Source organism: Tinamus guttatus, unplaced genomic scaffold (assembly GCF_059628265.1).
Source record: "Tinamus guttatus ecotype Peru unplaced genomic scaffold, ASM5962826v1 Tinamus_guttatus_pri_ptg000527l, whole genome shotgun sequence".
NCBI classification, from domain to species: domain Eukaryota; kingdom Metazoa; phylum Chordata; class Aves; order Tinamiformes; family Tinamidae; genus Tinamus; species Tinamus guttatus.
In genome coordinates this window covers 192,497-263,410 of record NW_028289061.1, presented here as the reverse complement: position 1 = coordinate 263,410, position 70,914 = coordinate 192,497, and positions in this window count along the sequence as shown.

Below are 70,914 nucleotides of genomic sequence, written 5' to 3'. Positions count from 1 at the left end.
AGAACTGACAGAGGTGCCTTCGGAGGCAAAGCACTTGCTATGGCTGGGAGCCATCCGTGTCGCTTGGATTTCTTGATTTCTGCAAAGATGAGAGAGGCTTACCTTGCCAACCAGCAGGACACACTGACACACTGGACACACTGGTGTGCCATTACACCAACCTGGGGGAATGGATTTTCTTCGGCTCTGAGCTGAAAGACTTGCATATGCCAAGACCCTTCCTCCTTTTGCTCCTCTGTGTTCAATGAGTGCTGAAAAAGAGCAAAGGGAAGATAGGGGCCCTGCAAACCTTCACTCCATTGAATCCTGCCAGACTGCTAACCACAGCCGTAACCCTGGTGAGTAACTGACGGAGTGATGAGAGCAGGGGGAATGTTTTCTGGAGTATTTCTAGAAAGGCATAGAATGGAGAAGAACAGCCTTGTTCCACAGGGAATCGGCTGAGCGCATCCCTGCAGAGGGGAGCTCTGGGCAGCTCATGGGGATGGCCTTACTGCTCTCTCATCAAGGCCAGTGAGAAGGTACCAGCTGCACTGGAAGGAACCCCAACAGTGCTTTTGTGCTCCATCTTCTCAGGAAAAGAATATCATTCCTGATTATGTTTCCACACCTTCTTGTAGCTGAGCTGAAGAGCAGCTCAAAGGAGAAGCTCTTGATTTAGAGCAAACTTCTCCACCCATAGGTGTCTCATCTGCTCTGCGTGGGAAAAGCTACTTTGAGATAGTATTGCTCTGGCAATGCCTGTTTCCCCAAAACACAAACGAGAAACAGGAAACGGCTGAGCAGTTTCCTTCTGAAAGTGCTTTTGTGGCAGCCTCCCGTTCCCAAGCAGGGGACTTGTTGATGCAGGTTTGAAAGCGGCATTTGGAAGTGCCTGTTTGTGGCCTGGGGGTTTTATTTCACCCTGTGCTCTGCAGTGATGTGCCTGCCTGTGGATGGGCCACCTCTGACTGCTGTGCAATGGCACATGAGTGACAACAGCCGGTTGCTGCTGGGCCTTCCAGTCCCACCGTGGGTTGTGGGAACTTGTGGGCGCAGAGAATGTCCTTGGCAAGTGCTTTGAGGAAGGCTGGGGCAGGCTGGGTGGTTTTGTTTCCATTCTGGCAATGATGGAGCCTCCTGGTGCCGCAGAGGGGCTGCGCAGCTCTGCCCGCACGCTGCTGGCACCGACAAACCGTGCGGCAGGGGCTTCTCCCTCATGCCTGCAGCTGTGCCAGGCCAGCAGTGCAGCAGAGCAGGGCTGCGGGGCAGCAGATCTGCTCATCCGCTGCCATGGGCTGCTGCTGGCGGAGAGCGGAGCTGGCTTTGCTTTGCGATCCTTCACTAGGACCCCCCAGGTTCTTCCCAGTGCTCCCAGTGACCCTGGTGTCCCGAGGCACCTGGCAGTGACCCACTAAGCTCAGTGCCTGCAAACCCCTTCCCTCCAGTCCCTGTGCTCTCCACTGTCCCCAGTCAGCACCACGCAGGGCCCACATCCCCAGGGAGGCAGGACCAGGGTTATTGCCACACTGCACACAGCCCCACATGGACGGACAGTGCCTCCCCGCAGGGACAGAGATTTATTTCCCTCCTGCTCTGTGCTGCTGGCCTCCCCCCGCGCAGAGCTCTGCAGCTACTTCCCGTCGAGCACGGGGCTCCTCCACGTGCTCTGGCCTCCAGTGAGCTGCAAAGACACTGATGTTGAGGGGAGCAGCGTGGGAACAAGGCCCTGATGCCCCGTGGTGCCCAGATGGGGTGTCTTCCCTGACACAAACCCAGGGCCACACAAGACCCCATCCCCGAGCCCCCTGGCTTTGGGCACCCATGGAACCTCTGGGCACCTCGCTAGACAGGCCCCACTGCTCTAGCCACGTGGCTGGCGCTGTGTCCTGGAGCAGGCCTGGCACGGGGAAACCGCCACCAGGGCACGGGTATGGTCACAGCCCAGAGCTGCCCCAGAGCCCGACCTTGAACCCAACCTGGGGCCTTGGCCAGGAGCAGCGCCTCAGCCCCCCGCTGCTACTCACCCAGGACGTGGACGGCTGCCGCCTGTTGCACCTGGTGGCTTCCCAAGCAGCAGCTCCAAGATGTGCTCAGGAGCTGCTCCAACAGCGCGGGACAGTCTTGGGCCTGCAACAACACACAGTGCAGGCAGCGGGAGCTCATCCCCATCTCCAACAGCCCCCTTTGCTCCCCTCTGCCCAATCGCCTGCCCACCCATGGCCAGTACCAGGACGACCCCGTGATGTGGGAGTCACGGGGTGGGCGGCCAGCACAGGGACACAGCCCCAGCACACAGCTCACTCACCAGGTGTCTGCAGACCTCGTCCTTCATCTCCTCTGTGCTCAGCCCAAGGCTCATGTTGAGACGCCTCCGCAGCCTCTTTGATCCCAGAAACGGGGCGCACAGACGCAGGGCCACCTTGCACACCTGCAAAAGAGCCCTGGGCCCTGTCATGGGGATGCTCTGCACCTGCCCGGGCACTGAGGAAGGAACCTTGCCAGCAGGGCAGCATCACCCAGGGCCCGTGGAGACTCCGGCAGCCCCATGCAGAAGGGAGCGAGTGCCCCCATGGCTCAGCCAGCTCCACGGGGCTTTCTGTGGGGTGCCTGGGGCTCTTACATTGCACACAGCTGGGGACGGGTCCCGAAGGTGCAGCACTAAGCTGGGAAAGGCCTCCTCCACCTCCCTGCTGAAAAACAACCTCCTCCCCGACGCAGAGGAGGCCAGGGCACTGTAGAGGCCGAAGGCCGAGCAGTGCAGCTCCTCTTCCTCCTGTGACGAGAAAGACTGTTGGGCAGGCTACTAGCACACAGTGCTCGGCACCCGCGCGGTGCTGCCCACAGGGCTGGCGGCGGCTGCCCCCTGCCAACAGCAGCCCGCACGGGACAGCAACCCGTGTGGACTCCCGCCTGCCCACAGAGAGCCAGCGGCTCCACTTACCACCCCCCAGAGTGCCCGGCAGCTCCTGGCCACCTCTCCAAAGGCAGAGCCCACGGCCCTCGCCTCCAGCCGTCCCAGCACCTTGGTCAGTGCCACCAGGCTCTCCATAGCCACCTCCGGGCTGCCCACATCCTCTAGGCCCCTGAGCAGCGCTCTCACCGCCGCGGCCCAGTGTCTCTGCAGCTGCAGAGCGACACGCACATGAGCTCTTGTCTCTCAGCGCTACTCTTCGCTGTGGCGCCAGTGGCAGCGCTTTCTAGAGCAAGCCCAGGGGAGAGCGCTGATGCCAGGGCATTGCCTCAGCACAGCCCTGCACCTGCCTCGGCTCCTAGAGCACCTCCGCGCTCCTCCCCAGCTCGGCTTGCGCTCAAAGCCCATCAGAGGCTGCCTCACCTTGGTGGGTGCTCCTGTGGCCACGTTGCCCAGGTCCCTCACGGCCAATCGACTCACGCTGCTGACAAGGTCGCGCGATCGCTCTGCCAGCGTCTCTAGGAGGGGCGTCACGATCTTCCTCTCCCTCACTAGCTGGTCCTTCATGAGCTGCAATCAAGACACGTGAGTGCTGGCATGGAGCACCCCTCACCCTGGTTAAGATGCAGGAAGCCCTGCGAGCCCCCTCGCCCCGCGGATGCCTCACCTCGGCACAGAACGCGGTGGCTGTGAGCCGCAGGTTCGCTGAGTGGGAACGCGGCCAGCGGAAGAACTGCTGCACCAGCCGCTGCGGGACCTGCTCCGTGCGCAGCAGCACACTGCGCACAGAGCACCAACAGCCTTGTAGCACGTGCTCACACAGCACGGCCCCGCGGCACCGCTCCCAGCTGCGCCCACCCCGGTGCAGACACCGCTCGCACTGGAGCAGAGCTCGGGGCAGGCCCCAGATCCCGGCAGCCCTTCCTCCAGCACAGCCCCCGCCAGGGGCTCGCACCTCGCCAGGAGACACACGTTGGCCTGGGATGCTGTCAATGACGCCCACGCTCCCTGCTCCCGCAGCAGCCGCAGCCACCGGTGCTCCAGGCTCTTGGTCGGCACCAGCTCGAGCGCCTCCACAAACAGGCTGCAGGGAGAAGCCAAGGAAAGCTCCAGGTACAATACTTTGTGGGAAGCTGCTTTTTAGCACAGCCCCATGATGGACTCCAGCCGCAACACTCAGCTGAGGTGCTGAAATGGTCCAGTGCCCAGTGCGCTGCCCTACAGAGCCCAGTCCCACCTACCACGGAGGCAGCCCAGCACCAGGGCAATAGGCAGGTGCTCCTGCAAGGCCATGGGCTGCACACACAGATTCTGCTCCTGCTGCTCCTCACCTGCCCGGTGGGTCACTCCTCATCAGCTCTCCAAGGGACACTTCCATTTCCTCCCCCAGCGTCTCACTGAGCTGCTCCAGGAGGTTTGGAAGCAGCTGAGGAAGCAGGCGCCAAACCAGAGTGTCGCTTCTCAGCGCTGACACCACCTCACAGAGGGCGCGAGTGATCTACAGAGAAATTCAACCAAGAACCGCCTGGTAAAACAAGGCCATTGCCCACAGACCACATCCCCCTGACAGTCAGGGGCTTTTACTCACTCCAACTCTCACTGCAGGAAGAGCCTTTCAGCCTGGCAGCCACAAGCTGTCCCAGCTCCCCACGCTGCTACCACACCAGCTCAGCACCCCACAAGGCTCCACGGGCCCTCACAAAGGGCAGGAAACCCTCACGCACCACACTCAAGCACCGCTTGGAAAGCACACGCAAAGCAGCACGGCCGCCGGGGCTGCTGACCATACCATGCGAGGCTCCAGGGCAGCCTGGCTGCTGCCCAGCTCCCCAAAGCAGCAGTTGCTCCCATGGCTCTTTCCAGCTGCCCCCAACTTCTGTGTTAAGCGCACCAGGATTGGGCAGCCCATGGCGCTTCTCCCCAGGCTCCTCCACACCTCTGCTGTGTTGCTGCAAAGGAACACATGCCAGCACATGAGCTGACATCCCTGGCTACCCAAGGTACCTCTGGAGAAGCCATACACCCTCCTTGTGCGCACGGGGACTGCCAGTGCCCAGGTCCCGACAGGGACACGAGCTGCAGCGCTCAGCCTTGCGCAGGGCAAAAGCACTGGCTGCCGAGAGGGCCGCCCACGCAGACGAGCCCCGCGGCTGGCTCTGACGGCAGTGGGAAGGGCGGCTGCACAGACCTGTCCATGGGCAGCAGTGTCTGCAGGAGGCTGCCCAGCACCGGCTCTTGGTGAGAGCGGCACAGCAGGACCATCGTTCGCAGCACCATGCACCGGGGAGTGCTCTGCTGGGTGCTCCACAGGCACGTGCAAAGGATAGACATGCGCTCAGGCACCTGAAAGGAGATGGGCGAGAAAGAAAGGCTCGGTGCGTCCTTTCACTGTTGTGCCTCGGGGCCAACACACTACCTCAGAGAACAGCCAAAGGCAAACCTAAAAAATGTCTCTCTCACCTCCTCCTGGAATATCTTCTCAACACAATCCCCCAGGAAGGTGAGTGTCCATGGACCTGCAGCCCACATGCCCATGGGCCTGTCGCACAGCAGGTTCTCCACGATGCTGTTCATGAAGCCTGTGGCCTGGCCTTGTAGGAAATGTTTGCAGACAAGCTGGGGAGAAATCAGAAACACAAGCGAGTGCACCGCAGGAGTTGCTCAGATGCAAAACACGTGTCCTGAGAGCAGCACTCCCACACACACGTGCACACAAACATATCATGGTCCCCGTCCTGCTTGTTGAGGGCCAGGTACCTTGGCAATGTTGGTGGAGGTTGCCAGCAGAGACCCAGAGGTGACGGCGCTGAGCCTCTTGGACAGACATGCGACCTGGGTCCATGGCGCCACGTCCATGTTTTTGGCTGGAACTATCAGAAAGGGGAGTGACGTTCATGGGGAGGCAACCTACGGATCCCTGGGTGCTGAGCGAGGACATGAGGGAGGCCAGCAAAGGCCACACAAAGCCAGGGTCCCCCAAGGCAACACAGTGTCTTTGCAAGCTGGACAAGGTGCTACGGCACAGGGGGACAGGGCCTGGTGCTGGGCTCCTTCCCCCAGGCAGCAGCAGGAGCAGCCCTGCCTATTCCTCTCACCAGCTCTCTGGAGAAGGCGGCAGACGCAGGTCACTGCCCGCCGATGGGCTGCGGCTGACTCCTCACACGTCAGAGGCCCCAGCAGTCCCACCAAGGAGCCAAAGTCTTGGAAGACGCCGCCTCGCTGCAGGAGCAAGACACAGGCACAAGGTCACCGGCATCGCCACGGCCGCTGGCCCTCTCCCGACTGCAGCGCCTCAAGCCCTGGCAAAGCCGGGCAGGAACAAGGGGCCACCCACAGCCCTGGGATACCCAGAACCCGCCGCCTGCCCATGCAGAGCTCCTGGCAAAAGGTCCCCGCTCACCCTCTGCTTGCGCCTCTCTTTGCAGGTGCCCAGGAACCGCTCAACAGATGACAAGGCCAGCTGAAAGTGCCTCTCAGCACAGCGGGGCACAACTGAAACCATTCCCTACAACGCAGCAAAAATGGGGAGTCACTCTCACCACAGTGACCAGCCCTGGCCAGCTCCACTGGCCAGGCAGCTTTCCTGAGGTAATGGTAGTGAACAGAAATGCAGCAGGGCTAGAGCAGGGCACACGGAGCCCCTGAGCCCCAGGACACGCAGCACAACAAGAGGAACCCTCACCTGTGCCTCCCACAGCTCCAGGAAGTTTGCACTTTGCAGGTGTCCCAGGGTCTGCTCTTGTACGAAGCGGGGACTCCCGCAAGCTGCCAGGGCTCTGCCGAGCGCCTTGTACAGGAACCTCTGCAAGAGAAGAGGCCAGGCCCCAGCTGCAGTGACAGCCCAGCCTGGCAGGACAGGGTCAGCCCATGGCAGCCCCACGGTGCCAGCACACGCCAAGGCACCCGCAGCACCAACAGCAGCTGCTGGCCAGACTGGCCCCAGGACCAGCTTAGCCTGGAGGGGCAAAAGCGCCTTCCTGGGCAAAGAGAGAGGGCAGGGGCAAAACCAGGCACGGAGCAGAGCAGCACTGCCGACCCGAGTCCTGTCCGGAGCCCCCCAGGGTTTTGTCACCGCAGCCCTCGGGGTACGTGAACAGCAGCAACACTGCACAGGGAACAAACCTTTTCCCAGGACAGGCGTGGAGAGCAGCCCAGCTGATGGCTCATTTCCCGGCTAAGGTCAATAATCCAGACGTCGTTCGCAACAACGTCCAGTGAGGTTCGCAAGAACTAGGGTGAAGCGGGAGATGAAGTAAATGCCCCCCTGTTCCTGGCCAGGACCTTTTGCACACCCCAGGGACCCTGGAGATGGCCGGGGCAGAGCACCCTCTCGCGACTGCCCCTCTGCCCACCGGCCCCTCCTGTAACTGCCTCTCGCTCTTCCCCTCAGGAGCCATTCAAGCCCTTGGGTGCTGCACATGGCAGGAGCAGGCAGTGCCACGGCACAGGCCCCCCGAGGAGGAGGCTTCTGCCCTGGTCTTCAGCTGCCTTTATGCCCAGTCATTCTGCACATGCTGAGAGCAGCTCTTCCAAGCAGGCAGCCTGCGTGGCCAGGGAAGGCACTGAGGCCTTGGGACCTGCTTGTGCCACTCAGTGCCTCAACAGGGAGTTCCGAGGTTCCTCCTTGCCCTTTTCCTGGGCCTGCTTGTCCCATCCATGTGTGCCCCCACAGGGATGCTGTACCTTCAGCAGAAGGCTCTCCCATTCCACCATGTCCAGGTTTCTCGCAGTTGTTCCTGCAAAGCCAGAGAAATCAGAAGCTCTTGCTGCTATTCCAGCACCGTGTCTCATGTCCCAAAGCCTCAGGCCATTGGCCTGATAAGTTCCGGCAAACATGACTGCACCCTCTCCGCCAGACTCGGTGCTGCCCTCTCCGCATGCAGCCTCTCCCTCTGTGGACACTTTACCTGCAAGGTGCTGCAGCAGCACGGGGATCTCTGCAGCCCAGCTTGCCCCCACGCTCCCGTGGATCATGCTGGGAAGCGCCTGCAGCAGCTACAGGGCTGCAGCGCCACAGCCAGTGCCTGTGTGGGGAGTCACCGCGGCCACCACCTAGGGCAGAAGACGGATGGCCTCGTGCAAGCCGCAGGAGCCGTGGCCACCCCGCAGGCAGGCGGGCAGGGAGGCTGGCATTGCCCTGGATGCCAGGAGGCAGCTGACAGACTTGCCTGAGCGCTGCCATCCCTGGGAGGAGCAGGAGCTCTGGACGGGCAGGGGCTGCCCAGGCACCCTCTGACATCCTCCTGCTTTCTCCCAGGGTGCCCTGCACTGGCCATGGCACCATCTCTTCTGCGTCTCCCCTCTCTGCAGCCATGAAAGCTCTTTCCTGGGGCCCTGTTACTCACCAACAGGCAAACCAGCAGGGCCTGGGGCGCTGGCAGAGCAGCTGTGGACACAAGGAAAAGCCACGTGAGACGCCCAGCCCCACCAGGCCCTGCCCGCACCATGTCCCGCAGCCCCACGCACAGCTGAAGGGGACCCCAGCTGCGCCGCCTGCACCTTTGCTTCCCACCTTGCTCCTCAGACTCCAGGAGCTCGTGTGCTGCCTCCTCTTCATGGCACTCTGCTCTCTCCCACCTCTTGGCCGGTGCACACAGGCAGCGGCAGAGCGGGACCAGCATGCCCGTGTACTGGGCTGGCATCACTTACTGCAGCAGTTTGGGCCATAGGAGCTGCAGGCAAGAACAGGGCCACTGGGCACGCCGCTATTTCCACCTCTCCCTCCCAGGCCTCCTGTTATTGATGCTTCTGTGGCACCAGCGCCGCTATTTCCACCTCTCCCTCCCAGGCCTCCTGTTATTGATGCTTCTGCGGCACCAGCCCAGCCCCTGGGCCTCCCTCAGCCTCACTCTGGCTTCCTCCTCCACTTTCTCTCCCTCTCGCCCACCTGGCTTTGTGCACCTTTTCCCTCACTTTGGCTGCCTGCTTGCCGAGAGCAGCCGCCAAAACTCACCCCCGCGGACAGCTCGCCTCCCTGCTGCAAGGGGATGCCCTATGGTCCCCCCAGTCCCTATGTCTCATTTACAGAAGGCAGCCAAGACATGCCCAGCTGTGCTCCTTTCAGACACAGCATGCGCTGAACGAGCAAGGGCAGCCCTAGCTCTTCCTGGCTGCTTTAGGGGCTAAGATGGGCAGTGTCAACACACCGGGGAAAGACAGAAAGCAACAGCGTCCAGCAGCGGAAAACTCACTTTGGTCACTGCTCTGGTGGAGACATCCAGTGTGCCCAGGATGTGCCTGCACAGGCGCTGAATGGCCTTTTCTTCCTGGGCTTCCATCTCAGAAAGAGTTCCTGATGTCTGCGAGACAAAGGTGGGAAACACCCGTGGATGCCCATTCCCAGCCCTTTCAGTGCACGGTGATGGGAGGCTGCTCCCACTGCGGCACCAGCGTCATTGCTCCTGCTCACCAGGCAGAACACCCAATGCTAAGGATGCCCATGGCACCGCTGTGGCACGGGACACAGACCAGCGCCACCCTCTGCCCTTACCAGTTTGCGTGAGGAGCGGCTGAACTCAGTGAATATGTGTCCCACCACGTCCCCATGCCGAGCAGCCCGGGGCGCTGGAGTGCAGCAGCTCCTCAATGAAATGCAGGACGGCTGCTCTCACCTGGTGGAGAGGCTGCAGTCACAACCCACACCAAACGCGCGGGTTTGACGGCCTTCACAGAGCTGCAGCCCATCTGGCCAGGCGGAGACAACGAGGGAGCAGCCCTTGCTCTGCAGCTGCCACCAGACTCCGACCCCAGGCCCTGTCCTTGACTGCTGGTTTGGCCTCTCCAGCCTCTGTCCTGGGGAAAGGGCTGCTCGGCCCCTGCAGCGGTACCGTCCCTGTCCAAACCAGCTCACCTGCACTGCAGGGTCGTGGCACACGGACTGTGCCAGCTTCACCAACACTGGCATGTTCTCCCTCGCATTGGGGACTGCAAAATACAAGGGAAGGTGGGTTCTGAGGCTGAGCCTCCATTTTCAGAGGGATTTGTCACAGCTCCCCTGCTTTTTGTGCACAAATGGGGCAGAAAAGTGGGGCCATATTGCCAATTCAGAAGAAGCAGCAGCATCCCAGAAGCGCTCCATTTCTCCAGCACGTGTTACTTACTGTTAAAACAGACCAGAGCCTGCAGCATTTGCACGGTTGCCACTCAATCCGCCCTGCTCCCGTCCCTCAGCTTGCAGTAGAGGAACACAATCACCTCCTCTTGGCAGATTTGGGCTGCGGGGAAGAAATTATTCTTGGCGTTAGTGGCCAGCATCCCACACCTGCCCGTTGGCAGGACAGCAGCCGGGACACGGCGGCACAGGGCCGGCTCTCCTTCCCTACCCTGCAGCACGATGCAGCGGCACAGCTCTGCTCAGTGCTCTGGGCTGGGTGGCTCCATCTCATTGCAAAGCTGTGGGAACAAGGTGTGTTTTACGGAAAGCAAGAGCAGCGTGGAGGGGGACAGAACTAAACTGTGCTCTCAGTGATCCTCTCACGAGCAGTTCTGGCCATGGACCCACGGCCAAAAGCCCAAAGCCCCGCACACGCGCAGGCCAGCGACGCAGCATCGGGCCTTACCTGTTCGTGCACGGCAGCATTGATGGCCAGAGGCCTGGCGCGAGGCAGGTGGCTCCGAACATCTGCCACAGCCCCCAGGAAATAGCACAGAGTCTGCAAGGGAGCACGGGAGGGAGAGGGCAGCTGTCACCGCGAGCCATGGGGAAAGGAAACTGGCACCGCTAGGAGCTGCCCCGGCCTGAACCCACTTCCAGGGAGACCCCAGCCTGCACGGGGCTGCTGGCTCGACCACGAGGTCTCTCTCCTCCGTGCTGCCCTGCCAGGAGGGCCTTTCCCACCACATCGTCCCCCTCGCACCTCTCTCCACCACAGGGGCTGGACATGGCCCTGGCTGTGAGGACAGAGCTCCCTATGCCCCCCGACACAGAGGCGGCACAGCCTCCCCTCCCAGGATCCATCCTCTCCATCCCAACCTCCTGCCGTGCCATTTCTTCTAGCAAGCCCCTGCAAAGCCCCAGATCCCTCTTCCTGCTCAAAGGTATTCAAACATACAGAGTTCCTGTTCCTTCCAGCACCCTGCAGCTCTCCAAACGCCTTGCACCATCCCCACGGCCCCAGCAATGCGGTGCCCCTCGCAGTGCCTCACCGTGGTCACCCCAGCAGGGTCCCACACTTCCCGGTACGGATGCAGCAGCCAGGGAAGCCTCTGCCAGGCGCGCTCACGGTACTTCTCCAGGCACAGGAGGACACCCATCATGGCCCCAACTGCCCGGAGCACAGCCTGCTTGACGTGCTATGGTCTGAGACATCTGGATTGAAATGCTGCCTTGTTTCTCCCCTCTCCCACACCAGAACCTTCTCCTCTGCACAGTCTTGCTCCCAGACACTGTCTGCTGTGGCCCTTGCCCCTTTCTTCCCAAACGGTCCCTCTCATGGCACTTCCCATTCCCTGCCATGCCCACCCCAAGACCCCAGCAAGGTGCCCAGAGCCACCCCGGCCCCATCCCCTCTCCGTGGGCCCTGCCGTGATGCCGACACTCACCACTGCAGACGGCGCGCAGCATCCGGCCGCTCCGCACCTCACTCAGCACACTGTGCAAGGTCAGCAGTGTTGCTCCCGCAAAGGGCACACACTGCAGCGCTGAGGAGTGGGCAGTCCCTATCAGCCAGAACCTCCACAGCCCTTGGGCCCTGTGCCCTGGTTGTTTTGTGCACCAGGACTGGGGCAGTGGGGCACGGAGGCCATGGGGCCATGCTGGGCAGGGGGGTGGGAGAGCGGTCGCTGCGCTGGGGGCGGCTATGGCACGGGGAGGTTCCTGCCAGAGCACTTGCGTGTGGGCACCTTTCTCGAGGGGTGCAGGGAAGCCCTGGGCACGGCACAGGGCAAAGCCCGGCACATTTGGTCTTCAGCAGGTTCCCTACAGCCCAGCCTGGACGTTTTGGGCAGGGGCAGGAGTTGTGTCTCCCACTGGGCACCCACAGAAATGCGGAGCATCAGGCTGGGAACTCGACCGTGGCGGGCAGCCACATTGCACAGGGTGACAAGCACCACCTCCGCCGACACCTCCTGCAGGCTCCTCAGGTGGCCTTGCAGTGCTGACACCACCTCGCGCCGGTGGGAGCGGGCCAGGGCCACCGGGACGTCGCTCGCTGCCGTCCTCACAGCGGGCGTCACACCCTGGAACACAACAGTTCCTGCATGGTGGGAGCACGACCGGCTGTCCCCCACGTTCAGCCTCCAGGCACCACATAGATCCCGTGATGTGATTCCCACTGCCCCTTTTTCACAAACAGCCCATCACTGCCTCTCTGCACAGCTCCAGGTACCTCCCTAAGCCCCACAAACAAGGACATATCCCGAAGACTCTCCGTAGCCAGAGATGGGCACCAGCATCCGGAGTCTCCCTAAGAGAGAACAAACTCACCTGGGCTGCTTGCAGCTCTGCAGACACCGTTGCCATTACTCTGTCTACAACAGAGCTCTGCAGACAGCTCTGAGAGCCGCACAAGATGCTCTCCAGCTGGCGGTAGGTCTCTTCTCGGCCGCCCTGACACATCACACACTGTGCGGTGGGACATGCAGCCCTACAGCAGCTCCGGGATGATGAGGCTGTGGTCAAACTGTCGGCACCGCTCAGCACAGCTGTTAGGAGCGGCCGAGACTCCTGTGCTGGGATTTCCTGACGCCAACCCAAGCCCCAAGTCCGGCACCACCACCACGAAAGAAGGGTACGTGGGAGCGACTGCCCAACACCATGGCAGGATCAGCGTTTGCAGTGAGACATGGCAGGAGGGCAGAGGTGCCATGGAGCCAGGACTTCCATGGCATCAGTGAAGCTGGGGCACTGTGGGGAACCCTCCAGCCCCATGGGACAGTCCGAACTCACAGTGGCATCTTGCAGACCGTCCAATAGACAAATCACCATGGCAGCAAAGATAGTGATGGCCACAGGGACAGACCCAGCCACACTGCCACCATCCTCCTCGCGCACAGATCTGCTCCGGGGACCTGCACGAGTGAAGAAACCTGGAAGGAAAAGCGGAGGGTTGCATCACTGCTCAGCTGTGGGAAGGGTGCCAAGGCCTCAGCTCTGCTCTATTGTCCCCAGCTGCCTTCACCTGGCTCCAGCTCCCCTCCAGGCACCCGCAGGCCCTGCCCTTGCCCTGCCCGGCTGAACCAGAGCTGCCCTTTAGTGTGTCCCTAAAGTGTGGGACAAATGTACTAAGGCGTTAGCCGAGGAGACGATGTCTTCGGGTTGTGGGAAAAACCTTAAGGCTTGGGGAAAAGCTGTACAAGCCTTGCAGAAAGCTATAAAAGAGCAGGAGACCTGGGTGGTGGTAAAGGACTGTTTGTTGGCCACCCTGAAAATGGGAGTCGGGGCAACCGCACAGACTTTGCACCCCCCAGATGATGGCGATTCTGCTGAGGTTAAAGATCTGCAAGAGGGCGATACATCCCCTCCATCCCCGAACCCCGTCCCGCTTACAGAGGAGCAGAAACAGACGAAATCTGTTTGGGGCGAGCTAGCCGAGGAAGCTAGGAACATTGAAAAGAAGTCAGAGCTTGGGGACGTCTGGGCCAGGCCACCACCCTATGCCCCCCAAAATGGCGCCGAGCCGCAAGGGGAAGGGCCAGGTGAGGGTGCCCCCGGTGGGAACAGGGAGGAACCGTTAGAACTAACAAGCGCGAGTGAGGCGCTGAGAACCAATGGGAGTGACCGGACCGGTGAGGGAGGCCCCAGGGAGGCGCTGAGAACCAGAGCGGCCATTTCACAAAAGGCGCCTCCGCGAGTAGAAGGCGGGGCGAGCCAAGAGGGGGGGAACAGCCCGCCCGGAACGGAAGTGGGCGGGACGGAAGTAGGCGGGGCCGGAGCCCAACGAAAAAGTACCGGAGCCCGGAAGTGACCAGTCAGTCGAGTTCCGACTCCGGATCAGACACTAGTCAGGACGAGTGGCTCACAACTGATTCAAACTTAAGGAAGGAGAAAAAGAAGGTAAACAGAACTAAGGGCCAAAATATTCCCGTCTGAATTAAAGAAAAACCGCGAAGGGGAGAAACCCCTCTCACGGACTGGAAGGAAATAAAGATCGCATGTGCCGACTGGGCCCCATCAGCCGCGCTAGCGTTCCCGGTCCGGGTGACGGACGGGGGACAGAGGGTCCACTCGCCGATAAAATCTAAGGACGTAGAAGTGATTGTTAAAGCAATTGCAGATAAAGGGATTAATTCTGCCATGGTCTCAACCCTCATAGATGGTATCTTCGGGGGGGACGATATGCTCCCGTTCGATATAAAACAAACTTGTAGGCTGATCTTTGATGCAGCAGGGATGATCGTTTTCAAACAAGAAGGGAAGACAACTGTACGAGGTATTTAGCCCAAGTAACTGGGGCAGATCACCCATTACACGGCTCCAGCCTGCAGCGGTTAATGGGTGCAGATCCAACAATGATCACACCCCAGGCGCAGGCCCAGGGCCTGCGAGCCCATGAAGTCAGGACAACTACTCGTGCGGCCAGGGAAGCCATTCGCACGGCCTCTAGAGTTGTTGCCAAACCACCGCCATGGTCCACAATAAAGCAAAGTGAAAGTGAGAGCTTTACACAATTTGTAGGTCGTCTCCAAGCAGCGGTCGACTCTTCGTCCCTGCCCACGGAGACAAAAGGCCCGATTGTAGCGGAATGTTTACGCCAACAATGCAATTCGGCAACCAAAGAAATCCTGCGATTATTGCCGGTGGGGTCAAGTATCGCAGACATGATTAAGCATGTTGCAAAGGAAGAGCATCTGACCCCAATTCAGGTGGGTGTTCACACCGCAATAGCCACCGTAATGGCGTGTTCTAAATGTGGCCAGGCAGGCCATGTTGCAGCAAACTGCCCTTGACTGGGGACTCGCTGGCAGCGCTCCCCCCACGCCAAGATCGACCCAAAGGTCACTGTCAGGAAAGATGGCAGAGTCAAGTGGTGCCCGCTTAAGTCTATTAAACCAGACCTTCAAAATAAAACTAATGAAAATTGTGAGTTTCTGTTCACAGGACCAGACCATCGGACGCCCCCGTAACCCGTATGTCCCGGTGACAAGCGTCCCGACCGAGCCTGTGAGTTCCACGCCGACCGAATCCAGAAAACAACAAAACAGCCTCCGCAAGAGGGGGCCGCGATGCCTTTGCGTGATCTTAATTTTGGAGCTTGTCACTACAGGACAAGTAGAGTCACGTCAGACCTTTAAATGGGTACTTGAACAGATCGAACAATCTTGAGTAATTAGTACAAAAATAACTACAGGGTCACCAATTTTCAGTGCCACGCCTTGCCAACTAGCACCCATTGAACCCTCTTCCAAACGCAGCTGGTACGAAAATTGGTTCACCGGTTTGCCGTGGTTAACCACCCTGATATCCACCTTGATGGGGCCGATCACAATGATACCTACTGGCACGTACGGCCCTACGTGGCAGGATGCACCGGGCTTAAACAGACAGTGCAGAGAGAGAGGGGGTGAGACTCCTAACACTGAGGCCTACGTTGTCTCTGCGGGGACGCCCGCCGAGTTAGGAGCCTATTGGCAACCCTCTAATCTGCCAACTCGAGAGGATGTTCAGTCTCAGTGTCCTGCCGACAACCAGTGGAACTCACTAGTGGAGTGCACAGCCACGTGAGGTCGTGCCACTGGATAGAAATTGTGTTTGTGCTGTTTGTGTGTGTGGTCTTTAGATCTTTATTGTGTAATATATATCAGCAGAGAGGGCTGAATAAGCACAACAAGAAAGTGCAGAATTCGAAAGCGGGAAAGCCAGGAGTAACTCAGGCTACGGCGTTCCCCCCACCCACCCCCACATCACCGGTGGAGGACTGGGAGCCGTACTCTGACTTGTATCCTTGGAAAGAGAGCGTGTTTTCAGTGTGGCCAACTAGGACATGTGAAAAAGAAGTGTCCTAACAAATTTAGGATTGAAGGCACGGGCCCAAAAGGATTTAATGGGAACTGTGCAAAATGCCAAAAGTTTGGGCATAAGGCAGCGGAGTGTCGGTCCCAATTTTGTAAGGACGGTACACCGTTGCAGGGAAACGGGAGCCACCGCGTTATGAGGGACGCGGCGAACAAATATCCCCAAACGATGGCTGCCTCTGCGAACTCTCCTCCGCAACTTGCAGAAGTGCAGGAGTCGATCTGGCCGTGGCAAAATCCACAATAATTAGAGATTCTGATGTGCACATATTAGAGTCTACGTGCACTGGTCCCCTGGGAGGGGCCTATCCGCTTTGGTGATTGGCCATTCCTCAGCTTCAAAAATGGGCGTTTTTGTTCTACCAGGGTGTATTGATGCTGATTACTCTGGAAATATTGGTATAATGATAAAAATCTTCAACCTTCCTATTACTATTCCAGCATTGAGCAGGATAGCCCAACTGATACCTTTTCGAGCCATAGTTCCTAATCCTGGACAGGCCCAGCATGGAAACAAGGGCTTTGGATCTTCTGGACCTCCCCCAAGTCACCTTTTGTGAAAAGATAACTACTCAGCGTCCGACGAGACTCGTGAGTATGATGGGACCGGACGATGTCCGTCTTACTGATGTTGCCATGATGATTGATACAGGTTCAGATATCACTGTCGTTCCCAAGTTTGCATGGCCACCACAGTGGGATCTGCAAGAGTTTGATGCTCCTGTGACAGGTATCGGAGGGCAATCTCCTACGCAAGTTAATCGATGTTTTGTAACAGTTATGGATAAAGAGGGAAATAGAGCCATGATAAAGCCTTATGTGATGTGCACATCGTTGTGGCTGCTGGGAAGGGATGTTCTGGCCCAGTGGGGAGTCATCTTGCAGACACCTTTTCCCTAGCGGCCATTGGGGGCAGCTTCCGCCCTACCTTAAAGTTAACATGGATCACAAAGGACCCTGTGTGGGTGGACCAATGGCCGCTGCCAGAGGAAAAGCTACGTCACCTAAAGGAACTAGTCAAAGAACAGTTAGACCAAGGTCACATTAAGCCATCCACGAGTCCTTGGAACACCCCTATTTTCACCGTTAGGAAAAAATCAGGAAAGTGGAGGTTGTTGCATGATCTCCGAGCTGTTAACGCATGCCTGGAAAACATGGGAGCCCTACAACCAGGCTTGCCCTCACCTGTTATGCTCCCACAGGCATGGAGTTTGCTAATAATTGATCTAAAAGATTGTTTCTTTACAATACCCCTCGACCCGGAGGACAGTGAAAAATTTGCCTTCACGGTTCCTACAATCAACAGGGAAGGCCCATCAGAGCGATACCAGTGGGTAGTTCTTCCCCAGGGAATGAAAAATTCGCCAACCATCTGCCATTGGTTTGTGAATTTGGCCCTGAAACCGTGGAGGGAAAATCACCCAGATTTGATTACGTACCACTATATGGACAATATCCTAGTAGCAAGCCCTGAAGTTTTACCAGCCGAGCAGGAAGAGGAATTAATTAACTGTTTAAAGGGATTTGGCTTGGCCGTTGCCCCTGAAAAGGTTCAAAGGCAAGCTCCTTGGAATTATTTGGGCATGGTTATCACGGAGGCCAGAATTAGACCCCAGAAGCTTAAATTGCGGACAGAAATTGACACTGTTAACTGTGTGCAAAAATTAGTGGGAGACATTCAATGGATCAGGAATTTTTGCGGTATTACGAATGAGGAAATGGAGCCGTTGTTTCAACTGCTCAGGGGAGCTAAAGAGCCTGCGGAAAAGCGGAGCTTAATTACAAAGGCTGCCTCAGCCCTCAAACAGATTGAGGAAAAGATAGCCGAAACAGCTGCCTACAGATTCCAGGAGAGATTACCAATATCCCTGGTGGTCTACAGCCGAGAAAGGGAGGTGGTGATAATCATCACCCAGATAAACGAGAAGGGGATCCTGTTTGTACTCGAATGGGTTTTTCTCCCGAGTCACCTACGACACACCTTAACTCAGAGGCATGAGGCAATTGGGTTGGGAATTTTGAAAGCCCGGCAACGTTTACGAACAATTGCCGGCAGAGAGCCTGACAGTATTATACTGCCTCTAAAGGCTCTGGAGCTAGCTGAAGAATGGTACTTGAAAAGCGTAGAATTTGCCTTAGCCATTCAGGGAATTAGAGTGGAAAATCACTATCCTAAGCATCCCCTCTTCCACACCTCTTTGGAGCTGGAAGAATGAGAAATCCAGAGCTCAAGACCATTGTCAAATGCGATTACTGTGTTCACGGATGCTAGTAGCAGAACTGGAAAATATGGGTACGCTTTTCCGGAGTTAGATCTTTGGAAAACTCAAATCTGGAGGGAGACCGCATCTGTGCAGGTCCTAGAACTAAAAGCCGTAGTTTGGGCGTTTCTAACCTTTCACGATCGACCCATGAATATAGTCATCGATTCCCTGTATGTGGTAGGCATTGTTCAACGAATCCATAGGGCAATTATAGGGCATGTAAACAACCATAGTCTCCAAGCCTTGTTTGTTCAGCTTTGGAACATCATCCAACAAGGGAAGCATGCTTTTTGGGTGTCACATATCCGTAGCCATACTGCACTCCCTGGCCCTTTAACAGAAGGCAATGCAGTCATAGATAGTGCCGTGTCGGCAGCAGGTATTCCCTGTTCGGCAGAACAGCAGGCATCAACTTCTCGCTCATTTTTCCATCAGTCTGCTCGAGCGTTACAACGCGAATTTAAAATCTCCCGAGCAGCAACTCGCGCTATTATTGCTGCCTGTCCTGATTGTGCAAGATTGACCCCTTTACAGGAAATGGGTACCAACCCGAGAGGGTTACAACCAAGGCAGATATGGCAGTCGGATGTTACAGAATTTGCATCCTTTGGGCGACTGAAGTATTTACATGTTACTGTGGATACCTGCTCGAAGGCTCTCTGGGCGACCCCTGCCACTTCCACAAACGCCAAGTCGGCCTGCAAACATTGGGCTCAGGCAATTGCCGTCCTAGGAAAGGCTGACATCAGAAAGACAGATAACGCACCCGTGTATAAGAGTAACACCTGTAAAACCTTTTTCCAGCAATGGGGAATAACCCATCAAACGGGTATCCCTTATAATTCCGGTGGTCAGGCCATTATCGAGCGTCACCATCGAAATTTAAAACAATTATTGTTTGCTTTGAAAAAAGAGGGGGAGAAGGGTCCCTACGAATTAATCAGCAAAGCATGCTCTGTCTTAAATTGGCTTAACCCTCGAAATGATGATAACATACCTGTTTTCACCCATTTTTCTAAAAACTCAGCTGATCTTTCAGGAAAAAAGGTGTAGGTAGAAGTTTTCTGGCCGCAGAAACAGATCTGGGAAGGTCCAGTTGAGTTAGTTACGTGGGGACGGGGTTATGCTTGTGTACTTGCAGGAGACGGAGCGACCTGGGTACCGGCCAAGTGGGTACGGCCGTGGTTGCGGAAGAAACAGAAAGAGTTGATGGACCAGGATGTCAGAATGGACCAGGCTCAGCTGGTTGGTGAACATCTTGATAACGGTGACAGGGATAGTGCAGGGGAAATGGCGGACAGAAATTCAGCAGAGGGAGAACATTTGGGTCACCATAGCTAATCAGACAGGCCAAAATGCCTTCTGTCTCAGCTTGCAATGTCCAGGAGACCCTTTCTGCACTTGCTTGATAGGTGTCCCTGCTTGGCAACCTCAGGAATTCAATGGGTATGTAGCTAATTTTGTTCTGCTTAATGATACTCTATTAAATACTACTGTGTGCCCTTACCAATTAGGGCGAACGGCAGAACAGTTAGACGCGTGCTGGCAGTGTGAAATCATGAAAAGTCTGAATGGCACTCTGACTTCCCCGCCGGAGGAATTAGACTTGTTGGGAAGTTTAAATGCCACAAATACCACCCGAAATGGTGGATGGGCTAGTTTTGAACCGCATAGCGAAGGCACACTTGAAGAAAGTACATTGCAATGGGTGACGGTTAACTCGGGGCTGAAAATTAATGATGTTTATCTTCACACATATACCCAATGTAATTTAACAAGCTTCTCTGTAAAATGGCTACCACCCGGAGTGTTTTTAATACGCGGAGATCGGGCATGGAACGGAATACCATCCGGTCCACAAGGAGGTCCATGTTACCTGGGGAAACTGAGCTTATTTCATCCTAATATATACCAAGTGATGACCTTTGTATCCAAAAGGAAAAAAGGATCGATACGTGAGTTAGATTGTACAGAAGTCGGAGATCCAAAGTTTTGGTCAAGGGTAAAAAACTGTCCTTGTGTCCCTGCTTCTCCCAGGGGGCATCGCCGTCTGAACAATGACTTCCTTAAAGCAGTTAGCATCCTGGACAAAGAATGAGTTAAATTTAACATCAGACATTTTAGACCAGCTATCGCAAGATGTAGCTAGCGTTAATCATGTAGTTCTGCAGAATAGAGCCGCAATAGATTTTCTGTTATTAGCACATGGGCATGGGTGTGAGGATTTTGAGGGTATGTGTTGTTTAAACTTGTCCGATCATTCAGAGTCCATCCATAAAAAGATTGTGCTCTTGAGGGAAGGGCTGCATAAGTTAAAGGAAGAAAGTTGGGTATTAGAAGATTGGCTCAGATCGCTAGGCTTAGGACCATGGATTACAGGAATTTTGTACCACTTGTGTGTGATTGGGATGGTTATACTCGTGCTTGTGACTATGTTGCCTTGCTTTTGCCAATGCTTGCAACGCTTGATGCATAATATCACTAATTCTGTTTTTGAAAAGAGGGGGAAATTTTGGGGCCTTGGCGATTTTGCAAGAATATGAGGAGCTGAAGTGATGGGAACCAAGGTCACCCAGAGGAGAAGATAACGCCTGTTAGCAACTTTTAATGAATTAAGCCAGCCATAGCCAGATAAGCGTCCGGGAGGCCCAGCAACAGAGCATCGAGAAGAACACCTGTCAGCTGCAAGCTAGCTATGCATGGACACTATAGTCTAACCAATGGGAGTGCTGTTGCTTAGCGCGTGTCTGCGTTTACGGGTGTTGGAATTGTATAAAGCTACATAGCAGACAATAGTAAAGAGAATCAAACCTGCTTCACATTGAAGTGTCGTTAATTCCGTCTCGCGATGGTGGGCCTCGGCAGTCCCTGAAGAATCTTTTATAGTAGTATTTGTTTTTGTTGATATTGTTGATATTCTTGTTGTTAGTTTTATTGATATTGTTTTTATTATTGTTGCTGTTATTGTTTCTTATATTGTTCTGTTTTTATTGTTGTTTAAATATGTATTCCTGTATCACTGTTTTAGTGTTGCGTATTTTATCCAAGTGATCTCAGGCACTAAAATCATCCCCACTGCAGGTGTCTGTGTGTAGGCCCAATATTCCAAACACTAGGGGCAAGTGAGGGCCACCAAAAGGTCCCTTTGGACTTCCCTTCACATGTGGCCCTAGGGATGCCACAGTCCCTTTTCCATCTTTTCCTTTTTCTTTTTCCATCTTTTTCTCTTTTCCTTTTCTTTTTCCTTCAGCTTTTTTATTTTCTTTCTTTTTCTTCTCTTTTTCTATTTCTTTTACTTTCTTTTTTCTTTTTTTTTTCCTGTTTCTGGTCCTTTTTTTTTTTTGTCTCTTTCTTTCTCTATTTCTTTCCTTTTTTCTTTCTTTTCCTTTCCTTTCCTTTTATTTATTCTTTTTCTTTTCCCCTCTTTCTTTTTCCCCATTCTTCCTCTAATGTGTATCTATTGGAGAAAACTGCGGCTTTTTTCCACAGTTTTTCCACAGTGGCTTTTTCTGTGGGGGAGAAAACTGGGAGAAAAGGATCGTAGGACATCACGGAGCCAAAGAGCATTCCCCACAGGCAGCAGGGACCGCAGCTCTGCTCCACACTCAGGTGCTCCCCTTCTAAATGCCTGCACTCAAGCAGTGCCAGGAGAGGACAAGCTCATCCTCAGGAGAGCAGACATTGTTCTCTGGAAAGGAAGGGAGCTCCAAGGCCAGGCCTGCAAAGGAACAATGGTTCTTTTCCAGCAATGTGTATCCATTCCAATGGCAGGCTGTGGAATTTGTTGCTCCTGTAGGGAATATGTGTATGGTTCCTGACAAAACGGGGAGCAGCTGAGATAAAACCGGATAAAACCGGAGCCAAACACTCAGCCTGCAATCGCACTCCCAGCACCAAAAGAGTCAAAGGAGAGGGCGCCTTGGCTTCAGCAAGCCCAGCACAGGTTTCCATACTTGGGAAAGTCAGTCACTTAAAATATATTTACCAAGTTTGGTCTTTACTTAGAAAAAGGTGACACTGGATAAGCAGGGTTCTTGTTTCTGAGCTTGTGATGTCAGAGATGCCAAGAACATTCCTGTTGGCATGAGAGATGCCAAGATCTGGGGACCAGGATGGAGGTTGCTCTGTCCAGCGGGAGCCTCTTGCGGCATACCAGCAAGCAAGCTTGGCCAGCAGCAAGATGCTCCTCTGGGCACCAGCACTTCGGTGGCAGGGGTTGCGCTGCTTGCTTTTGGAGGGCTTTTGTCTGCGTGAGGGGGATCTCCTGCTCCATCTGCTCCTGGCTTTGCCGTTCATACCCGAGTGTCAGGAATTTATCTGCTTTAGCAAGTGAGCACTGTACCCCAGTGCTGGGAAGAAATGCAGCAGCTGCAGGTCCCTGCTGCTGCTGAGGGCACATTTGTGCCTGCTCTGCCCTCTGCAGCCCTAGGAAGCCGTGGCAGGGCAACCAGTGCAGATGCCGCACCAAGGCTGCTCTCAGCCACAGCACATGGCACCTGCAAGGTGCGCGGCAGGACAAGAGAAGGAGCCCAGCAGCGCACCTGGGGCTCCCAGGACACCACCAACTCACAAGGGCTCTGCTGAGGACATGCACACCTGGCCCCGGAGCACAACGGCCCTTTGCGCTCATTGCGCTACCAAGGAACACGTCTCAACCATGGAAAACAAAACTTTCTCTAGTACGTGGGGCTGTAAGGGCAGGAGTGGAGCAGGGAAGAAAGAGCAAGGCGTTCAAGGCTGCTTGCAGGGGTGGAAGCAGAGCCCCAAGTGGAGCCTGGCCTCTGGGCAGGCAGCCGCCAGCAGCACCATGGGGCTGCATGAGGAGACCTCCTTGGCACCCAGCAAGCCCAAGGCCACGCACTGCTCTCTGTCGCCAGGCTCAGCAGTGCCAGGGGGAGTCCAGCACACGCAGACCCTTCCTCACGGCAGCCCCCCTGGCCCCTGTTGCTGCCCTCCTCCCCCCACGCAGCAGTGGAACATCCCAGAGGGGCAGTTATCGCCACGGGAACACGGATGCTTCCCAGGGCTGCGCCTCACAGTGGCCCCAGTGCTGGCCACGCAGCAACAAGGCCAGGTGAGCAGCAGGGCCGCGCAGCACCAGGGGCCACCCGTGGTGCCCACAAGATGCAGGGGAGCTGCGGGGCTGCAGGGCAGCCTGCGCGATGCCTCCCAGGGGAGGCCACAAAGCCACCGCGCGACACTTGGTGCTCATGGCTGCAAATGTAAACAATTCCATTCTGTTGCAGACTCAGGACATTGAAAAAAAATGAATAAATGTGAAGTCGAAGAAATGGAATGGGAGAGCTCAGTGCAGGTACTGTGCGTGCAGGCAGAGGCTGCGCGGGGACGGCTGGCGCTTGGCTCTGCGAGAGCAGCCGCAGGGCTGGTGGCAGAGGTGGCAGGGAGCTCTGGCAGGCCTGGGTGCTGGGGCAGAGCTGTGCCAGGGCCAGGAGCGGCCAAGGCCTCGGGGGCTGCTGCCTGAGCCTGGCGCCCTGGCTCTGTGCACCGCCTGACCCGTGCACGCAGGGGACACGAGGCCCCGCGCACAGAGCCAGCGCTGCCACCATGACCGTCCCCACAAGCTCTCCTGCTCTCTTCCAGACTCCCGGCATTCAAGGCCTGGTTATCTTGGACAAAGAGGAGCCTATGGAGTGGGAGATCTCCAGCTGTGTCCTACAGGTATTGCCGCTGCTTCCGGCTGCATGAGGAGAACTGGGGCTGGGCCTGGCCCCTTCCTGGTCTCCTGTTTTCCAATGCAGGAAGAGAGGTCCTGGGGCTAGAGTCCTTCGGATGTGAGACCTGTCCTGCATACAGCTCCCTTTCTCTTGCAGACTCCTGTCATGAAAGGGGGGCTTTCAGAGAATGCGCCAGAGCCCATGGAATGGCTGAGCTACGGCAGCAGCCAGGTACAACCCCCGCAGCTGCTGGACACTCTTATCCTTCCTCTTCCACATGCACTGTTCCCATCAATGTCTCCTGCTCTCTTCCAGATGATGGGGAGCAGTGGCCTGGGCAGCTACAGCCAGGAGGAGCCCATGGATTGGGAGAGCTCCAGCTGAATCCCCCAGGTATGGGCCCTGCTGCCGGCTGCACGGGCAGAGCTGGGGCTGTGCCCGGCCCCTTGGCGCTGCTCCACGCTGCCTTTGGGGAGCAGCCGCGCGGGAGCCTGGCCCAGGTGTGCGGGCGCTCTGGCGGGCTGCGGCGCCGGGGCAGAGCTGCACAGGGCGCAGGAGCGCCCAAGGCCTGGGCACCTGCTGCCTCAGCCCCTCTGCCAGCCTCTGGGCTGCGCTGGCCACGCCAAGCCTCTGCCAGGGCACCAATGACGGCAGCGCTGCTGCCAAAGAGCCCGCGCAGCCGCCAAAGAGCCTCTGCTCCACGGGAGCCCCCGAGATGCTCCTCGGCCCTGCTCACGCCTCCTTTTCCCTTGCAGGCCAAGCTCCCCTTCACCCTGGCTGCTGCTGGGAAGCGCTGGGCACGAGGACTCCGTCCCTAGACTATTGCATTTTTTTCTTTGTAGTGTCACAGTAGTTCTTAGATGTTGATATTGTTGATACTGTTTTTCATATTGTTGTTGTTACTGTTATTTTTTTGTAATTGTTATTGTTGTCGTTATTTTTGTTATTGTTATTCTTTTTTGTTGTTGTTTAAATATATATTCCTGTATCATTGTTCATATGTTGCGTATTTTTTCCAAGTGAGCTCAGGCATAAAAGGCATCCCCACCACAGGTTTGTGTGTGGAGCCCTGTGTGCACCAGGGGCAGGGGAGCAAAAAGTTCCTTCTGGGACTTCCTTTCACGTGTGGCGGTGGGGATGCCCCAAGGGGAAAAAAACCCAGCCCCACCATGGGGCAGCTCTCAACTCTCCGGGTGCTGCACACAACATGTCCCCGCAGTGCCCAAGCCACAGGCAAAGGGAAGCTGTCGCGCCCCAGGGACACGGGGTCTGGAGATGCAGGGACAAACTCCCCAAGCCCCTGGGGGACACAGGGCCCTGCAGGGCTGGGACAGGCTCAGGGACCGTGTCACAGGGTCAGTGTCCCTGGAGGCAGCTGGTGCAGAAATGGGCTGCTGCCAGGAAGGGCCCCGTGCTGGGGACCACGGTGGAGGCTGCTCTGTCCCTCTGCTGTCTGCAGGGCCATCTGCCAGCTGCTCATGGTGACAATTTTGTGCCATGGGAGAAGAGGCCTTACAGCCTGACAAAACCCCACCGCTGCCCTTCCAACATCGCTGCTGCCCTGAGTGCCCACAGAGCCCTCCCCGGTCACACAGTCACACAGTGCTTGACGTTGGAAGGGACCTCTCCACATCATCAGTCCAAGCCGCCCCTGCACAAGCAGGGAACCCTACAGCGTGTTGCACAGGATCACACTCAGGAGGGTTTGGAAGATGTCTAAAGAAGGAGCCTGCATAACCTCGCTGAACACCCGCTTCCAGTGCTCCGTCACCCTAACAGGCAAAAAGCTCTTCCTCATATGCACATTGAAAGTGTCTTGCAATTTGCACCCTCTAGCCCTTGGGCTGTTGCTGGGCTCCACCAAGAAGAGTTTGGCCCTGTCCTTTTTACATCCTCGCCTCAGCTCCTTGTACCTCTTGATAAGTTTCCCTGTCACTCTTGTCTTCCCCAGGATAAACAGGCCCAGCTTGCGTACTCTTTCCTCATAAGATAGATGCTCCAGTTCCTTCATCATCTTTGTGGCAATAAGCTGGTCACTTTCTGCAAGTTCCACAGCCCTCTTGTCCTGTGGAGCCCACAATATTTCTGCCCATAAGAGTTCAGGTGTGGCCTGAGCAGAGCTGAGGAGAGGGGCACGATCAGCCCCCTCCATCTGCTGCCAACACTCCTCCTCATGCAGGCCAGCATCCCTCTGGCCATCCTTGACACAAGGGCACATTGCTGCCTCCTGCTTGACCTGTTGTCAAGCAGACCTCCCAAACCCCTCTCCACAGAGCTGCTTTCCAGCAGCTCCACCCCTAATCTGTACTGGAGCCTCAAGCTATTTCCTCCCCCAGTGCAGGACCCTGCACTTGCCTTTCTTCAGTCTCAGGAGGTTCCTCTCTGCCCAACTCTCCTGCCTCTGCAGCTCCCTCTCAAAGGCAGCGCAGCTCTCAGGAGTGTCGGCCACTGCGGCCAGCTTTGTCTCATGTGCACACTTGCTGAGAGGGCACTCTGTCACCTCCTGCAAGGCACTGAGCAAATAGGTGAATAGCACCGGACCCAGTACTGACCCCCTGGGGGACACCACTAGCCACAGGCCTCCGACTAGACTCAGCACCGATTAGAACAACCCTCTGAGCTCTGCAATCCACACAGTTCTCCAGCCACACACTGTCCACTCATCTGAAGCACACTTGCTGATCTTCCCGAGGAGGGTTAGGGGCAACCATGGGAATGAGCAGCTTCCTTTAAAGCCCTGCTTTTCCATGCCTGTATTCCTGCCTGCTCAGATAGCAGCAGCTCCTCCAGCACTGGGGAGATCTCCTGCTCCATCCACCTTACCTTGATCTGAGGGCTGGCAACTCAGCTCCTTTAGCAAGCTCCGCTCAGATTTGGACATGCATGCAGAGACCTTTGTCAGTGATGCTCTGGAAAGTCTGCAGAAGGATTTGGAACAGCAACATCCACTCTTCCAAGGCAAGAGCCTTACAAAACAGCTCAGCAGAAAGCACTGTGGAGAGGGTGCTAGTGCAGCAGCCGGGAGAGCAGCCTGGCCGGCCTCTGACTGCAGCAGCTTCAGCAGAGAACTGTGCAAGTCGGGTGGCAAAAGAGCCCATCCCCAGGGAAGGGAGCAATGCGAGGCAGGACAATGGAAGGCCAGAAGGAAGGACAACTCCTCTGGGAGAATCCAAGCTGAGTAAGTCAAGAACAAAGCTCCCATCTATCATCCTGCCAGGAACGCTCAGACTTTCAGAGCATGGAGAGTAGGTGAAGAAGCAGCAGGGGAAGATTCAGCTCACCTGTTCCTATCCATGCAGCAAAGATCTGAGTAAGATGGGCAGGGCACACCCGAAGGCGTGCAGGAGCCCCTCCATTCACCCCAACCACCTGCAAACAGACCTTATACTGCAGTGTTGAAAAATGACTCTGAATAGAGGCCGTGGAGCAGGAGGGACCCCTTCCCTTCAGGAGTCAGCAGGATTCCAGGCAGCCTGTCCCTTTAAGCAGCTGCAAAGCACCTTCCCAGAGAGGACTGTCCAAGTGGACCCTGGTGGCCCAGCCATGAGGCAGACGAGCCGCAGCTTCTGTGCAAGCAGCCTGCGTGGGGCAAGGGCTTCCCAGCACCTTTCCTGCCGACGGGGGCACTGCGCACGCCTGGGCTCTGCAGGCGTCACGCGCGCAGGCAAGGGGGCTCCCAGCACTTGCCCTCACAGCCACGGGGCTGAGCTCGCTGCCCAGCCCTCTGCTCGTGCCTCCCTGCAGGGAACACTGCTCTGCTTCGCACTTCCCCTCCAGCATTCCCAGGGCAGCAGACAAATGCCTGCCACCAATTCCCCGTGCCACCAGCCCTGCGGCTGCTTGGGAGCCACCCAGAGCCCTCCGCGCACCTCTGGCGTCAGCCCCTTCCCAGCAGCTGCGCTCTGCCTCGCAGGGGCACTGCGGCATGCCAGCAAGCAAGCTTGGCCAGCACCAAGACGCTCCTTTGGGCTGCAGCACTTTGGTGGCAGGGGTTGCACTGCTTGCTTTTGGAGGGTTTCCATCAATGGGAGGGCTACACCTGGCAGCACCTTGCCCAAAGGCACCTAGCGTGTCCTTTCCCAAAGGCTGGGAATTCACCTCTGTTAGGAAGTGACTCTTTTACCCCAGTGCTGGGCAGAGATGCAGCAGCTGCAGGTCCCTGCTGTGGCTGAGGGCACATTTGTGCCTGCTCTGCCCTCTGCAGCCCTAGGAAGCCGTGGCAGGGCAACCAGTGCAGATGCCGCACCAAGGCTGCTCTCAGCCACAGCACATGGCGCCTGCAAGGTGCGCGGCAGGACAAGAGAAGGAGCCCAGCAGCACACCTGGGGCTCCCAGGACACCACCAACTCACAAGGGCTCTGCTGAGGACATGCACACCTGGCCCCGGGGCACAACGGCCCTTTGCGCTCATTGCGCTACCAAGGAACACGTCTCAACCATGGAAAACAAAACTTTCTCTAGTTCGTGGGGCTGTAAGGGCAGGAGTGGAGCAGGGAAGAAAGAGCAAGGCGTTCAAGGCTGCTTGCAGGGGTGGAAGCAGAGCCCCAAGTGGAGCCCGGCCTCTGGGCAGGCAGCCGCCAGCAGCACCATGGGGCTGCGTGAGGAGACCTCCTTGGCACCCAGCAAGCCCAAGGCCACGCACTGCTCTCTGCCGCCAGGCTCAGCAGTGCCAGGGGGAGACCAGCACACGCAGACCCTTCCTCACGGCAGCCCCCCTGGCCCCTGTTGCTGCCCTCCTCCCCCCACGCAGCAGTGGAACATCCCGGAGGGGCAGTTATCGCCACGGGAACACGGATGCTTCCCAGGGCTGCGCCTCACAGTGGCCCCAGTGCTGGCCACGCAGCAGCAAGGCCAGGTGAGCAGCAGGGCCGCGCAGCACCAGGGGCCACCCGTGGTGCCCACAAGATGCAGGGGAGCTGCGGGGCTGCAGGGCAGCCTGCGCGATGCCTCCCAGGGGAGGCCACAAAGCCACTGCGCGACACTTGGTGCTCATGGCTGCAAATGTAAACAATTCCATTCTGTTGCAGACTCAGGACATTGAAAAAAAATGAATAAATGTGAAGTCGAAGAAATGGAATGGGAGAGCTCAGTGCAGGTACTGTGCGTGCAGGCAGAGGCTGCGCGGGGACGGCTGGCGCTTGGCTCTGCGAGAGCAGCCGCAGGGCTGGTGGCAGAGGTGGCAGGGAGCTCTGGCAGGCCTGGGTGCTGGGGCAGAGCTGTGCCAGGGCCAGGAGTGGCCAAGGCCTCGGGGGCTGCTGCCTGAGCCTGGCGCCCTGGCTCTGTGCAACGCCTGCCCCGCGCACGCAGGGGACACGAGGCCCCGCGCACAGAGCCAGCGCTGCCACCATGACCGTCCCCACAAGCTCTCCTGCTCTCTTCCAGACTCCCGGCATTCAAGGCCTGGTTATCTTGGACAAAGAGGAGCCTATGGAGTGGGAGATCTCCAGCTGTGCCCTACAGGTATTGCCGCTGCTTCCGGCTGCATGAGGAGAACTGGGGCTGGGCCTGGCCCCTTCCTGGTCTCCTGTTTTCCAATGCAGGAAGAGAGGTCCTGGGGCCAGAGTCCTTCGGATGTGAGAACTGTCCTGCATACACCTCCCTTTCTCTTGCAGGCTCCTGTCATGAAAGGGGGGCTTTCAGAGAATGCGCCAGAGCCCATGGAATGGCTGAGCTACGGCAGCAGCCAGGTACAACCCCCGCAGCTGCTGGACGCTCTTATCCTTCCTCTTCCACATGCACTGTTCCCATCAATGTCTCCTGCTCTCTTCCAGATGATGGGGAGCAGTGGCCTGGGCAGCTACAGCGAGGAGGAGCCCATGGATTGGGAGAGCTCCAGCTGAATCCCCCAGGTATGGCCCCTGCTGCCGGCTGCACGGGCAGAGCTGGGGCTGTGCCCGGCCCCTTGGCGCTGCTCCGCGCTGCCTTTGGGGAGCAGCCGCGCGGGAGCCTGGCCCAGGTGTGCGGGCGCTCTGGCGGGCTGCGGCGCCGGGGCAGAGCTGCACAGGGCGCAGGAGCGCCCAAGGCCTGGGCACCTGCTGCCTCAGCCCCTCTGCTGGCCTCTGGGCTGCGCTGGCCACGCCAAGCCTCTGCCAGGGCACCAATGACGGCAGCGCTGCTGCCAAAGAGCCTCTGCTCCACGGGAGCACCCGAGATGCTCCTCGGCCCTGCTCACGCCTCCTTTTCCCTTGCAGGCCAAGCTCCCCTTCACCTTGGCTGCTGCCGGCAAGTTCTCGGCACAGAGACACCAGCACTAACTTCTTCTTTGGATTTTTCTCTGTACACTTTGATATTAGCATTTATTGTTGTTAATATTGTTGTTGGTTTTATTGTTGTTATTGTTTACTATATTGTTGTTATTTTTCTTGTTATTGTTTATTATATTGTTATTTTTGTTGTTGTTTAAATATATATTCCTGTATCATTGCTTAAGCATTGCGTCTAAGCACTAAGCGACTAAGCACTGCATTCCTTTGGCTTTTCAAGTGCACCTAGAAGCCGCGGGCCCTTTGCTCCTATCTTCTCAAAGGAAGTGGAAGGGAGCACCAGCAAAGATGGGACATTTCCAGATTTCACCTGCAGCCCTTGGAGGAAACTGCACCATGGACCACGTGGCTGGAGATTCGCATTCAGTGCCCAGCTCAGCCCTTCCTTTACCAGAGAGGTTTGCATATGCCATGGCATCCAAGACAAGACAAATTCACTCCCCACTGCAGCTATGAGCAGCCATGCAGTTTGCTCTCACGCAGAACCCCCTTCAAGTTGGACACATGCAATGAGAAGCCAGTGATTTTTGGAAGTACGAGCTTGTCTGAACTTCCCTACATTCATTGCCATTCTCTAATCAGAGCCATGACACTGTGCATAGACGCGCAACACTCCTGTTTGGTGGTAGTTGAGGGTGATGGGAGCCAGTGCTGCCCCGTTTTCTCTCCTTTTTTGTGTGTGTGTGTCTTGTTTTCTTTGCCTTTGATTATCACACTATTAATAGACAGTATCAATGCTGTTCCTGCCGTACGTCATGCTGCCTCACAGTGACAAAAAGCATCCTCCCTTGAGATGCTCCTGAGACTACTGAGAGCAGATTGCAGTGCTCTCTCCGCTCCAATATGATCAAGCTTCTGCCCAGTTCCTCCAAGCATTTGAAGGGGAGCTAGATGGTCTGCAAGGGTCTTTTCCCCAGCACTAGCCCAAGAGAGGTAAACACGTCACTCAGTATTGAAAGAAGAAAACAAAGAATTAGGTTACGCAGGTCCAAACACTACCTCCCTGAATATTTCAGGAGCCCTTTGTAGCCCAGTTGTTGGCCATTCAAGAAGGCTGGAGGACCCTGTTGCCTGGTGAGCCAATGTCCCAGCTCCCTTACCCAGAGCTCAACCAGAAGGACACACTGACACACTGGACACGTGCCATTACACCAAACTGGGGGAATGGATTTTATTAGCTTCTGAGCTGAAAGACTTGCATATGCCAAGATCCTGCTCAGCCTTCCTCCTTCTGCTCCTCTGTGTTCAATGAGTGCTGAAAAAGAGCAAAGGGAAGATAGGTGGCCCTGCAATCCTTCACTCGCTTGAATCCTGCCACACTGCTAACCACAGTCATAACCGTGGTGAGTAAGTGACGGAGTGATGGGCGCAGCGGGAATATTTCTGGAGCATTTCTAGAAAGGCCCAAGGATAATTCAACAGCATCCTCCTGCCTCTTCAGTCCTGTGTTAGGGAGAGCACAGCGAAAGGGCATGTGCTTTCCTGTGCTTCAATCCTCCTCTCTTTCCACTGGACACACTGAGGGGCGAGGGTGGCTTCAAAGAAGACGCAGTCCCTTTTTTTTCCTTCCAGCGCATTGCATACCTAGGGCGTGTTCTCTCTCGCTGGAAGCTAGATAGGTTTCTTATAGAATTGTGTTCAGTCAATGAAATATGGAAGCACTGAAGCTAAAGGTTAAGCTGCCCTTAGACAAATCCCTTAGACACGCTCAGGTGTAACTTTCAGTCCTGCAGTAGGGAGCTGGACTGGCCTTTTGAAACAAAACACAGCAGAGAGCTCTCGTTGCAGAAGTGACAGAGGTGCCTTCGGAGGCAAAGCACTTGCTGTGGCTGGGAGCAACCTCCATCCTACTGGAGAGGCCGTTGCTCAGGGATGGCACGGCGCAAAGGCATCACACCCGTGGCTCTGTGTTTGTGACTTTCAAGGCTCAAAGGGCTGCTTGGCCCCCGCAGCTGGTTGCCAGCGGCTCTGGCGGAATGTTTGCTCTGGAACCCGCAGTCTCCCTGGACAGCGCTTGTGCTTCGACACCGTTTCCTCCCTAAGCTGGAGCATCGCTACTTTGCCCTTCCTTCTTTAAAGGATAACTACTTCTTTCTCTTCCTATCTCAAGTCAGCAAGAGCCTTCCAAGAGACAAGCGGCCTGGCTAAAGCAAGGGCTGAGCAAACGCAGCGCAGCGGCCGAGGTGCAGCAGGCGACAGCATGTGTGCCTGCCCTGCAGAGCAGGAGCAGGAGCCAAGCGAGAGCTCCTCTGCTCCTCCGCTGACGGACAGCCCGCCCGCCAGCGGCACCTCCATGCAAGAGCTGCAGCCAGCACCCGCGCCTGCACCTCTCTGTGCTGCCCATGAGGGGCAGCAGCCCAGCTGCAGCTCCACCACAGGGGCTGACCACTGCCTCCAGGCGCCAGCTCCACAAGAGCCCTGCCATCTGACACCCACATCTTTGCCAGAAGCTCCGGCCTCTCCCAAGAACACACATGGCACATTGCCTCCCAAAATGCATCCCGATCACACAGGCAATGCCCTCACCAACATCGCCTTCTACTGCATTGAGGATTTGGAGGAAATCTCCCAAGAAGAATTAGAAGAGTCTGGGGATCTGACACCCCCAGCTCTTTCAGAAGCACAGGCCTCTCCCAAGCATGCACATGGCACATCGGCTCACGAGACCGACCCTTTTCCCACAGAAAACAAGCCACTGAACTTCCCTTGCTACTGCAATGAGGATTTCCAGGAAAATTCTGAAGAATTCAAAGAGCTCTTGGAAAATGACGAGTTTGTCCAAATCTGCATTACTGACTTGCTGCTTGCAATCTCCACCAACAAGAGACCAAGGCTGTTACCCCCCAACAGGAAGATGTATATCGAGGTGCGTCGTGACAAAGAAAGGGCCGCACAGGTGAAAAATAGCACTCCACTCCCACCAGAGCACTGCCGTCTGCTTGAGGCCACGGATGCAATGGGAGCTGCTGGCACGTCTAAGGCACAGGCCTTTCACAGGACATTTTCTCCCTCACCACACACTCAAGACAGCGGCTGCAGCACACCCAATAGTCCTGCTCTGCCAGACAATGTGCTATCGAGCGTGGCCAACAGAGACACCGAGCACCCTCCTCCTGAGCTGGGAGCAGCATCAGGCAGCAGCCAGAAGCAGAAGCCAAAAGGCAATCGCAAGAGGAGCCTCGCTTCCCCCTCCTCCCCTCCCACACCTACGGCGCAGTCTCAAGAGGAAAGGTGTCTTGAACAGCTCCCGCTGAAGAAGCGCTATTGCTCCTGCTGCCAGTAGGGAGCAAGGCTTTCCCCCTGCTACAGCGACCTCACACCCTCTTGCAACATGCCAGCCTCTGAACATCTGCACCCAACCTGCCCTTCCCCAGCACTGCTGCCTCACCAATCTCCTGAAAACTCTTGTTTCTTCTTTTTTTTTTTTTTTTTTTCCCCCCCCATCCGCTCCTAAGTAGTCCTTTATGTTTTCTAAATAAAATGACTGGTGTTGTTCTTAAGTTACACTCTCATGTGTGTTCCTTTGTTCCTTCTTGGCTATCGGCTACGTAAAAACTGCTCCTAAGCAAGCCCCTGGGGCAAGGAGCAGGAGGATACAGGGATGTCTTAACACACCTACAAGAATGATATTCCAATTGAATAATTACGGCACTCTTTACACTATGCCCAAAGGACTTTGAGAGTTACAGTGAATGATAAGAGAACATGAAAGAGAAGAGAATGACGTGAAAGGCATTACACAAAATACTAGTTACTAGTGGAGCAGCTAGATTTAATGGATCTTCATTCAGCGCTAGTCCATCTCCAACTCTGCCAAGTACAAAAATGTACTCTTAGGAGAAGAGGAAGAATTTTAATATTAGAATTGATTTCTAAATGTCAGGATTAAATTAATTAGAATTACACTAATTTTAAAAATGGACTTTAGAATTTGGAAATGACAGCTTTGCTGGACGAAAAGAACACTGTGCAATGATGCTTATGTGTAGGCAGGATTTCTCAAGCTGATATGAGAAGAGGGTCCGTCAATTCCAGTCCCAAAAAGGACTCACAGAGCTGCCATGAGTCAAGGCACCGGGAATACCGTCCAAACGAGAACTCTAAAGCGCTGAAACGACATAAATGAGAGGCCTCTCTATTGGGCAGCCTCGGAGCGTTACTGCAGGAAGCCAAGCTTGCACAGGTCGGGTCGCCTCTTCCTCGGCCCCCTGCCACCACCCACTTCTCTGCTGAGAGCAGGAAAGCTGCCTCCAGCACAGCACGGAGACGGCACCAAGAGAGGCACCATTCTGCCCTTCCCCACCTAAAGCTCTCACTCCCATGGGCAGCACAATCACAGCGTGCTCTCTACCTGCTTCCCTTGGCTCTGCTCTGCTTTGGACAAAGGCTTTGCAGACAGCTCAAGGTTATGGCCAGCAGGAGAGGCACACCAAGTGATTTTGGCCATGCAGTATGGCTGCCACAGTCAGTGGCAGAGGTTTCTCCCCTTCCTACGCTTTGCCAAAGAGCCTCTGCCAAAATAGGTCACGATGGGCTGGAGGCTCTTCAAGGCTCTGAACCCACGGCACAACTGGAGCCCTCCATGTCGCTTGGATTTCTTGATTTCTGCAAAGATGAGAGAGGCTACACTCATTCCCTGCAGCTATTTCCTCTCCCCCTTTATTTGCTTGCAAGCTCAGCTGTCTCAGCCCCTCTAACCTGAATTCCCAGCAGAGACTAAGCACTGCATTCCTTTGGCTTTTCAAGTGCACCTAGAAACCACGGGTGTTTTGCCCCTATCCTCTCAAAGGAAGGGAAGGGAAGCACCAGCAAAGATGGGACATTTCCAGATTTTACCTGCAGCCCCTGGAGGAAACTGCACCATGGACCACGTGGCTGGAGACTCGCGTTCAGTGCCCAGCTCAGCCCTTCCTTTACCAGAGAGGTTTGCATATGCCATGGCATCCAAGACAAGACAAATTCACTTCCCACTGCAGCTATGAGCAGCCATGCAGTTTGCTCTCACGCAGAACCCCCTTCAAGTTGGACAAATGCAATGAGAAGCCAGTGATTTTTGGAAGTACGAGCTTGCCTGAACTTCCCTACAATCACTGCCATTCTCTAATCAGAGCCATGACACTGTGCATAGACACGCAACACTCCTGTTTGGTGGTAGTTGAGGGTGATGGGAGCCAGTGCTGCCCTGTTTTCTTTCCTTTTTTGTGTGCGTGTGTCTTGTTTTCTTTGCCTTTGATTATCACACTATTAATAGACAGTAGCAATGCTGTTCCTGCCATACATCATGCTGCCTCACAGTGACAAAAAGCATCCTCCCTTGAGATGCCCCTGAGACTACTGAGAGCAGATTGCAGTGCTCTCTCCGCTCCAATATGATCAAGCTTCCTCCCAGTTCCTCCAAGCATTTGAAGGGGAGATAGATGGTTTGCAAGGCTCTTTTCCCCAGCACTAGTCCAAGGGAGGCAAATACGTCACTCAGTATTGAAAGAAGAAAACAAAGAACTAGGTTATGCAGGTCCAAAGACTACCTCCCTGAATATTTCAGGAGTGCTTTGTAGCCCAATTGCTGGCCATTCAAGAAGGCTGGAGGACCCTGTTGCCTGGTGAGCCAATGTCCCAGCTCCCTTACCCAGAGCTCAACCAGAAGGACACACTGACACACTGGACACGTGTCATTACACCAAACTGGGGGAATGGATTTTCTTCGGCTCTGAGCTGAAAGACTTGCATATGCCAAGACCCTGCTCAGTCTTCCTCCTTCTGCTCCTCTGTGTTCAATGAGTGCTGAAAAAGAGCAAAGGGAAGAGAGGTGGCCCTGCAAACCTTCACTCCATTGAATCCTGCCACACTGCTAACCACAGCCATAACCCTGGTGAGTAACTGACGGAGTGATGAGAGCAGCGGGAATATTTCTGGAGCATTTCTAGAAAGGCCCAAGGGTAATTCAACATCATCCTCCTGCCTCTCGAGTCCTGCGTTAGGGAGAGCACAGCGAAAGGACATGTGCTTTCGTGTGCTTCAATCCTCCTCTCTTTCCACTGGACACACTGAGGGGCGAGGGTGGCTTCAAAGAAGACGCAGTCCCTTTTTTTTCCTTCCAGCGCGTTGCATACCTAGGGCGTGTTCTCTCTCGCTGGAAGCTAGATAGGTTTCTTATAGAACTGTGTTCAGTCAATGAAATATGGAAGCACTGAAGCTAAAGGTTAAGATGCCCTTAGACAAATCCCTTAGACAGGCTCAGGCGTAACTTTCAGTCCTGCAGTAGGGAGCTGGACTGGCCTTTAGAAACAAAACACAGCAGAGAGCTCTTGTTGCAGAACTGACAGAGGTGCCTTTGGAGGCAAAGCACTTGCTGTGGCTGGGAGCAGCCTCCATCCTACTGGAGAGGCCGTTGCTCAGGGATGGCACGGCGCAAAGGCGTCACACCCGTGGCTCTGTGTTTGCGACTTTCAAGGCTCAAAGGGCTGCTTGGCCCCCGCAGCTGGTTGCCAGCGGCTCTGGCGGAATGTTTGCTCTGGAACCCGCAGTCTCCCTGGACAGCGCTTGTGCTTCGACACCGTTTCCTTCCTAAGCTGGAGCATCGCTACTTTGCCCTTCCTTCTTTAAAGGATAACTACTTCTTTCTCTTCCTATCTCAAGTCAGCAAGAGCCTTCCAAGAGACAAGCGGCCTGGCTAAAGCAGGGGTGAGCAAACGCAGCGCAGCGGCCGAGGTGCAGCAGGCGACAGCATGTGTGCCTGCCCTGCAGAGCAGGAGCAGGAGCCAAGCGAGAGCTCCTCTGCTCCTCCGCTGACGGACAGCCCGCCCGCCAGCGGCACCTCCATGCAAGAGCTGCAGCCAGCACCCGCGCCTGCACCTCTCTGTGCTGCCCATGAGGGGCAGCAGCCCAGCTGCGGCTCCACCACAGGGGCTGACCACTGCCTCCAGGCGCCAGCTCCACAAGAGCCCTGCCATCTGACACCCACATCTTTGCCAGAAGCTCCGGGCTCTCCCAAGGACACACATGGCACATTGCCTCCCAAAATGCATCCCGATCACACAGGCAATGCCCTCACCAACATCGCCTTCTACTGCATTGAGGATTTGGAGGAAATCTCCCAAGAAGAATTAGAAGAGTCTGGGGATCTGACACCCCCAGCTCTTTCAGAAGCACAGGCCTCTCCCAAGCATGCACATGGCACATCGGCTCACGAGACCGACCCTTTTCCCACAGAAAACAAGCCACTGAACTTCCCTTGCTACTGCAATGAGGATTTCCAGGAAAATTCTGAAGAATGCATAGAGCTCTTGGAAAATGACGAGTTTGTCCAAATCTGCATTACTGACTTGCTGCTTGCAATCTCCACCAAGAACAGACCAAGGCTGTTACCCCCCAACAGGAAGATGTATATCGAGGTGCGTCGTGACAAAGAAAGGGCCGCACAGGTTAAAAATAGCACTCCACTCCCACCAAAGCACTGCTGTCTGCTTGAGGCCACGGATGCAATGGGAGCTGCTGGCACGTCTAAGGCACAGGCCTTTCACGGGACATTTTCTCCCTCACCACACACTCAAGACAGCGGCTGCAGCACACCCAATAGTCCTGCTCTGCCAGACAATGTGCTATCGAGCGTGGCCAACAGAGACACCGAGCACCCTCCTCCTGAGCTGGGAGCAGCATCAGGCAGCAGCCAGAAGCAGAAGCCAAAAGGCAATCGCAAGAGGAGCCTCGCTTCCCCCTCCTCCCCTCCCACACCTACGGCGCAGTCTCAAGAGGAAAGGTGTCTTGAACAGCTCCCGCCGAAGAAGCGCTATCGCTCCTGCTGCCAGTAGGGAGCAAGGCTTTCCCCCTGCTACGGCGACCTCACACCCTCTTGCAACATGCCAGCCTCTGAACACCTGCACCCATCCTGCCCTTCCCCAGCACTGCTGCCTCACCAATCTCCTGAAAACTCTTGTTTCTTCTGTTTCCCCCCCCCCCCCCCATCCGCTCCTAAGTAGTCCTTTATGTTTTCTAAATAAAATGACTGGTGTTGTTCTTAAGTTACACTCTCATGTGTGTTCCTTTGTTCCTTCTTGGCTATCGGCTACGTAAAAACTGCTCCTAAGCAAGCCCCTGGGGCAAGGAGCAGGAGGATACAGGGATGTCTTAACACACCTACAAGAATGATATTCCAATTGAATAATTACGGCACTCTTTACACTATGCCCAAATGACTATGAGGGTTACAGTGAAGGATATGAGAGCATGAAAGAGAAGAGAATGACGTGAAAGGCATTACACAAAATACTAGTTACTAGTGGAGCAGCTAGATTTAATGGATCTTCATTCAGCGCTAGTCCCTCTCCAACTCTGCCAAGTACAAAAATGTACTCTTAGGAGAAGAGGAAGAATTTTAATATTAGAATTGATTTCTAAATGTCAGGATTAAATTAATTAGAATTACACTAATTTTAAAAATGGACTTTAGAATTTGGAAATGACAGCTTTGCTGGACGAAAAGAACACTGTGCAATGATGCTTATGTGTAGGCAGGATTTCTCAAGCTGATATGAGAAGAGGGTCCGTCAATTCCAGTCCCAAAAAGGACTCACAGAGCTGCCATGAGTCAAGGCATCGGGAATACCGTCCAAACGAGAACTCTAAAGCGCTGAAACAACGTAAATGAGAGGCCTCTCTATTGGGCAGCCTCGGAGCGTTACTGCAGGAAGCCAAGCTTGCACAGGTCGGGTCGCCTCTTCCTCGGCCCCCTGCCACCACCCACTTCTCTGCTGAGAGCAGGAAAGCTGCCTCCAGCACAGCACGGAGACGGCACCAAGAGAGGCACCATTCTGCCCTTCCCCACCTAAAGCTCTCACTCCCATGGGCAGCACAATCACAGCGTGCTCTCTACCTGCTTCCCTTGGCTCTGCTCTGCTTTGGACAAAGGCTTTGCAGACAGCTCAAGGTTATGGCCAGCAGGAGAGGCACACCAAGTGATTTTGGCCATGCAGTATGGCTGCCACAGTCAGTGGCAGAGGTTTCTCCCCTTCCTACGCTTTGCCAAAGCGCCTCTGCCAAAATAGGTCACAATGGGCTGGAGGCTCTTCAAGGCTCTGAACCCACCGCACAACTGGAGCCCTTCATGTCGCTTGGATTTCTTGATTTCTGCAAAGATGAGAGAGGCTACACTCATTACCTGCAGCTATTTCCTCTCCCCCTTTATTTGCTTGCAAGCTCAGCTGTCTCAGCCCCTCTAACCTGAATTCTCAGCAGAGACTAAGCACTGCATTCCTTTGGCTTTTCAAGTGCACCTAGAAAACGTGGGTGCTTTGCCCCTATCCTCTCAAAGGAAGGGAAGGGAAGCACCAGCAAAGATGGGACATTTCCAGATTTTACCTGCAGCCCCTGGAGGAAACTGCACCATGGAGCATGTGGCTGGAGACTCGCGTTCAGTGCCCAGCTCAGCCCTTCCTTTACCAGAGAGGTTTGCATATGCCATGGCATCCAAGACAAGACAAATTCACTTCCCAGTGAATTGACAGCTTTGCTGCACGAAAAGAACACTGTGCAATGATGCTTGTGTATAGGCAGGATTACTTATTACTTATTATGTGAGAAGAGGGGCTGTCAATTCCAGTCCCAAAAAGGGCTCATAGAGCCCAAAAAGGGCTCATGAGTCAGGGCACGGGGAATACCATCCAAACGAGAGCTCTAAAGCGCTGAAACAACGTAAATGAGAGGCCTGTCTATTGGGCAGCCTCGGAGCTTTATTGCAGGAAGCCAAGTTGCGCAGGTCGGGTCGCCTCTTCCTCGGCCCCCTGCCACCACCCGCTTCTCTGCTGAGAGCAGGAAAGCTGCCTCCAGCACAGCACGGAGACGGCACCAAGAGAGGCACCATTCTGCCCTTCCCCACCTAAAGCTCTCACTCCCATGGGCAGCACAACGACAGCGCGCTCTCTACCTGCTTCCCTTGGACACATGCCATTACACCAAACTGGGGGAATGGATTTTATTAGCCTCTGAGCTGAAAGACTTGCATATGCCAAGACCCTGCCAGCCTTCCTCCTTTTGCTCCTCTGTGTTCAATGAGTGCTGAAAAAGAGCAAAGGGAAGATAGGGGCCCTGCAAACCTTCACTCCATTGAATCCTGCCAGACTGCTAACCACAGCCGTAACCCTGGTGAGTAACTGACGGAGTGATGAGAGCAGGGGGAATGTTTTCTGGAGTATTTCTAGAAAGGCCTAGAATGGAGAAAAACAGCTTTGTTCCACAGGGAATCGGCTGAGCCCATCCCTGAAGAGGGGAGCTCTGGGCAGCTCATGGGGATGGCCTTACTGCTCTCTCATCAAGGCCAGTGAGAAGGTATCATCTGCACTGGAAGGAACCCCAACAGTGCTTTTGTGCTCCATCTTCTTGAGAAAAGAATATCATTCCTGATTATGTTTCCACACCTTCTTGTAGCTGAGCTGAAGAGCAGCTCAAAGGAGACGCTCTTGATTTAGAGCAAACTTCTCCACCCATAGCTGTCTGATCTGCTCTGCATGGGAAAAGCTACTTTGAGACAGTATTGCTCTGGCAATGCCTGTTTCCCCAAAACACAAACGAGAAACAGGAAACGGCTGAGCAGTTTCCTTCTGGAAGTGCTTTTGTGGCAGCCTCCCGTTCCCAAGCAGGGGACTTGTTGATGCAGGTTTGAAAGCGGCGTTTGGAAGTGCCTGTTGGTGGCCTGGGGGTTTTATTTCACCCTGTGCTCTGCAGTGATGTGCCTGCCTGTGAATAGGCCACCTCTGACTGCTGTGTAATGGCGCATGAGCGACAACAGCCAGTTGCTGCTGGGCCTTCCAGGCCCACCGTGGGTTGTGGGAACTTGTGGGCGCAGAGAATGTCCTTGGCAAGTGCTTTGAGGAAAGCTGGGGCAGGCTGGGTGGGTTTGTTTCCATTCTGGCAATGATGCAGCCTCCTGGTGCCGCAGAGGGGCTGCGCAGCTCTGCCCGCGCGCTGCTGGCACCGACAAACCGTGCGGCAGGGGCTTCTCCCTCATGCCTGCAGCTGTGCCAGGCCAGCAGTGCAGCAGAGCAGGGCTGCGGGGCAGCAGATCTGCTCATCCGCTGCCATGGGCTGCTGCCAGGGGAGAGCGGAGCTGGCTTTGCTTTGCGATCCTTCACTAGGACCCCCCAGGTTCTTCCCAGTGCTCCCAGTGACCCTGGTGTCCCGAGGCACCTGGCAGTGACCCACTAAGCTCAGTGCCTGCAAACCCCTTCCCTCCAGTCCCTGTGCTCTCCACTGTCCACAGGCAGAACCACGCAGGGCCCACATCCCCAGGGAGGCAGGACCAGGGTTATTGCCACACCGCACACAGCCCCACATGGACGGACAGTGCCTCCCCGCAGGGACAGAGATTTATTTCCCTCCTGCTCTGTGCTGCTGGCCTCCCCCCGCGCAGAGCTCTGCAGCTACTTCCCGTCGAGCACGGGGCTCCTCCACGTGCTCCGGCCTCCAGTAAGCTGCAAAAACACTGACGTTGAGAGAAGCAGCGTGGGAACAAGGCCCTGATGCCCGTGGTGCCCAGATGGGGCAGCTTGGCCAGGAGCAGCGCCTCAGCACCCCGCTGCTACTCACCCAGGACGTGGACGGCTGCCGCCTGTGGCGCCTGGTGGCTTCCCAAGCAGCAGCTCCAAGATGTGCTCAGGAGCTGCTCGAACAGCACGGGGCAGTCTTGGGCCTGCGACAACACACAGTGCAGGCAGCGGGAGCTCATCCCCATCTCCAACAGCCTCCTTTGCTCCCCTCTGCCCAATCGCCTGCCCACCCATGGCCAGCACTGGGACGACCCCGTGATATGGGAGTCACGGGGTGGGTGGCCAGCACAGGGACACAGCCCCAGCACACAGCTCACTCACCAGGTGTCTGCAGACCTCGTCCTTCATCTCCTCTGCGCTCAGCCCAATGCTCATGTTGAGACGCCTCCGCAGCCTCTTCGACTCCAGAAACGGGGCGCACAGACGCAGGACCACCTTGCACACCTACAAAAGAGCCCCGGGCCCTGTCATGGGGATGCTCTGCACCTGCTCGGGGACTGAGGAAGGAACCTTACCAGCAGGGCAGCATCACCCAGGGCCCATGGAGACTCCGGCAGCCTCATGCAGAAGGGAGCGAGTGCCCCCATGGCTCAGCCAGCTTCACGGGGCTTTCTGTGGGGTGCCTGGGGCTCTTACATTGCACACAGCTGGGGACGGGTCCAGAAGGTGCAGCACTAGGCTGGGAAAGGCCTCCTCCACCTCCCTGCCGAAAAACAACCTCCTCCCCGAAGCAGAGGAGGCCACGGCGCTGCAGAAGCCGAAGGCCGAGCAGCGTAGCTCCTCTTCCTCCTGTGATGAGAAAGACTGTTGGGCAGGCTGCTAGCACACAGTGCTCGGCACCCGCGCGGTGCTGCCCACAGGGCCGGCGACGGCTGCCCCCTGCCAACAGCAGCCCGCACGGGACGGCAACCCACGTGGGCTCCCGCCTGCCCACAGAGAGCCAGCGGCTCCACTTACCACCCCCCAGAGTGTCCGGCAGCTCCTGGCCACCTCTCCAAAGACAGAGCCCACGGCCCTCGCCTCCAGCCATCCCAGCACCTTGGTCAGTGCCACCAGGCTCTCCGTAGCCACCTCCGGGCTGCCCACGTCCTCCAGGCCCCTGAGCAGCGCTCTCACTGCCGCGGCCCAGTGCCTCTGCAGCTGCAGAGCGACACGCACATGAGCTCTTGTCTCTCAGCGCTACTCTTCGCTGTGGCGCCAGTGGCAGCGCTTTCCAGAGCAAGCCCAGGGGAGAGCCCTGATGCCAGGGCATTGCCTCAGCACAGCCCTGCACCTGCCTCGGCTCCTCGAGCACCTCCGCGCTCCTCCCCAGCTCGGCTTGCGCTCAAAGCCCATCAGAGGCTGCCTCACCTTGGTGGGTGCTCCTGTGGCCACGTTGCCCAGGTCCCTTACGGCCATTCGACTCACGCTGCTGACAGGGTCGCGCGATCGCTCTGCCAGCGTCTCTAGGAGGGGCGTCACGATCTTCCTCTCCCTCACTAGCTGGTCCTTCATGAGCTGCAATCAAGACACGTGAGTGCTGGCATGGAGCACCCCTCACCCTGGGTGAGACGCAGGAAGCTCTGCGAGCCCCCTCGCCCCGCGGATGCCTCACCTCGGCACAGAACGCGGTGGCTGTGAGCCGCAGGTTCGCCGAGCGGGAACGCGGCCAGCGGAAGAACCGCTGCACCAGGCGCTGCGGGACCTGCTCCGTGCGCAGCAGCACACTGCGCACAGAGCACCAACAGCCTTGTAGCACGTGCTCACACAGCACAGCCCCGCGGCACCGCTCCCAGCTGCGCCCACCCCGGTGCAGACACCGCTCGCACTGGAGCAGAGCTCGGGGCAGGCCCCAGATCCCGGCAGCCCTTCCTCCAGCACAGCCCCCGCCAGGGGCTCGCACCTCGCCAGGAGACACACGCTGGCCTGGGATGCTGTCAACAACGCCCACGCTCCCTGCTCCCACAGCAGCCGCAGCCACCGGTGCTCCAGGCTCTTGGCCGGCACCAGCTCCAGCGCCTCCACAAACAGGCTGCAGGGAGAGAGACCAAGGAAAGCTCCAGGTACAATACTTTGTGGGAAGCTGCTCTTCAGCACAGCCCCATGATGGATCCAGCCGCAACACTCGGCTGAGGTGCAGAAATGGTCCAACGCCCAGTGCGCTGCCCTACAGAGCCCAGTCCCACCTACCACGGAGGCAGCCCAGCTCCAGGGCAATAGGCAGGTGCTCCTGCAAGGCCATGGGCTGCACACACAGATTCTGCCCCTGCCGCTCCTCACCTGCCCGGTGGGTCACTCCTCATCAGCTCTCCAAGGGACACTTCCATTTCCTCCCCCAGCGTCTCACTGAGCTGCTCCAGGAGGTTTGGAAGCAGCTGAGGAAGCAGGCGCCGAACCAGAGTGTCGCTTCTCAGCGCTGACACCACCTCACAGAGGGCGCGAGTGATCTACAGAGAAATTCAACCAAGAACCGCCTGGTAAAACAAGGCCATTGCCCACAGACCACATCCCCCTGACAGTCAGGGGCTTTTACTCACTCCAACTCTCACTGCAGGAAGAGCCTTTCAGCCTGGCAGCCACAAGCTGTCCCAGCTCCCCACGCTGCTACCACACCAGCTCAGCACCCCACAAGGCTCCACGGGCCCTCACAAAGGGCAGGAAACCCTCAAGCACCGCACTCAAGCACTGCTTGGAAAGCACACGCAAAGCAGCACGGCCGCCGGGTGTGCTGACCATACCATGCGAGGCTCCAGGGCAGCCTGGCTGCTGCCCAGCTCCCCAAAGCAGCAGTTGCTCCCATGGCTCTTTCCAGCTGCCCCCAACTTCTGTGTTAAGTGCACCAGGATTGGGCAGCCCATGGCGCTTCTCCCCAGGCTCCTCCACACCTCTGCTGTGTTGCTGCAAAGGAAAACACGCCAGCACGTGAGCCGGCATCCCTGGCTACCCAAGGTACCTCCGGAGAAGCCATACACGCTCCTTGTGCGCACGGGGACTGCCAGTGCCCAGGTCCCGACAGGGACACGAGCTGCAGCGCTCAGCCTTGCGCAGGGCAAAAGCACTGGCTGCCGAGAGGGCCGCCCACGCAGACGAGCCCCGCAGCTGGCTCTGACGGCAGCGGGAAGGGCGGCTGCACAGACCTGTCCATGGGCAGCAGTGTCTGCAGGAGGCTGCCCAGCACCGGCTCTTGGTGAGAGCGGCACAGCAGGACCATCGTTCGCAGCACCACGCACCAGGGAGTGCTCTGCTGGGTGCTCCACAGGCACGTGCAAGGGATAGACATGCGCTCAAGCACCCGAAAGGAGATGGGCGAGAAAGAAAGGCTCGGTGTGTCCTTTCACCGTGGTGCCTCGGGGCCAACACACTACCTCAGAGAACAGCCAAAGGCAAACCTAAAAAATTTCTCTCTCACCTCCTCCTGGAATATCTTCTCAACACAATCCCCCAGGAAGGCGAGTGTCCATGGACTCACAGCCCACGTGCACATGGGCCTGTCGCACAGCAGGTTCTCCACGATGCTGTTCATGAAGCCTGTGGCCTGGCCTTGTGGGAAATGTTTGCACACAAGCTGGGGAGAAATCAGAAACACAAGTGAGTGCACCACAGGAGTTGCTCAGATGCAAAACATGTGTCCTGAGAGCAGCACTCCCACACACACGTGCACACAAACATATCATGGTCCCCGTCCTGCTTGTTGAGGGCCAGGTACCTTGGCAATGTTGGTGGAGGTTGCCAGCAGAGACCCAGAGGTGACGGCGCTGAGCCTCTTGGACAGACATGCGACCTGGGTCCATGGCGCCACGTCCATGTTTTCGGCTGGAACTATCAGAAAGGGGAGTGACGTTCATGGGGAGGCAACCTACGGATCCCTGGGTGCTGAGCGAGGACATAAGGGAGGCCAGCAAAGGCCACACAAAGCCAGGGTCCCCCAAGGCAACACAGTGTCTTTGCAAGCTGGGCAAGGTGCTACGGCACAGGGGGACAGGGCCTGGTGCTGGGCTCCTTCCCCCAGGCAGCAGCAGGGGCAGCCCTGCCTATTCCTCTCACCAGCTCTCTGGAGAAGGCGGCAGACGCAGGTCACTGCCCGCCGATGGGCTGCGGCTGACTCCTCGCACGCCAGAGGCCCCAGCAGTCCCACCAAGGAGCCAAAGTCTTGGAAGACACCGCCTCGCGGCAGGAGCAAGACACAGGCACAAGGTCACCGGCATCGCCACGGCCGCTGGCCCTCTCCCGACTGCAGGGCCTCGAGCCTTGGCAAAGCCGGGCAGGAACAAGGGGCCACCCACAGCCCTGGGATACCCAGAACCCGCCGCCTGCCCATGCAGAGCTCCTGGCACAGGGTCCCCGCTCACCCTCTGCTTGCACCTCTCTTTGTAGGTGCCCAGGAACCGCTCAACAGATGACAAGGCCAGCTGAAAGTGCCTCTCAGCACAGCGGGGCACAACTGAAACCATTCCCTACAACGCAGCAAAAATGGGGAGTCACTCTCACCACAGTGACCAGCCCTGGCCAGCTCCACTGGCCAGGCAGCTTTCCTGAGGTAATGGTAGTGAACAGAAATGCAGCAGGGCCAGAGCAGGGCACACGGAGCCCCTGAGCCCCAGGACACGCAGCACAACAAGAGGAACCCTCACCTGCGCCTCCCACAGCTCCAAGAAGTTTTGCAGGTGTCCCAGGGACTGCTCTTGTACGAAGCGGGGACTCCCGCAAGCTGCCAGGGCTGTGCCGAGCGCCTTGTACAGGAACCTCTGCAAGAGAAGAGGCCAGGCTCCAGCTGCAGTGACAGCCCAGCCTGGCAGGACGGGGCCAGCCCATGGCAGCCCCACGGTGCCAGCACACGCCAAGGCACCCGCAGCACCAACAGCAGCTGCTGGCCAGACTGGCCCCAGGACCAGCTTAGCCTGGAGGGGGCACAAGCGCCTTCCTGGGCAAAGAGAGAGGGCAGGGGCAAAACCAGGCACGGAGCAGAGCAGCATCGCCGACCCGAGTCCTGTCCGGCGCCCTCCAGGGTTTTGTCACCGCAGCCCTCGGGGTACGTGAACAGCAGCAACACTGCACAGGGAACAAACCTTTTCCCAGGACAGGCGCGGAGAGCAGCCCAGCTGATGGCTCATTTCCTGGCTAAGGTCAATAATCCAGACGTCGTTCACAACAACGTCCAGTGAGGTTCGCAAGAACTAGGGTGAAGCGGGAGATGAAGCAAATGCCCCCCTGTTCCTGGCCAGGACCTTTTGCACACCCCAGGGACCCTGGAGATGGTCGGGGCAGAGCACCCTCTCGTGAATGCCCCTCTGCCCACCGGCCCCTCCTGTAACTGCCTCTCGCTCTTCCCCCTCAGGAGCCACTCAAGCCCCTGGGCGCTGCACATGCCAGGAGCAGGCAGTGCCACGGCACAGGCCCCCGAGGAGGAGGCTTCTGCCCTGGTCTTCAGCTGCCTTTATGCCCAGTCATTCTGCACATGCTGAGAGCAGCTCTTCCAAGCAGGCAGCCTGCGTGGCCAGGGAAGGCACTGAGGCCTTGGGACCTGCTTGTGCCACTCAGTGCCTCAACAGGGAGTTCCGAGGTTCCTCCTTGCCCTTTTCCTGGGCCTGCTTGCCCCATCCATGTGTGCCCCCACAGGGATGCTGTACCTTCAGCAGAAGGCTCTCCCATTCCACCATGTCCAGGTTTCTCACAGTTGTTCCTGCAAAGCCAGAGAAATCAGAAGCTCTTGCTGCTATTCCAGCACCGTGTCTCATGTCCCAAAGCCTCAGGGCATTGGCCTGATAAGTTCTGGCAAACATGACTTCATCCTCTCCGCCAGACTCGGTGCTGCTCTCTCTGCATGCAGCCTCTCCCTCTGTGGACACTTTTCCTGCCAGGTGCTGCAGCAGCACGGGGATCTCTGCAGCCCAGCTTGCCCCCACGCTCCCGTGGATCATGCTGGGAAGCGCCTGCAGCAGCTACAGGCCTGCAGCGCCACAGCCAGTGCCTGTGTGGGGAGTCACCGCAGCCACCACCTAGGGCAGAAGACGGATGGCCTCGTGCAAGCCGCAGGAGCCGTGGCCACCCTGCAGGCAGGCGAGCAGGGAGGCTGGCATTGCCCTGGATGCCAGGAGGCAGCTGACAGACTTGCCTGAGCGCTGCCATGCCCTGGGAGGAGCAGGAGCTCCCGACGGGCAGGGGCTGCCCAGGCACCCTCTGACATCCTCCTGCTTTCTCCCAGGGTGCCCTGCACTGGCCGTGGCACCATCTCTTCTGCGTCTCCCCTCTCTGCAGCCATGAAAGCTCTTTCCTGGGGCCCTGTTACTCACCAACAGGCAAAACAGCAGGGCCTGGGGAACTGGCAGAGCAGCTGTGGGCACAAAGAAAAGCCACGTGAGACGCCCAGCCTCACCAGGCCCTGCCCGCACCATGTCCCCCAGCCCCACGCACAGCTGAAGGGGACCCCAGCTGCGCCGCCTGCGCCTTTGCTTCCCACCTTGCTCCTCAGACTCCAGGAGCTCGTGTGCTGCCTCCTCTTCATGGCACTCTGCTCTCTCCCGCCTCCTGGTCAGTGCACACAGGCAGCGGCAGAGCAGAATCAGCATGCCCGTGTACTGGGCCGGCACCACGTACTGCAGCAGTTTGGGCCACAGGAGCTGCAGGCAAGAATCGGGCCACTGGGCACGCCGCTATTTCCACCTCTCCCTCCCAGGCCTCCTGTTATTGATGCTTCTGTGGCACCAGCCCAGCCCCTGGGCCTCACTCCTTCCCTCAGCCTCACCCTGGCTTCCTCCTCCACCTTCTCTCCCTCTCGCCCACCTGGCTTTGTGCACCTTTTCCCTCACTTTGGCTGCCTGCTTGCCAAGAGCAGCCGCCAAAACTCACCCCCGCGGACAGCTCGCCTCCCTGCTGCAAGGGGATGCCCTATGGTCCCCCCAGTCCCTATGTCTCATTTACAGAAGGCAGCCAAGACATGCCCAGCTGTGCTCCTTACAGCCACAGCATGCACTGAATGAGCAAGGGCAGCCCTAGCTCTTCCTGGCTGCTTTAGGGGCTAAGATGGGCAGTGTCAACACACCGGGGAAAGACAGAAAGCAACAGCGTCCAGCAGCGGAAAACTCACTTTGGCCTCTGCTCTGGTGGAGACATCCAGTGTGCCCAGGATGTGCCTGCACAGGCGCTGAATGGCCTTTTCTTCCTGGGCTTCCATCTCAGAAAGAGTTCCTGATGTCTGCGAGACAAAGGTGGGAAACACCCGTGGATGCCCATTCCCAGCCCTTTCAGTGCACGGTGATGGGAGGCTGCTCCCACTGCGGCACCAGCGTCATTGCTCCTGCTCACCAGGCAGAACACCCAATGCTAAGGATGCCCATGGCACCGCTGTGGCACGGGACACAGACCAGCGCCACCCTCTGCCCTTACCAGTTTGCGTGAGGAGCGGCTGAACTCAGTGAAGATGTGCCCCACCACGTCCCCATGCCGAGCAGCCCGGGGCGCTGGAGCGCAGCAGCTCCCCGATGAAATGCAGGATGGCTGCTCTCACCTGGTGGAGAGGCTGCAGTCACAACCCACACCAAACGCCCGGGTTTGACGGCCTTCACAGAGCTGCAGCCCCTCTGGCCAGGCCAAGACAACGAGGGAGCAGCCCTTGCTCTGCAGCTGCCACCAGACTCCGACCCCAGGCCCTGTCCTTGACTGCTGGTTTGGCCTCTCCAGCCTCTGTCCTGGGGAAAGGGCTGCTCAGCCCCTGCAGCGGTACCGTCCCTGTCCAAACCAGCTCACCTGCACTGCGGGGTCGTGGCACACGGACTGTGCCAGCTTCACCAACACTGGCATGTTCTCCCTCGCATTGGGGACTGCAAAATACAAGGGAAGGTGGATTCTGAGGCTGAGCCCCCATTTTTCAGAGGGATTTATCACAGCTCCCCAGCTTTTTGTGCACAAATGGGGCAGAAAAGAGGGGCCATATCGCCAATTCAGAGGAGCGGCAGCATCCCAGAAGCACTCCATTTCTCCAGCACGTGTTACTTACTGTTAAAACAGACCAGAGCCTGCAGCATTTGCACGGCTGCCACTCAATCTGCCTGCTCCCATTCCTCAGCTTGTAGTAGAGGAACACAATCACCTCCTCTGGGCATATTTGGGCTGCGGGGAAGAAATTATTCTTGGCGTTAGTGGCCAGCATCCCACATCTGCCCGTTGGCAGGACAGCAGCCGGGACACGGCGGCACAGGGCCGGCTCTCCTTCCCTACCCTGCAGCATGATGCAGCGGCACAGCTCTGCTCAGTGCTCTGGGCTGGGCGGCTCCATCTCATTGCAAAGCTGTAGGAACAAGGCGTCTTTTAGGGAAAGCAAGAGCAGTGTGGAGGGGGACAGAACTAAACTGTGCTACCAGTGATCCTCTCACGAGCGGTTCTGGCCATGGACCCACGGCCAAAAGCCCAAAGCCCCGCACACACGCAGGCCAGCGACGCAGCATCGGGCCTTCCTGTTCGTGCACGGCAGCATTGATGGCCAGAGGCCTGGAGCGAGGCAGGTGGCTCTGAACATCTGCCACGGCCCCCAGGAAATAGCACAGAGTCTGCAAGGGAGCACGGGAGGGAGAGGGCAGCTGTCACCGTGAGCCACGGGGAAAGGAAACCGGCACCGCTAGGAGCTGCCCCGGCCTGAACCCACTTCCAGGGAGACCCCAGCCTGCACGGGGCTGCTGGCTCAACCACGAGGTCTCTCTCCTCCGTGCAGCCCTGCCAGGAGGGCCTTTCCCACCACACCGTCCCCCTCACACCTCTCTCCACCACAGGGACTGGACATGGCCCTGGCTGTGAGGACAGAGCTCCCTATGCCCCCCGACACAGAGGCGGCACAGCCTCCCCTCCCAGGATCCATCCTCTCCATCCCGGCCTCCTGCCGTGCCATTTCTTCTAGCAAGCCCCTGCAAAGCCACAGATCCCTCTTCCTGCTCAAAGGTATTCAAACATACAGAGCTCCTGTTCCTTCCAGCACCCTGCAGCTCTCCAACGCCTTGCACTATCCACACGGCCCCAGCAGTGCTGTGCCCCTCGCAGTGCCTCACCGTGGTCACCCCAGCAGGGTCCCGCACTTCCCGGTACTGATGCAGCAGCCAGGGAAGCCTCTGCCAGGCGCGCTCATGGTACTTCTCCAGGCGCAGGAGGACACCTGTCATGGCCCCCATTGCCCGTAGCACAGCCTGCTTGACCTGACAAGGGACAGGGACACGCCACATTGAGGGCTCAGCATCTCTCCAGTGCTTGTCTCTCACACACCAGCCTACCCTTCCCACATGGAGTCTTCCCCTTCCCGTTCACCTCTGCTGAGAAGGGCTTGCTCGCCAGCACAGGGAGCATCTCCTCCTGCACCCCTAGCCCACCCTGCCAAATGCTCCCAGGATTTGGACTCTTCCCAGCAGGTAGCCCCAGCCTCCATGCTGATGCCTCAGGGCCACCACGGGCAGCTGCGCTCCTGCCCGCTGCCTGGCACCACCTGCCCCACTGCACGGCCTGCAGACTCTCCTCTCGGGCGCTTTTGTGGCCAGTCTGTTCCCTTTGGCTGCTTGCACAGCCCCTCCAGCCCGCACGGGCACCCTCGCTGCTGCCAGTTCTTGCCCACGTAGCAGAAGAGGAGGTGGACGAGGGCGCAGAGCTGGGCAGCTTCCACATGAGGGAAGACACATTTCTCCCACTCATGGAAGTACATGTTTATCCTGCTGCTCCAGCACTGCAACACAGGAAGGGAAACAGCATCGTGTCACAGTCTCTGGCTGGCAGGAGACCTTGCAGTGGTCCCCAAGCCTGCTTTGTGCCCAGGCCGAGGGTGCCAAGGCTCAGTGTGGTAGATCAGGTTCCAGGCACATCATGTGCCGTGGTCTGAGGCATCTGGATTGAAATGCTGCCTTGTTTCTCCCCTCTCCCACACCAGCACCTTCTCCTCTGCACAGTCTTGCTCTCGGACACTGCCTGCTGTGGCCCTTGCCCCTTTCTTCCCGAACGGTCCCTCTCATGGCACTTCCCATTCCCTGCCATGCCCACCCCAAGACCCCAGCAAGGCGCCCAGAGCCACCCCGGCCCCTTCCCCTCTCCGTGGGCCCTGCCGTGGTGCCGACACTCACCACCACAGACGGCGCGCAGCATCCGGCCGCTCCGCACCTCACTCAGCACACTGTGCAAGGTCAGCAGTGTTGCTCCCGCAAAGGGCACACACTGCAGCGCTGAGGAGCGGGCAGTCCCTATCAGCCAGAACCTCCACAGCCCTTGGGCCCTGTGCCCTGGTTGTTTTGTGCACCAGGACTGGGGCAGTGGGGCACGGAGGCCATGGGGCCATGCTGGGCAGGGGGGTGGGAGAGCGGTCGCTGCGCTGGGGGCGGCTATGGCACGGGGAGGTTCCTGCCAGAGCACTTGTGTGGGGGCACCTTTCTTGAGGGGTGCAGGGAAGCTCTGGGCACGGCACAGGGCAAAGCCTGGCACATTTGGTCTTCAGCAGGTTCCCTACAGCCCAGCCTGGACGTTTTGGGCAGGGGCAGGAATTGTGTCTCCCACTGGGCACTCACAGAAATGCGGAGCATCAGGCTGGGAACTCGACCGTAGCGGGCAGCCACATTGCGCAGGGTGACAAGCACCACCTCCGCCGACACCTCCTGCAGGCTCCTCAGGTGGCCTTGCAGTGCTGACACCACCTCGCGCCGGTGGGAGCGGGCCAGGGCCACCGGGACGTCGCTCACTGCCATCCTCACAGCGGGCGTCACACCCTGGAACACAACAGTTCCTGCATGGTGGGAGCATGACCGGCTGTCCCCCACGCTCAGCCTCCAGGCACCACATAGATCCCGTGATGTGATTCCCACTGCCCCTTTCTCACAAACAGCCCATCACTGCCTCTCTGCACAGCTCCAGGTACCTCCCTAAGCCCCACAAACAAGGACATATCCCGAAGACTCTCCGTAGCCAGAGATGGGCACCAGCATCCGGAGTCTCCCTAAGAGAGAACAAACTCACCTGGGCTGCTTGCAGCTCTGCAGACACCGTTGCTATTACTCTGTCTACAACAGAGCTCTGCAGACAGCTCTGAGAGCCGCACAAGATGCTCTCCAGCTGGCGGTAGGTCTCTTCTCGGCCGCCCTGACACATCACACACTGTGCGGTGGGACATGCAGCCCTACAGCAGCTCCGGGATGATGAGGCTGTGGTCAAACTGTCGGCACCGCTCAGCACAGCTGTTAGGAGCGGCCGAGACTCCTGTGCTGGGATTTCCTGACGCCAACCCAAGCCCCAAGTCCGGCACCACCACCACGAAAGAAGGGTATGTGGGAGTGACTGCCCAACACCATGGCAGGATCAGCGTTTGCAGTGAGACATGGCAGGAGGGCAGAGGTGCCATGGAGCCAGGACTTCCATGGCATCAGGGAAGCTGGGGCATTGTGGGCAACCCTCCAGCCCCATGGGACAGTCCGAACTCACAGTGGCATCTTGCAGACCGTCCAATAGACAAATCACCATGGCAGCAAAGGTAGTGATGGCCACAGGGACAGACCCAGCCACACTCGCGCCATCCTCCTCGCACACAGATCTGCTCTGGGGACCTGCATGAGTGAAGAAACCTGGAAGGAAAAGCGGAGGGTTGCATCACTGCAGCACCTGTGGGGAGGGTGCCGAGGCCTCAGCTCTGCTCCATTGCCCCCAGCTGCCTTCACCTGGATCCAGCTCCCCTCCAGGCACCCGCAGGCCCTGCCCTTGCCCTGCCCGGCCGAACCAGAGCTGCCCTTTAGTGTGTCCCTAAAGTGTGGGACAAATGTACTAAGGCGTTAGCCGAGGAGACGATGTCTTCGGGTTGTGGGAAAAACCTTAAGGCTTGGGGAAAAGCTGTACAAGCCTTGCAGAAAGCTATAAAAGAGCAGGAGACCTGGGTGGTGGTAAAGGACTGTTTGTTGGCCACTCCGAAAATGGGAGTCGGGGCAACCGCACAGACTTTGCACCCCCCAGATGATGGCGATTCTGCTGAGGTTAAAGATCTGCAAGAGGGCGATACATCCCCTCCATCCCCGAACCCCGTCCCGCTTACAGAGGAGCAGAAACAGCCGAAATCTGTTTGGGGCGAGCTAGCCGAGGAAGCTAGGAACATTGAAAAGAAGCCAGAGCTTGGGGACGTCTGGGCCAGGCCACCACCCTATGCCCCCCAAAATGGCGCCGAGCCGCAAGGGGAAGGGCCAGGCGAGGGTGCCCCCGGTGGGAACAGGGAGGAACCATTAGAACTAACAAGCGCGAGTGAGGCACTGAGAACCAATGACCCTGACCGGACCGGTGAGGGAGGCCCCAGGGAGGCGCTGAGAACCAATGAGCCTGACCGGACCGGTGAGGGAGGCCCCAGGGAGGCGCTGAGAACCAGAGCGGCCATTTCACAAACGGCGCCTCCGCGGGTAGAAGGCGGGGCGAGCCAAGAGGGGGGGAACAGCCCGCCCACAACGGAAGTGGGCGGGACGGAAGTGGGCGGGGCCGGAGCCCAACGAAAAAGTACCGGAGCCCGGAAGTGACCAGTCAGTCGAGTTCCGGTTCCGGGTCAGACACTAGTCAGGACTAGTGGCTCACAAGTGATTCAAACTTAAGGAAGGAGAAAAAGAAGGTAAACAGAACTAAGGGCCAAAATATTCCCGTCTGAATTAAAGAAAAACCGCGAAGGGGAGAAACCCCCTCACGGACTGGAAGGAAATAAAGATCGCATGTGCCGACTGGGCCCCATCAGCCGCGCTAGCGTTCCCGGTCCGGGTGACGGAGGGGGGACAGAGGGTCCACTGGCCGATAAAATCTAAGGACGTAGAAGTGATTGTTAAAGCAATTGCAGATAAAGGGATTAATTCTGCCATGGTCTCAACCCTCATAGATGGTATCTTCGGGGGGGACGATATGCTCCCGTTCGATATAAAACAAACTTGTAGGCTGATCTTTGATGCAGCAGGGATGATTGTTTTCAAACAAGAATGGGAAGACAACTGTACGAGGTATTTAGCCCAAGTAACTGGGGCAGATCACCCATTACACGGCTCCAGCCTGCAGCGGTTAATGGGTGCAGATCCAACAATGATCACACCCCAGGCGCAGGCCCAGGGCCTGCGAGCCCATGAAGTCAGGACAACTACTCGTGCGGCCAGGGAAGCTATTCGCACGGCCTCTAGAGTTGTTGCCAAACCACCGCCATGGTCCACAATAAAGCAAAGTGAAAGTGAGAGCTTTACACAATTTGTAGATCGTCTCCAAGCAGCGGTCGACTCTTCGTCCCTGCCCACGGAGACAAAAGGCCCGATTGTAGCGGAATGTTTACGCCAACAATGCAATTCGGCAACCAAAGAAATCCTGCGATTATTGCCGGTGGGGTCAAGTATCGCAGACATGATTAAGCATGTTGCAAAGGAAGAGCATCTGACCCCAATTCAGGTGGCTGTTCACACCGCAATAGCCACCGTAATGGCATGTTCTAAATGTGGCCAGGCAGGCCATGTTGCAGCAAACTGCCCTTGACTGGGGACTCGCTGGCAGCGCTCCCCCCACGCCAAGATCGACCCAAAGGTCACTGTCAGGAAAGATGGCAGAGTCAAGTGGTGCCCGCTTAAGTCTATTAAACCAGACCTTCAAAATAAAACTAATGAAAATTGTGAGTTTCTGTTCACAGGACCGGATCACCGGACGCCCCCGTAACCCGTATGCCCCGGTGACAAGCGTCCCGACCGAGCCTGTGAGTTCCACGCCGACCGAATCCAGAAAACAACAAAACAGCCTCTGCAAGAGGGGGCCGCGATGCCTTTGCGTGATCTTAATTTTGGAGCTTGTCACTATAGGACAAGTAGAGTCACGTCAGACCTTTAAATGGGTACTTGAACAGATCGAACAATCTTGAGTAATTAGTACAAAAAGAACTACAGGGTCACCAATTTTCAGTGCCACGCCTTGCCAGCTAGCACCCATTGAACCCTGTTCCAAACGCAGCTGGTACGAAAATTGGTTCACCGGTTTGCCGTGGTTAACCACCCTGATATCCACCGTGATGGGGCCGATCACAATGATACCTGCTGGCACGTACGGCCCTACGTGGCAGGATGCACCGGGCTTAAACAGACAGTGCAGAGAGAGAGAGGGGGTGAGACTCCTAACACTGAGGCCTACGTTGTCTCTGCGGGGACGCCCGCCGAGTTAGGAGCCTATTGGCAACCCTCTAATCTGCCAACTTGAGAGAATGTTCAGTCTCAGTGTCCTGCCGACAACCAGTGGAACTCACTAGTGGAGTGCACAGCCACGTGAGGTCGTGCCACTGGATGGAAATTGTGTTTGTGCTGTTTGTGTCTGTGGTCTTTAGATCTTTATTGTGTAATATATATCAGCAGAGAGGGCTGAATAAGCACAACAAGAAAGTGCAGAATTCGAAAGCGGGAAAGCCAGGAGTAACTCAGACTACGGCGTTCCCCCCACCCACCACCCATGTCACCGGTGGAGGACTGAGAGCCGTACTCTGACTTGTATCCTTGGAAAGAGAGCGTGTTTTCAGTGTGGCCAACTAGGACATGTGAAAAAGAAGTGTCCTAACAAATCTAGGATTGAAGGCACGGGCCCAAAAGGATTTAATGGGAACTGTGTAAAATGCCAAAAGTTTGGGCATAAGGCAGCGGAGTGTCGGTCCCAATTTTGTAAGGACGGTACACCGTTGCAGGGAAACGGGAGCCACCGCGTTATGAGGGACGCGGCGAACAAATATCCCCGAACGATGGCTGCCTCTGCGAACTCTCCTCCGCAACTTGCAGAAGTGCAGGAGTCGATCTGGCCGTGGCAAAATCCACAATAATTAGAGATTCTGATGTGCACATATTAGAGTCTACGTGCACTGGTCCCCTGGGGAGGGGCCTATCCGCTTTGGTGATTGGCCATTCCTCAGCTTCAAAAATGGGCGTTTTTGTTCTACCAGGGTGTATTGATGCTGATTACTCTGGAAATATTGGTATAATGATAAAAATCTTCAACCTTCCTATTACTATTCCAGCATTGAGCAGGATAGCCCAACTGATACCTTTTCGAGCCATAGTTCTAATCCTGGACAGGCCCAGCATGGAAACAAGGGCTTTGGATCTTCTGGACCCGCCCAAGTCACCTTTTGTGAAAAGATAACTACTCAGCGTCCGACGAGACTCGTGAGTATGATGGGACCGGACGATGTCCGTCTTACTGATATTGCCATGATGATTGATACAGGTTCAGATATCACTATCGTTCCCAAGTTTGCGTGGCCACCACAGTGGGATCTGCAAGAGGTTGATGCTCCTGTGACAGGTATCGGAGGGCAATCTCCTACTCAGGTTAGTCGATGTTTTGTAACAGTTATGGATAAAGAGGGAAATGGAGCCATGATAAAGCCTTATGTGATGGGCACATCGTTGTGGCTGCTGGGAAGGGATGTTCTGGCCCAGTGGGGAGTCATCTTGCAGACACCTTTTCCCTAGCGGCCATTGGGGGCAGCTTCCGCCCTACCTTAAAGTTAACATGGATCACAAAGGACCCTGTGTGGGTGGACCAATGGCCGCTGCCAGAGGAAAAGCTACGTCACCTAAAGGAACTAGTCAAAGAACAGTTAGACCAAGGTCACATTAAGCCATCCACGAGTCCTTGGAACACCCCTATTTTCACCGTTAGGAAAAAATCAGGAAAGTGGAGGTTGTTGCATGATCTCCGAGCTGTTAACGCATGCCTGGAAAACATGGGAGCCCTACAACCAGGCTTGCCCTCACCTGTTATGCTCCCACAGGCATGGAGTTTGCTAATAATTGATCTAAAAGATTGTTTCTTTACAATACCCCTCGACCCGGAGGACAGTGAAAAATTTGCCTTCACAGTTCCTACAATCAACAGGGAAGGCCCATCAGAGCGATACCAGTGGGTAGTTCTTCCCCAGGGAATGAAAAATTCGCCAACCATCTGCCATTGGTTTGTGAATTTGGCCCTGAAACCGTGGAGGGAAAATCACCCAGATTTGATTACGTACCACTATATGGACGATATCCTAGTAGCAAGCCCTGAAGTTTTACCAGCCGAGCAGGAAGAGGAATTAATTAACTGTTTAAAGGGATTTGGCTTGGCCGTTGCCCCTGAAAAGGTTCAAAGGGAAGCTCCTTGGAATTATTTGGGCGTGGTTATCACGGAGGCCAGAATTAGACCCCAGAAGCTTAAATTGCGGACAGAAATTGACACTGTTAACTGTGTGCAAAAATTAGTGGGAGACATACAATGGATCAGGAATTTTTGCGGTATTACGAATGAGGAAATGGAGCCGTTGTTTCAACTGCTCAGGGGAGCTAAAGAGCCTGTGGAAAAGCGGAGCTTAACTACAAAGGCTGCCTCAGCCCTCGAACAGATTGAGGAAAAGATAGCCGAAACAGCTGCCTACAGATTCCAGGAAAGATTACCAATATCCCTGGTGGTCTACAACTGAGAAAGGGAGGTGGTGATAATCATCACCCAGATAAACGAGAAGGGGATCCTGTTTGTACTCGAATGGGTTTTTCTCCCGAGTCACCTACGACGCACCTTAACTCAGAGGCATGAGGCAATTGGGTTGGGAATTTTGAAAGCCCGGCAACGTTTACGAACAATTGCCGACAAAGAGCCTGACAGTATTATACTGCCTCTAAAGGCTCTGGAGCTAGCTGAAGAATGGTACTTGAAAAGCGTAGAATTTGCCTTAGCCATTCAGGGAATTAGAGTGGACAATCACTATCCTAAGCATCCCCTCTTCCACACCTCTTTGGAGCTGGAAGAATGAGAAATCCAGAGCTCAAGACCATTGTCAAATGCGATTACTGTGTTCACGGATGCTAGTAGCAGAACTGGAAAATATGGGTACGCTTTTCCGGAGTTAGATCTTTGGAAAACTCAAATCTGGAGGGAGACCGCATCTGTGCAGGTCCTAGAACTAAAAGCCGTAGTTTGGGCGTTTCTAACCTTTCACGATCGACCCATGAATATAGTCATCGATTCCCTGTATGTGGTAGGCATTGTTCAACGAATCCATAGGGCAATTATAGGGCATGTAAACAACCATAGTCTCCAAGCCTTGTTTGTTCAGCTTTGGAACATCACCCAACAAAGGAAGCATGCTTTTTGGGTGTCACATATCCGTAGCCATACTGCACTCCCTGGCCCTTTAACAGAAGGTAATGCAGTCATAGATAGTGCCGTGTCGGCAGCAGGTATTCCCTGTTCGGCAGAACAGCAGGCATCAACTTCTCGCTCATTTTGCCATCAGTCTGCTCGAGCGTTACAACGCGAATTTAAAATCTCCCGAGCAGCAACTCACGCTATTATTGCTGCCTGTCCTGATTGTGCAAGATTGACCCCTTTACAGGAAATGGGTACCAACCCGAGAGGGTTACAACCAAGGCAGATATGGCAGTCGGATGTTACAGAATTTGCATCCTTTGGGCGACTGAAGTATTTACATGTTACTGTGGATACCTGCTCGAAGGCTCTCTGGGCGATCCCTGCCACTTCCACAAATGCCAAGTCGGCCTGCAAACATTGGGCTCAGGCAATTGCCATCCTAGGAAAGGCTGACATCAGAAAGACAGATAACGCACCCGTGTATAAGAGTAACACCTGTAAAACCTTTTTCCAGCAATGGGGAATAACCCATCAAACGGGTATCCCTTATAATTCCGGTGGTCAGGCCATTATCAAGCGTCACCATCGAAATTTAAAACAATTATTGTTTGCTTTGAAAAAAGAGGGGGAGAAGGGTCCCTACGAATTAATCAGCAAAGCATGCTCTGTCTTAAATTGGCTTAACCCTCGAAATGATGATAACATACCTGTTTTCACCCATTTTTCTAAAAACTCAGCTGATCTTTCAGGAAAAAAGGTGTAGGTAGAAGTTTTCTGGCCGCAGAAACAGATCTGGGAAGGTCCAGTTGAGTTAGTTACGTGGGGACGGGGTTATGCTTGTGTACTTGCAGGAGACGGAGCGACCTGGGTACCGGCCAAGTGGGTACGGCCGTGGTTGCGGAAGAAACAGAAAGAGTTGATGGACCAGGATGTCAGAATGGACCAGGCTCAGCTGCTTGGTGAGCATCTTGATAACGGTGACAGGGATAGTGCAGGGGAAATGGTGGACAGAAATTCAGCAGAGGGAGAACATTTGGGTCACCATAGCTAATCAGACAGGCCAAAATGCCTTCTGTCTCAGCTTGCAATGTCCAGGAGACCCTTTCCGCACTTGCTTGATAGGTGTCCCTGCTTGGCAACCTCAGGAATTCAGTGGGTATGTAGCTAATTTTGCTCTGCTTAATGATACTCTATTAAATACCACTGTGTGCCCTTACCAATTAGGGCGAACGGCAGAACAGTTAGACGCGTGCTGGTAGTGTGAAATCATGAAAAGTCTGAATGGCACTCTGACTTCCCCGCCGGAGGAATTAGACTTGTTGGGAAGTTTAAATGCCACAAATACCACCTGAAATGGTGGATGGGCTAGTTTTGAACCGCATAGCGAAGGCACACTTGAAGAAAGTACATCACAATGGGTGACGGTTAACTCGGGGCTGAAAATTAATGATGTTTATCTTCACACATATACCCAATGTAATTTAACAAGCTTCTCTGCAAAACGGCTACCACCCGGAGTGTTTTTAATACACGGAGATCAGGCGTGGAATGGAATACCATCCGGTCCACAAGGAGGTCCATGTTACCTGGGGAAACTGAGCTTATTTCATCCTAATATATACCAAGTGATGACCTTTGTATCCAAAAGGAAAAAAGGATCGATACATGAGTTAGATTGTACAGAAGTTGGAGATCCAAAGTTTTGGTCAAGGGTAAAAAACTGTCTTTGTGTCCCTGCTTCTCCCAGGGGGCATCGCCGTCCGAACAATGACTTCCTTAAAGCAGTTAGCATGCTGGACAAAGAATGAGTTAAATTTAACATCAGACGTTTTAGACCAGCTATCGCAAGATGTAGCTAGCGTTAATCATGCAGTTCTGCAGAATAGAGCCGCAATAGATTTTCTGTTATTAGCACATGGGCATGGATTTTGAGGGTATGTGTTATTTAAACTTGTCCGATCATTCAGAGTCCATCCATAAAAAGATTGTGCTCTTGAGGGAAGGGCTGCATAAGTTAAAGGAAGAAAGTTGGGTATTAGAAGATTGGCTCAGATCGCTAGGCTTAGGACCGTGGATTACAGGAATTTTGTACCACTTGTGCGTGATCGGGATGGTTATACTCGTGCTTGTGACTATGTTGCCTTGCTTTTGCCAATGCTTGCAACGCTTGATGCATAATATCACTAATTCTGTTTTTGAAAAAAGAGGGGGAAATGTTGGGGCCTTGGCGATTTTGCAAGAATAAGAGGAGCTGAAGTGATGGGAACCAAGGAACTGAAGTGATGGGAACCAAGGTCACCCGGAGGCGAAGATAACGCCTGTTAGCAACTTTTAATGAATTAAGCCAGCCATAGCCAGATAAGCGTCCGGGAGGCCCAGCAACAGAGCATCGAGAAGAACACCAGTCAGCTGCAAGCTAGCTATGCATGGACACTATAGTCTAACCAATGGGAGTGCTGTTGCTTAGCGCGTGTCTGCGTTTACGGGTGTTGGAATTGTATAAAGCTACATAGCAGACAATAGTAAAGAGAATCAAACCTGCTTCACATTGAAGTGTCGTTAATTCCGTCTCGCGATGGTGGGCCTCGGCAGTCCCTGAAGAATCTTTTATAGTAGTATTTGTTTTTGTTGATATTGTTGATATTCTTGTTGTTAGTTTTATTGATATTGTTTTTATTATTGTTGTTGTTATTGTTTCTTATATTGTTCTGTTTTTATTGTTGTTTAAATATGTATTCCTGTATCACTGTTTTAGTGTTGCGTATTTTATCCAAGTGATCTCAGGCACTAAAATCATCCCCACTGCAGGTGTCTGTGTGTAGGCCCAATATTCCAAACACTAGGGGCAAGTGAGGGTTACCAAAAGGTCCCTTTAGACTTCCCTTCACACGTGGCCCTAGGGATGCCACAGTCCATTTTCCATCTTTTCCTTTTTCTTTTTCCATCTTTTTCTCTTTTCCTTTTCTTTTTCCTTCTCCTTTTTTATTTTCCTTCTTTTTCTTCTCTCTTTCTATTTCTTTTACTTTCTTTTTTCTTTTTTTCCTGTTTCTGGTCCTTTTTTTTTTTTTTAGTCTTCTTTCTTTCTTTCTTTCTTTCTTTCTTTCTTTCTTTCTTTCTTTCTTTCTTTCTTTCTTTCTTTCTTCTTTCTTTCTTTCTTTCTTTCTTTCTTTCTTTCTTTCTTTCTTTCTTTCTTTCTTTCTTTCTTTCTTTCTTTCTTTCTTTCTTTCTTTCTTTCTTTCTTTCTTTCTTTCTTTCTTTCTTTCATTCCTTTTTTCTTTCTATTCCCTTCCTTTCCTTTTATTTATTCTTTTACTTTTCCCCTTCTTTCTTTTTCCCCATATTTCCTCTAATGTGTATCTATGGGAGAAAACTGCGGCTTTTTTCCACAGTTTTTCCACAGTGGCTTTTTTTGTGGGGGAGAAAACTGGGAGAAAAGAATCGTAGGACATCACGGAGCCAAAGAGCATTCCCCACAGGCAGCAGGGACCGCAGCTCTGCTCCACACTCGGGTGCTCCCCTTCTAAATGCCTGCACTCAAGCAGTGCCAGGAGAGGACAAGCTCATCCTCAGGAGAGCAGGCATTGTTCTCTGGAAAGGAAGGGAGCTCCAAGGCCAGGCCTGCAAAGGAACAACGCTTCTTTCCAGCAATGTGTATCCATTCCAATGGCAGGCTGTGGAATTTGTTGCTCCTGTAGGGAATATGTGTATGGTTCCTGACAAAACGGGGAGCAGCTGAGATAAAACCGGAGCCAAACACTCAGCCTGCAATCGCACTCCCAGCACCAAAAGAGTCAAAGGAGAGGGCGCCTTGGCTTCAGCAAGCCCAGCACAGGTTTCCATACTTGGGAAAGTCAGTCAAAATATATTAACCAAGTTTGGTCTTTACTTAGAAAAAGGTGACACTGGATAAGCAGGGGGATCTCCTGCTCCATCTGCTCCTGGCTTTGCCGTTCATACCCGAGTGTCAGGAATTTATCTGCTTTAGCAAGTGAGCACTGTAGCGCAGTGCTGGGCAGAGGTGCAGCAGCTGCAGGTCCCTGCTGCTGCTGAGGGCACATTTGTGCCTGCTCTGCCCTCTGCAGCCCTAGGAAGCCGTGGCAGGGCAACCAGTGCAGATGCCGCACCAAGGCTGCTCTCAGCCACAGCACATGGCGCCTGCAAGGTGCGCGGCAGGACAAGAGAAGGAGCCCAGCAGCACACCTGGGGCTCCCAGGACACCACCAACTCACAAGGGCTCTGCTGAGGACATGCACACCTGGCCCCGGGGCACAACGGCCCTTTGCGCTCATTGCGCTACCAAGGAACACGTCTCAACCATGGAAAACAAAACTTTCTCTAGTTCGTGGGGCTGTGAGGGCAGGAGTGGAGCAGGGAAGAAAGAGCAAGGCATTCAAGGCTGCTTGCAGGGGTGGAAGCAGAGCCCCAAGTGGAGCCCGGCCTCTGGGCAGGCAGCCGCCAGCAGCACCATGGGGCTGCGTGAGGAGCCCTCCTTGGCACCCAGCAAGCCCAAGGCCACGCACTACTCTCTTTCGCCAGGCTCAGCAGTGCCAGGGGGAGTCCAGCACACGCAGACCCTTCCTCACGGCAGCCCCCCTGGCCCCTGTTGCTGCCCTCCTCCCCCCACGCAGCAGTGGAACATCCCGGAGGGGCAGTTATCGCCACGGGAACACGGATGCTTCCCAGGGCTGCGCCTCACAGTGGCCCCAGTGCTGGCCACACAGCAGCAAGGCCAGGTGAGCAGCAGGGCCGCGCAGCACCAGGAGCCACCCGTGGTGCCCACAAGATGCAGGGGAGCTGCGGGGCTGCAGGGCAGCCTGCGCGATGCCTCCCAGGGGAGGCCACAAAGCCACCGCGCGACACTTGGTGCTCATGGCTGCAAATGTAAACAATTCCATTCTGTTGCAGACTCAGGAGAGTTAAAAAATGGATACATGTGAAGTCGAAGAAATGGAATGGGAGAGCTCAGTGCAGGTACTGTGCGTGCAGGCAGAGGCTGCGCGGGGACGGCTGGCGCTTGGCTCTGCGAGAGCAGCCGCAGGGCTGGTGGCAGAGGTGGCAGGGAGCTCTGGCAGGCCTGGGTGCTGGGGCAGAGCTGTGCCAGGGCCAGGAGTGGCCAAGGCCTCGGGGGCTGCTGCCTGAGCCTGGCGCCCTGGCTCTGTGCACCGCCTGCCCTGCGCACGCAGGGGACACGAGGCCCCGCGCACAGAGCCAGCGCTGCCACCATGACCGTCCCCACAAGCTCTCCTGCTCTCTTCCAGACTCCCGGCATTCAAGGCCTGGTTATCTTGGACAAAGAGGAGCCTATGGAGTGGGAGATCTCCAGCTGTGCCCTACAGGTATTGCCGCTGCTTCCGGCTGCATGAGGAGAACTGGGGCTGGGCCTGGCCCCTTCCTGGTCTCCTGTTTTCCAATGCAGGAAGAGAGGTCCTGGGGCCAGAGTCCTTCGGATGTGAGAACTGTCCTGCATACACCTCCCTTTCTCTTGCAGACTCCTGTCATGAAAGGGGGGCTTTCAGAGAATGCGCCAGAGCCCATGGAATGGCTGAGCTACGGCAGCAGCCAGGTACAACCCCCGCAGCTGCTGGACGCTCTTATCCTTCCTCTTCCACATGCACTGTTCCCATCAATGTCTCCTGCTCTCTTCCAGATGATGGGGAGCAGTGGCCTGGGCAGCTACAGCCAGGAGGAGCCCATGGATTGGGAGAGCTCCAGCTGAATCCCCCAGGTATGGCCCCTGCTGCCGGCTGCACGGGCAGAGCTGGGGCTGTGCCCGGCCCCTTGGCGCTGCTCTGCGCTGCCTTTGGGGAGCAGCCGCGCGGGAGCCTGGCCCAGGTGTGCGGGCGCTCTGGCGGGCTGCGGCGCCGGGGCAGAGCTGCACAGGGCGCAGGAGCGCCCAAGGCCTGGGCACCTGCTGCCTCAGCCCCTCTGCCGGCCTCTGGGCTGCGCTGGCCACGCCAAGCCTCTGCCAGGGCACCAATGACGGCAGCGCTGCTGCCAAAGAGCCCACGCAGCCGCCAAAGAGCCTCTGCTCCACGGGAGCCCCCGAGATGCTCCTCGGCCCTGCTCACGCCTCCTTTTCCCTTGCAGGCCAAGCTCCCCTTCACCCTGGCTGCTGCTGGGAAGCGCTGGGCACGAGGACTCCGTCCCTAGACTATTGCATTTTTTTCTTTGTAGTGTCACAGTAGTTCTTAGATGTTGATATTGTTGATACTGTTTTTCATATGGTTGTTGTTACTGTTATTGTTGTTGTAATTGTTATTGTTGTCGTTATTTTTGTTATTGTTATTCTTTTTTGTTGTTGTTTAAATATATATTCCTGTATCATTGTTCATATGTTGCGTATTTTTTCCAAGTGAGCTCAGGCACAAAAGGCATCCCCACCACAGGTCTGTGTGTGGAGCCCTGTGTGCACCAGGGGCAGGGGAGCAAAAAGTTCCTTCTGGGACTTCCTTTCATGTGTGGCGGTGGGGATACCCAAAGGGGAAAAAAACCCAGCCCCACCATGGGGCAGCTCTCAACTCTCCGGGTGCTGCACACAACATGTCCCCGCAGTGCCCAAGCCACAGGCAAAGGGAAGCTGTCGCGCCCCAGGGACACGGGGTCTGGAGATGCAGGGACAAACTCCCCAAGCCCCTGGGGGACACAGGGCCCCGCAGGGCTGGGACAGGCTCAGGGACCGTGTCACAGGGTCAGTGTCCCTGGAGGCGGCTGGTGCAGAAATGGGCTGCTGCCAGGAAGGGCCCCGTGCTGGGGACCACGGTGGAGGCTGCTCTGTCCCTCTGCTGTCCGCAGGGCCATCTGCCAGCTGCTCATGGTGACAATTTTGTGCCATGGGAGAAGAGGCCTTACAGCCTGACAAAACCCCACCGCTGCCCTTCCAACATCGCTGCTGCCCTGAGTGCCCACGGAGCCCTCCCCGGTCACACAGTCACACAGTGCTTGACGTTGGAAGGGACCTCTCCACATCATCAGTCCAAGCCGCCCCTGCACAAGCAGGGAACCCTACAGCGTGTTGCACAGGATCACACTCAGGAGGGTTTGGAAGATGTCTAAAGAAGGAGCCTGCATAACCTCGCTGAACACCCGCTTCCAGTGCTCCGTCACCCTAACAGGCAAAAAGCTCTTCCTCATATGCACATTGAAAGTGTGTTGCAATTTGTACACATTGAAACTGTGTTGCAATTTGCACCCTCTAGCCCTTGGGCTGTTGCTGGGCTCCACCAAGAAGAGCTTGGCCCTGTCCTTTTTACATCCTCGCCTCAGCTCCTTGTACCTCTTGATAAGTTTCCCTGTCACTCTTGTCTTCCCCAGGATAAACAGGCCCAGCTTGCTTACTCTTTCCTCATAAGATAGATGCTCCAGTTCCTTCATCATCTTTGTGGCAATAAGCTGGTCACTTTCTGCAAGTTCCACAGCCCTCTTGTCCTGTGGAGCCCACAATATTTCTGCCCATAAGAGTTCAGGTGTGGCCTGAGCAGAGCTGAGGAGAGGGGCACGATCAGCCCCCTCCATCTGCTGCCAACACTCCTCCTCATGCAGGCCAGCATCCCTCTGGCCATCCTTGACACAAGGGCACATTGCTGCCTCCTGCTTGACCTGTTGTCAAGCAGACCTCCCAAACCCCTCTCCACAGAGCTGCTTTCCAGCAGCTCCACCCCTAATCTGTACTGGAGCCTCAAGCTATTTCCTCCCCCAGTGCAGGACCCTGCACTTGCCTTTCTTCAGTCTCAGGAGGTTCCTCTCTGCCCAACTCTCCTGCCTCTGCAGCTCCCTCTCAAAGGCAGCGCAGCTCTCAGGAGTGTCGGCCACTGCGGCCAGCTTTGTCTCATGTGCACACTTGCTGAGAGGGCACTCTGTCACCTCCTGCAAGGCACTGAGCAAATAGGTGAATAGCACCGGACCCAGTACTGACCCCCTGGGGGACACCACTAGCCACAGGCCTCCAACTAGACTCAGCACCGATTAGAACAACCCTCTGAGCTCTGCAATCCGCACACTGGATGTGTTCTCCAGCCACACACTGTCCACTCATCTGAAGCACACTTGCTGATCTTCCCGAGGAGGGTTAGGGGCAACCATGGGAATGAGCAGCTTCCTTTAAAGCCCTGCTTTTCCATGCCTGTATTCCTGCCTGCTCAGATAGCAGCAGCTCCTCCAGCACTGGGGAGATCTCCTGCTCCGTCCACCTTACCTTGATCTGAGGGCTGGCAACTCAGCTCCTTTAGCAAGCTCCGCTCAGATTTGGACATGCGTGCACAGACCTTTGTCAGTGATGCTCTGGAAAGTCTGCAGAAGGATTTGGAACAGCAACATCCACTCTTCCAAGGCAAGAGCCTTACAAAACAGCTCAGCAGAAAGCACTGTGGAGAGGGTGCTAGTGCAGCAGCCGGGAGAGCAGCCTGGCCGGCCTCTGACTGCAGCAGCTTCAGCAGAGAACTGTGCAAGTCGGGTGGCAAAAGAGCCCATCCCCAGGGAAGGGAGCAATGCGAGGCAGGACAATGGAAGGCCAGAAGGAAGGACAACTCCTCTGGGAGAATCCAAACTGAGTAAGTCAAGAACAAAGCTCCCATCTATCATCCTGCCAGGAACTCTCAGACTTTCAGAGCATGGAGAGTAGGTGAAGAAGCAGCAGGGGAAGATTCAGCTCACCTGTTCCTATCCATGCGGCAAAGATCTGAGTAAGATGGGCAGGGCACACCCGAAGGCATGCAGGAGCCCCTCCATTCACCCCAACCACCTGCAGACAGACCTTGTACTGCAGTGTTGAAAAATTACTCTGAATGGAGGCCGTGGAGCAGGAGAGACCCCTTCCCTTCAGGAGTCAGCAGGATTCCAGGCAGCCTGTCCCTTCAAGCAGCTGCAAAGCACCTTCCCAGAGAGGACTGCCCAAGTGGATCCTGGTGGCCCAGCCATGAGGCAGACGAGCCGCAGCTTCTGTGCAAGCAGCCTGCGTGGGGCAAGGGCTTCCCAGCACCTTTCCTGCCGACAGGGGCACTGCGCACGCCTGGGCTCTGCAGGCGTCACGCGCGCAGGCAAGGGGGCTCCCAGCACTTGCCCTCACAGCCACGGGGCTGAGCTCGCTGCCCAGCCCTCTGCTCGTGCCTCCCTGCAGGGAACACTGCTCTGCTTCGCACTTCCCCTCCAGCATTCCCTGGGCAGCAGACAAATGCCTGCCACCAATTCCCCGTGCCACCAGCCCTGCGGCTGCTTGGGAGCCACCCAGAGCCCTCCGCGCACCTCTGGCGTCAGCCCCTTCCCAGCAGCTGCGCTCTGCCTCGCAGGGGCACTGCGGCATGCCAGCAAGCAAGCTTGGCCAGCACCAAGATGCTCCTTTGGGCTGCAGCACTTTGGTGGCAGGGGTTGCACTGCTTGCTTTTGGAGGGTTTCCATCAATGGGAGGGCTACACCTGGCAGCACCTTGCCCAAAGGCACCTAGCGTGTCCTTTCCCAAAGGCTGGGAATTCACCTCTGTTAGGAAGTGACTCTTTTACCCCAGTGCTGGGCAGAGATGCAGCAGCTGCAGGTCCCTGCTGCGGCTGAGGGCACATTTGTGCCTGCTCTGCCCTCTGCAGCCCTAGGAAGCCGTGGCAGGGCAACCAGTGCAGATGCCGCACCAAGGCTGCTCTCAGCCACAGCACATGGCGCCTGCAAGGTGCACGGCAGGACAAGAGAAGGAGCCCAGCAGCGCACCTGGGGCTCCCAGGACACCACCAACTCACAAGGGCTCTGCTGAGGACATGCACACCTGGCCCCGGGACACAACGCCCTTTGCGCTCATTGCGCTACCAAGGAACACGTCTCAACCATGGAAAACAAAACTTTCTCTAGTTCGTGGGGCTGTAAGGGCAGGAGTGGAGCAGGGAAGAAAGAGCAAGGCGTTCAAGGCTGCTTGCAGGGGTGGAAGCAGAGCCCCAAGTGGAGCCTAGCCTCTGGGCAGGCAGCCGCCAGCAGCACCATGGGGCTGCGTGAGGAGCCCTCCTTGGCACCCAGCAAGCCCAAGGCCACGCACTGCTCTCTTTCGCCAGGCTCAGCAGTGCCAGGGGGAGTCCAGCACACGCAGACCCTTCCTCACGGCAGCCCCCCTGGCCCCTGCCGCTGCCCTCCTCCCCCCACGCAGCAGTGGAACATCCCGGAGGGGCAGTTATCGCCACGGGAACACGGATGCTTCCCAGGGCTGCGCCTCACAGTGGCCCCAGTGCTGGCCACGCAGCAGCAAGGCCAGGTGAGCAGCAGGGCCGCGCAGCACCAGGGGCCACCCGTGGTGCCCACAAGATGCAGGGGAGCTGCGGGACTGCAGGGCAGCCTGCGCGATGCCTCCCAGGGGAGGCCACAAAGCCACCGCGCGACACTTGGTGCTCATGGCTGCAAATGTAAACAATTCCATTCTGTTGCAGACTCAGGAAAGTTAAAAAATGGATACATGTGAAGTCGAAGAAATGGAATGGGAGAGCTCAGTGCAGGTACTGTGCGTGCAGGCAGAGGCTGCGCGGGGACGGCTGGCGCTTGGCTCTGCGAGAGCAGCCGCAGGGCTGGTGGCAGAGGTGGCAGGGAGCTCTGGCAGGCCTGGGTGCTGGGGCAGAGCTGTGCCAGGGCCAGGAGTGGCCAAGGCCTCGGGGGCTGCTGCCTGAGCCTGGCGCCCTGGCTCTGTGAACCGCCTGCCCCGCGCACGCAGGGGACACGAGGCCCCGTGCACAGAGCCAGCGCTGCCACCATGACCGTCCCCACAAGCTCTCCTGCTCTCTTCCAGAGTTGGGGCACCCTCAATCGTGTCGGCTGCAATGACGAGGAGCCCATGGAATGGGAGAGTTCAACCTGCACCCTCCAGGTATTGCCCATGCTGCCAGCTGTGCAGGGAAAACTGGGGCTCAGCCTGGCCCCTTTCCACTTTCCTGCTTCCCGCTGTAAGAGGAACCGTGGGGCCAGAGCCACCCACCTCTGTGATCTGTCCTGCAAATGCTTCCTTCTCTCTTACAGGCTCCACATATGGATGGGGGGCTGTCAGGAAACGAGTCGGAGCCAATGGAGTGGCTCAGTTATGGCAGCAGCCAGGTACAGTCCTTGCAGCCACTGGAGGCCCTATCCTTCCTCTTCCCCACGCACCATCCCCACCAAGGTCTCCTGCTCTCTTCCAGATGATGGGGAACAATGGCCTGGTTGGCTGCAGTGCAGACGAGTCCATGGACTGGGAGAGCTCTGTGTGCAGCCCCCAGGTATGGCCCCTGCTGCCGGCTGCACGGGCAGAGCTGGGGCTGTGCCCGGCCCCTTGGCGCTGCTCCGCGCTGCCTTTGGGGAGCAGCCGCGCGGGAGCCTGGCTCAGGTGTGCGGGCGCTCTGGCGGGCTGCGGCGCCGGGGCAGAGCTGCACAGGGCGCAGGAGCGCCCAAGGCCTGGGCACCTGCTGCCTCAGCCCCTCTGCCGGCCTCTGGGCTGCGCTGGCCACGCCAAGCCTCTGCCAGGGCACCAATGACGGCAGCGCTGCTGCCAAAGAGCCCGCGCAGCCGCCAAAGAGCCTCTGCTCCACGGGAGCCCCCGAGATGCTCCTCGGCCCTGCTCACGCCTCCTTTTCCCTTGCAGGCCAAGCTCCCCTTCACCCTGGCTGCTGCCGGCAAGTTCTCGGCACAGAGACACCAGCACTAACTTCTTCTTTGTATTTTTCTCTATACACTTTGATATTAGCATTTATTGTTGTTAATATTGTTGTTGGTTTTATTGTTGTTATGGTTTACTATATTGTTGTTATTTTTCTTGTTATTGTTTATTATATTGTTATTTTTGTTGTTGTTTAAATATATATTCCTGTATCATTGCTTAAGCATTGCGTCTTGTTTCCAAGTGAGCACAGGCACAAAAATCACCCCCACTGCAGTTTTGTGTGTATGTATCCCAAAGATTGGAGACCCTAGGGACAAGAGAGGGCCAGCAAAACATCCATCTATGACTTCTCTTCACACATGGCCCAGGGATTACCACATTCCCTTTCCCATCTTCTTCTTTTACTTCCTGTTTTTCTTTTTTCTCGTCTTTATGCTTTTATTTTCCTTCTCCTTTTTTATTCCTTTTTGTTCTTCTTTCTCTTCTTTGTTGTTTCTTTCTGCTTCTTCTTTTTTTCCTCTTCTGTTTCATTTCTTTCTCTTTTTTCTTTTTTCTCTTTCTTTTTCTTTCATTCTTTTCCTTTCTCTTTTTCTTTTCCTGTGTCTGTTTCTGTTTGTGCTTCATTGTTATCTGTTTCTCTTTCTCTTTTCCTTTTT